At 48.9% G+C, this 72,089-nt stretch overlaps 1 protein-coding gene and 2 pseudogenes across 1 annotated transcript; all 3 read right to left on the reverse strand.

Moving 5' to 3' along the window:
• Positions 1 to 9,371: 9,371 nt before the first annotated feature.
• Positions 9,372 to 10,226, reverse strand: LOC147971053 (uncharacterized; annotated as a pseudogene).
• Positions 10,227 to 15,088: 4,862 nt separating this feature from the next.
• On the reverse strand, positions 15,089 to 16,114 carry LOC125508304 (protein GL2-INTERACTING REPRESSOR 2-like). The gene is made up of 2 exons (XM_048672962.2): positions 15,903 to 16,114; positions 15,089 to 15,774 (listed from the first exon to the last, which is right to left on the reverse strand). Exon 2 carries the CDS (start codon positions 15,754 to 15,756, stop codon positions 15,418 to 15,420), a length of 339 nt encoding a protein of 112 aa, XP_048528919.1. The 5' UTR covers positions 15,757 to 15,774; positions 15,903 to 16,114; the 3' UTR covers positions 15,089 to 15,417.
• A 9,577-nt stretch (positions 16,115 to 25,691) lies between these two features.
• LOC147971054 (uncharacterized) lies at positions 25,692 to 31,941 on the reverse strand (annotated as a pseudogene).
• Positions 31,942 to 72,089: the final 40,148 nt, after the last annotated feature.

Raw genomic sequence — 72,089 nt, forward strand, 5'->3', positions numbered from 1 at the left:
CCTTTCCTAGTGACAGAAGGGGCAGCAAGGCACGTATTGCATTATTGCCATCGAGGATAACAAGATGGGGTTTATTTCATATTGCATGAATTTATCTCTCTACATCATGTCATCTTACTTAAGGCGTTACTCTGTTTTTAACTTAATACTCTAGATGCATGCTGGATAGCGGTCGATGAGTGGAGTAATAGTAGTAGATGCAGAATCGTTTCGGTCTACTTGTCACGGACGTGATGCCTATATACATGATCATGCCTAGATATTCTCATAATTATGCTCAATTCTGTCAATTGCTCAACAGTAATTTGTTCACCCACCGTAGAATACTTATGCTCTTGAGAGAAGCCACTAGTGAAACCTATGGCCCCCAGGTCTATTCTCATCATATCAATCTCCATCACTTTAATATTGTTTTGCTATTTACTTTGCCTTTACTTTTTTACTTTGCATATTTATACCAAAAATATTCTATCTATCAGATCTCACTCTCGTAAGTGACCGTGAAGGGCTTGACAACCCCTAATCGTGTTGGTTGCGAGTAGCTATCATATTGTGCAGGTACGAGGGACTTGAGCGTGGCCTCCTACTGGATTGATACCTTGGTTCTCAAAAACTGAGGGAAATACTTACGCTACTCTGCTGCATCATCCCTTCCTCTTCGGGGAAAACCAACGCAAGCTCAAGACGTAGCAAGAAGGATTTATGGTGCCGTTGCCGGGGAGTCTACGCAAAAAGTCAACATACCAAGTACCCATCACAATCCCTATCTCTCGCATTACATTATTTGCCATTTGCCTCTCGTTTTCCTCTCCCCCAAATTCACCCTTGCCGTTTTATTCGCCCTCTCTCTCTATCCTCCTTCTTTGTTTGCCTCTTTTGCCCGTTTGCTCTTGTTTGCTCGTGTGTTAGATTGCTTGTTTGTCGCGATGGCTCAAGATACTACTAAATTGTGTGACTTCACCAATACCAATAATAATGATTTCCTTAGCACTCCGATTGCTCCTCTTACCAATGCTGAATCTTGTGAAATTAATACCGCTTTGTTGAATCTTGTTATGAAAGATCAATTTGCCGGCCTTCCCAGTGAAGATGCCGCTACTCATATGAATAGCTTCGTTGATTTATGTGATATGCAAAAGAAAAAAGATGTCAATAATGATGTCGTTAAATTGAAGCTATTTCCTTTTTCGCTTAGAGATCGTGCTAAAGCTTGGTTTTTGTCTTTGCCTAAGAATAGTATTGATTCATGGAACAAGTGCAAAGATGCTTTTATCTCTAAGTATTTTTCTCCCGCTAAGATCATCTCTCTTAGAAACGATATTATGAACTTTAAACAACTTGATCATGAACATGTTGCACAAGCTTGGGAGAGAATGAAATTAATGATACGTAATTGCCCTACTCATGGTTTGAATTTGTGGATGATTATATAGAATTTTTATGCCGGATTGAATTTTGCTTCTAGAAATCTTTTAGATTCGTACGCGGGAGGCACTTTTATGGAAATCACTTTAGGATATGCTACTAAACTCCTAGATAATATTATGGTTAATTATTCTGAATGGCACACTGAAAGATCATCTAATAAAAAAGTGCATGCGATAGAAGAAATTAATTTGTTGAGTGGAAAATGGATGAACTTATGAAATTATTTGCTACTAAGAGTGTTTCTTCTGATCCTAATGATATGCCTTTGTCTACTTTGATTGAGAATAACAATGAATCTATGGATGTGAATTTTGCTGGTAGGAATAATTTTGGTAACAACGCTTATAGAGGGAATTTTAATCCTAGGCCATATCCTAGTAATCCTTCTAATAACTATGGGAATTCCTACAAAAACTCTTATGGAAATTATAATAATATGCCCTCTGATTTTAATCTAATATTAAAGAATTTATTTCTTCGCAAAAGAATTTTAATGCTATGATTGAAGAAAAATTGCTTAAGATTGATGATTTGGCTAGGAACGTTGATAGAATTGCTCTTGATGTTGATGCTTTAAAACTTAGATCTATTCCACCTAAGCATGATATCAATGAGTCTCTAAAAGCCATGAGAATTTCAATTGATGAGTGTAAAGAAAGAACCGCTAGGATGCGTGCTTCCAAAGATGCCTTTATTAAAGCGTGTTCTTCCAATTCCTATGAAAATCAAGATGAAGATCAAAAATTTATTGATGTGTCTCCAATTAAATCTTTATTTTGCAATATTAATCTTGATGAAACTGAATATGATCTTCCTTTACCTAGAAGGCATTCTAAAAATTCGGAGTATTTAGATCTTAATGATGAAATTGACGAAAGTGGGATTGAAAGAAATAAAAATCTAGATGTTGCTAAACCCACTATATTGGATTTCAAGAAATTTAATTATGAAAGTTGCTCTTTAATTGATTGTATTTTCTTGTTGCAATCCGTGCTAAATTCTCCACATGCTTATAGTCGAAATAAAGCCTTCACCGAACATATTGTTGATGCCTTGATGCAATCTTATGAAGAAAAACTTGAGTTGAAAGTTTCTATCCCTAGAAAACTTTATGATGAGTGGGAACCAACAATTAAAATTAAAGATCATGAGTTTTATGCTTTGTGTGATTTGGGTGCTAGTGGCTCTACTATTCCCAAGACTTTGTGTGATTTACTAGATTTCCGCGATTTTGATGATTGCTCTCTAAACTTCCATCTTGCGGATTCCACTATTAAGAAACCTATGGGAAGAATTAATGATGTTCTTATTGTTGCAAATAGGAATTATGTGCCCGTAGATTTCATTGTTCTTTATATAGATTGCAATCCTTCTTGCCCTATTATTCTTGGTAGACCTTTCCTTAGAACGGTTGGTGCGATTATTGATATGAAGGAAGGGAATATTAGATTTCAATTTCCATTAAAAAGGGGCATGGAACACTTTCCAATAAAGAAAATAAAATTACCATATGAAACTATCATGAGAGCCACTTATGGATTGCCTACCAAAGATGGCAATACCTAGATCTATCCTCGCTTGTTATGCCTAGCTAGGGGCGTTAAACGATAGCGCTTGTTGGGAGGCAACCCAATTTTATTTTTATTCCTTGATTTTTTTTCTCCTGTTTAGTAATAAATAAATTATCTAGCCTCTGTTTTGGTTGTGTCTTTTGTGTTTAAGTAGTGTTTGTGCCAAGTAGAACCGTTGGGAAGACTTGGGGAAAGTCTTGTTGAACTTGCTGTAAAAAACAGAAACTTTAGCGCTCACGAGAACTGCTGCCATTTTTATTTGAAGAGTGGTATTTATTTAATTCTTTTTGCAGATGATTAATAGATAAATTCCTCACGTCAAGAAATTTATTTTAGAATTTTTGGGGTTCCAGATCTTTCGCTAGCTACAGATTACTACAGACTGTTCTGTTTTTGACAGATTCTGTTTTTCGTGTGTTGTTTGCTTATTTTGATGAATCTATGGCTAGTAAAATAGTTTATAATCCATAGATAAGTTGGAATACAGTAGGTTTAAAACCAATATAAATAAGGAATGAGTTCATTACAGTACCTTGAAGTGGTCTTTTGTTTTCTTTCGCTAACGGAGCTCACGAGTTTTCTATTTTGAGTTTTGTGTTGTGAAGTTTTCAAGTTTTGGGTAAGAATTTGATGGATTATGGAACAAGGAGTGGCAAGAGCCTAAGCTTGGGGATGACCATGGCACCCCCAATATAATCCAAGGACACCAAAAAGTCAAAGCTTGAGGATGCCCCGGAAGGCATCCCCTCTTTCGTCCACTTCCATCGGTAACTTTACTTGGAGCTATATTTTTATTCACCAACATGATACGTGTTTTGCTTGAAGCGTCTTGTATTATTTGTGTCTTTGTTTGTTAGTATGCCACAATCATCCTTGCTGTACACACCTTTTGAGAGAGCCATACATGAATTAAAATTTGATAGAATGCTCTATGTGCTTCACTTATATCTTTTGAGCTAAGTAGTTTTGCTCTATGTGCTTCACTTATATCCTTTGAGCGTTATAATTTTGTTCTATGTGGTTCACTTAGATCTTTTAGAGCATGGTGGTGGATTTGTTTTAAAGAAACTATTGATCTCTCATGCTTCACTTAAATTATTTTGAGTCTCTTAATAGCATGGTAATTTTCTTAATAATAATATGCTTGGTATTCAAGATTTGTGAAACTTTCTTTTGAGTGTGTTGAATACTAAGAAAAGATTGAAGCATTATAATTGTTTTGAGATATGGAGGTGATAATATTAAAGTCATGATAGTGGAGTGGTTGTGAATTTAAAGAATACTTGTGTGGAAGTTTGTGATTCCCATAGCATGCACGTATGGTGAACCGTTATGTGATGAAGTCGGAGCATGATTTATTTATTGATTGTCTTCCTTATGAGTGGCGGTCGGGGACGAGCGATGGTCTTTTCCTACCAATCTATCCCCCTAGGAGCATGCGTGTAGTAATTTGCTTTGATAACTTCTAGATTTTTGCAATAAGTATATGAGTTCTTTATGACTAATGTTGAGTCCATGGATCATACGCACTCTCACCCTTCCACCTTTGCTAGCCTCTCTAATACCGCAACTTTCGCCGGTATCATACACCTACCATATACCTTCCTCAAAACAGCCACCATACCTACCTATTATGGCATTTCCATAGCCATTCCGAGATATATAGCCACGCAACTTTCCATCATCTAGTTCATCATGACATCCATCATTGTCATATTGCTTAGCATGATCATGTAGTTGACATAGTATTTGTGGCAAAGCCACCGTTCATAATTTTCATACTTGACTCTTGATTCATTGCATATCCCGGTACACCACCGGAGGCATTCATATAGAGTCATACTTTGTTCTAAGTATCGAGTTGTAATTGTTGAGTTGTAAGAAAAATAAAAGTGTGATGATCATCATTATTAGAGCATTGTCCCAGTGAGGAAAGAATGATGGAGACTATGATTCCCCCACAAGTCGGGATGAGACTCCGGACGAAAAAAAAGAGGCCAAATAAGCCCAAATAAAAAAAATGAGAAAGGCCATAAAAATATAATAAAAAAATGAGAGAAAAAAAGAGAAGGGACAATGTTACTATCCTTTTACCACACTTGTGCTTCAAAGTAGCACCATGATCTTCATAGTAGAGAGTCTCTCATGTTATCACTTTCATATACTAGTGGGAATTTTACATTATAGAACTTGGCTTGTATATTCCCATGATGGGCTTCCTCAAATTACCCTAGGTCTTCATGAGCAAGCAAGTTGGATGCACACCCACTTACTTTCTTTTTGAGCTTTCAAATTACCCTAGTGCATCCGTTGCATGGCAATCCCTACTCACTCACATTGATATCTATTGATGGGCATCTCCATAGCCCGTTGATAGGCCTAGTTGATGTGAGACTATCTTCTCCCTTTTTGTCTTCTCCACAACCACCATTCTATTCCACCTATAGTGCTATGTCCATGGCTCACGCTCATGTATTGCGTGAAGATTGAAAAAGTTTTGAAAAAGTTAGAGTATGAAACAATTGCTTGGCTTGTCATCGGGGTTGTGCATGATTTAAATATTTTGTGTGGTGAAGATAGAGCATAGCCAGACTATATGATTTTGTAGGGATAACTTTCTTTGGCCATGTTATTTTGAGAAGACATAATTGCTTTGTTAGTATGCTTGAAGTATTATTATTTCTATGTCAATATAAACTTTTGTCTTGAATCTTTCTAATCTGAATATTCATACCACAATTAAGAAGATTTACATTGAAATTATTCCAAGTAGCACTCCGCATCAAAAATTCTCTTTTTATCATTTACCTACTCGAGGACGAGCAGGAATTAAGCTTGGGGATGCCTGATACGTCTCCAACGTATCTATAATTTTTTATTGCTCCATGCTATATTATCTACTGTTTTGGACTATATTGGGCTTTATTTTCCACTTTTATATTATTTTTGGGACTAACCTATTAACCAGAGGCCCAGCCCAGAATTGTTGTTTTTGCCTATTTCAGTGTTTCGGAGAAACAGAATATCAAACGGAGTCCAAATGGAATAAAATCTTCGGGAACATGATTTTCTCACCGAACGTGATCCAGGAGACTTGGACCCTGCTCCAAGGAACAAAAGAGGCGGTCACGAGGGTGGGGGCGCGCCCCCCTGCCTCGTGGGCCCCTCGTTGGTCCTCCGGCATACTTCTTCCTCCTATATATACACACGTACCCCCAAACGATCAGAACAGGAGCCAAAAACCTAATTCCACCACCGCAAATTTCCGTATCCACAAGATCCCTTCTTGGGGCCTGTTCCGGAGCTCCGCTGGAAGAGGGCCATCATCACGGAGAGCTTCTACATCATCCTAGCCTCTCTGATGAAGTGTGAGTAGTTTACCTCAGACCTTCGGGTCCATAGTTAGTAGCTAGATGGCTTCTTCTCTCTCTTTGAATCTCAATACAAAGTTCTCCCCCTCTCTCGTGGAGATCTATTCGATGTAATCTTCTTTTTGCGGTGTGTTTGTTGAGATCGATGAATTGTGGGTTTATGATCAAGTCTATCTATGAATAATATTTGAATCTTCTCTGAATTCTTTTATGTATGATTGGTTATCTTTGCAAGTCTCTTCGAATTATCCGTTTGGTTTGGCCAACTAGATTGGTAGTTCTTGCCATGGGAGAAGTGCTTAGCTTTGGGTTCGATCTTGCGGTGTCCTTTCCTAGTGACAGAAGGGGCAGCAAGGCACGTATTGCATTATTGCCATCGAGGATAACAAGATGGGGTTTATTTCATATTGCATGAATTTATCTCTCTACATCATGTCATCTTGCTTAAGGCGTTACTCTGTTTTTAACTTAATACTCTAGATGCATGCTGGATAGTGGTCGATGAGTGGAGTAATAGTAGTAGATGCAGAATCGTTTCGGTCTACTTGTCACGGACGTGATGCCTATATACATGATCATGCCTAGATATTCTCATAATTATGCTCAATTCTGTCAATTGCTCAACAGTAATTTGTTCACCCACCGTAGAATACTTATGCTCTTGAGAGAAGCCACTAGTGAAACCTATGGCCCCGGGTCTATTCTCATCATATCAATCTCCATCACTTTAATATTGTTTTGCTATTTACTTTGCCTTTACTTTTTTACTTTGCATATTTATACCAAAAATACCAAAAATATTCTATCTAAGATCTCACTCTCGTAAGTGACTGTGAAGGGCTTGACAACCCCCAATCGCGTTGGTTGTGAGTAGCTATCGTTTTGTGCAGGTACGAGGGACTTGAGCGTGGCCTCCTACTGGATTGATACCTTGGTTCTCAAAAACTGGGGGAAATACTTACGCTACTCTGCTGCATCATCCCTTCCTCTTCGGGGAAAACCAACGCAAGCTCAAGACGTAGCATGCTTCCACTAGGGCGTGGGAGGGGGACTCCCTACTGCGGAGAGCCCCCGGGGCGTGTACAGCCCCGCCCTGACATGTGGCTTGCATGGCAGGGCTAGACGAGGTGTATCGGGGCACTCGTGAGCCAGCGCGGGACTCACGAGGCCCTACCTCAAGGCGGGTTGCGCCTGGTCTTGGTTCTTGTTTGTTGTCTTGGTCCTGTGAGGTGGTTAGGCAACCTGCGCCGAACGAATCTCCTGAGGTCATCGCATGAAAAAGCCAAGCACCAACGGCCCCAGGAGGTGATGTGAACGGGGCCGGCCCGCCATACAGAGCTCAACCGCTAGATTTATCGACGCTGCAGGGACGGACCCGAGCACAGACGTCGTGCTTGACTTACTCACGCAAGGGGTTCTGAAGAAAGACGGACGGCGCGCGGCTCCCACGGTGGGTGACAATCAAGCAGGCGATAGTCATAGATAGATTAAGCATGGAAAGCAACCTAGCTCAGGTAAGTGCAGGGAAGATGCATGCCACCGGGTCCGGCACGAGCGGCTTGGGGATGATGCAGCCCGAGGGGCGCCCCCAACAGGGTAAGCTAAAGACATAAAAGGAAAGATACATGCCACAGGGACGGACCCACGCGGCCTGGGAATGATGCACCCTGGGGGCGCTCCCAGCTGAATGAACCTTGGAAAATGTCACCTGGCAGTGTCGATGAAGGAGAGTTGGGATAGCTGAAGGCATGCGGCGAAGGGCTGCCCCTCATGAGCCACTGGGCCCTGAGGCTCGGGGGGCCCTGGGGGCCCAGGAGGTTCCTCGAGGACCGTCTTCATCTCCGTCAGCACCGCGTGGTGCCTGGCCTCCTGAGCCGCCAGGATGCTCCGCAGGTTGCGGTGATAGGAGGCTGCCACGCTCGGTAGACCGAAGGGCATGCGAACGTAACTGTGGGATGGGCCCTCGCAGCGTCCCACGCGCGAAGGCCAGAGAAGCTCCTGAGAGGCGGCCCGATTGAGCCCTGGAACGTCAATGTAGACGTGCATCCCGACATCCTCGCCTGGATTGGGAACTGCGCCTGATGAGCGGCGGCTGCCGCGCATGGCCCTCGCGTCTTGCAGTTCCTGAGTGGTCTTGGTGATGAACTCCTGAGCGGTGAGCACTCCTTGCCCTGTGTCCTCCTGAGGAAAACGTGTCGTGAAGCACGCCTCCAAGTGGTGCCCAAGCGCCTCCCTCGTGATGCTGGCAAAGTCTGAGGCCCTCCAGAAGAGAGCCCTCGAGCCCTGCCCAAGAGGGGCGCTGGGCGCGCCTCCCTATGCGATGGAGGGAGGCGCCCCAGGCGCGGACGCCGATCCTGACGAGGCGTCGCTTGCCTGAGGCCCTGCGTGACGTAGCTGCTTCTTCTTCTTGGGGGTGGCCTTAGGAGGGCGCTCGCCCTGACTGTCGGGGTCGTCGATTACTTCAGCTTGGAAGGCACGCTCGAGGGAGCACACCGCGCCTCTTTCTTCGCATGGGACTATGATGATTCCACCGCTTCCCGGCATCTTGAGGACATTGTAGCCGTGATGGGTCACCGCCATGAACTTGGCCAGGGCTGGATACCCGAGGATGGCACTGTATGGCAGGTGGATGTAGGCGACGTCGAAGTCGATGAGTTCGGTGCGGTAGTTGTTGCATTCTCCGAAGGTAACAGGGAGGTGGACCTGCCCGATCGGGGTAGTAGAGCCGTCGGTCACTCTTGAGAAAGGCTTGGTAGGCTGAAGCTGGTCATATGGCACTTGGAGGTTGTCGAACATGTCGACGGACAGGACATTGAGCCCTGCGCTGCTGTCGATGAGGGTCTTGGTAACTTGCACGTTGCTGATGATTGGTGAACAGAGCATTGGGAGGACGCCTGCGGTGGCCGCACACTTGAGCTGATCTGCCGAACTGAACGTGATGGGGCACCTGGACCATCTGAGTGGGCGTGTGGCCTCGAGCTTGGGGAGAACTGCATTCACTTCACGGGCAAACTATTTGAAGATACGCTGGGGCTTGAGCTCCGCCCAAGATGCAGGCAACGGCGCGTGGCTCCTGGAAGCCCCCAGCCCCCTCGTCTTGATGGTGGTCGTCATTCCTTCTAGGTGGTGGTGGTAATGGAGGAAGGCCTGCGTTGCCGTGAGGACGAGCCTCATGAGGCTGGTCCCTCCATGCGCCCTCGCGAGGCTGATCCTACCAGCAGTCCTCACGAGGCCGGTCGTGCCACTCCTGGCGCGGGCCACAGTCGTCCCAGCGTCCACCGCCACGTCCTCCTCCTCGGCCGTAGCCCCGGTCGCTGCGCTCGGGGCGTCGACCGAAGCATCCTTCTCGAATGGCTCTGAGCTCTTGACAGTCGCTGGTGTTGTGGGTATGCAGGTTGTGGAAGGCGCGGAACGGTCGGCTGCCCTTGGATGACTCGGGCTGGTCTCTGCCGCGCTTGGTGTCTGGTTCCGCCACGAGCACGGCTGCTCCCTTGCGCTTCACATCCTTGGCCTTGGTCTTTTTCTCTTCTGGGTCTGCAGCAGGGAGCTCGAGGAGGGAGAGGCGCCCCTCCTCAGCTCTGGCACACTTGGTTGCGATGTTGAACAGCTCCAGGGTCGTGCACAGCTCTTCGTGGATGGCGAGCTCCTCCTTCATCTTGATGTTGAGGACACCGTCGGAGAACGCTGGGATGATGGCCTCGTCGGTCACCTTGGGGATTTTGATGCGCGCGTTGTTGAAGCGCTGAATGTACTTCTGTAGGGTCTCTCCTGGTTGTTGCTTGATGCGGCGCAGGTCACCCGCGACCGGGGGGCGGTCACGAGTGCCTTGGAAGTTGGCGATGAAACGGTTGCGCATTTTGTCCCGGGAGGAAATTAGGCCTGGAGGCAGGTTCAGGAGCCAGGAGCGGGGGCCATCCTTGAGAGCCATGGGAAACCAGTTTGCCATGACTTTCTCGTCGCCGTTGGCCGCCTCGATGCTCAGCTCGTAGAGCTGTAGGAACTCCGCGGGGTCGGGGGTGTTGTCATAGCGAGGAGGCAGGTCTGGCTTGAACTTGCCTGGCCAGGCGACGCTGCGTAGCTCGGGGGTGAAGGCGCGGCAGCCGGCCGTGGTCACCGGGGCCCGCCTTGGAGGTGGAGCCTGGCCTTGGCGCCCGCGCGCTGCTACGGCCAACTACGCGGGGCCTTGCCGCAGCAAACGATCCTGGTGCGGCGGAGCGAGGAGTGGCGGAGCGTTCGCCTGCGGTCAAGGGACTTCTTCACGGCTTCTTTCTTTATGCGCGGGCGCCGGACGCGGTGGGTCGAGCCACGGAGCCGCATGCCTTGGCGCTAGGGCGCCGTCTTGGGGCAGAGGTGGTGTAGGTGCTTCATGAGCGGCGTCGCCCGTGGCTGGCGGAGGGCGAGGCAGAGAGTGGGACGGCGCAGGGGAGCCCCCTGCAACACGGACAAGCTCGGCGATGCGGTCAAGCCAGTCCTCGTAGAGGTCGTCACCGGGTGGTAGCGCGGGAGCTCGTGCGCCATGAGGAGCGCGGCCCGTGCGTCCGTGGGAACGCGACGAGCGTGAGACGAGGAACCAGCGGGAGTCAGCGATGGAGTGGCGGTGCGGCCGTCCTGTCGCGCTGAGGGGTGCAGCGAGGATGCTTGCTGCTCGTTCCCTGCCGGGCCGGTGGCGGCGTTGGCGGCAGGCGACGGAGAGCGATGGGGTGGCCCGCCGACAGGGGCCGTCTGAGCAAAGCGGGTGGCGAGGGCAGCCCGGCGCTCGGCATGGGCGCGACGCGTGTCCGCCATGGAGACGATGAAGCGACGCGACACGGAGCGACGGAAGGGAAGCTTCGGCGCACCCCTACCTGGCGCGTCAAATGTCGGATCACGGGTTCCGGCAAAACCCTTAAGGTTCGAACTCTAGGGTGCGCGTGAATACCTCCCCCCCTATCGATCCGCGTCCTAACTTAGCCTAGATCTCACGAACTAACTCGACGAACTCGCAACACAAAGGACACAAGATTTATACTGGTTCGGGCCACCGTTGTGGTGTAATACCCTACTCCAGTGTGGTGGTGGATTGCCTCTTGAGCTGAGGATGAACAGTACAAGGGGAAGAACAGCCTTCTCAGGTTGAGGTGTTCTTGTGCTTGGTGCACTTGTGTGGCTGAGGATGATCTTCGATTCTCCCCGCCTATGGTGGTGGCTAGTTCTATTTATAGAGGCCCTGATCCACTCCCCAAATATTGAGCGGGAAGGGAGCCAACAACGGCCAATTTGAAAGGGGACAGCTAGTACAAGCTATCCTGACAAAAGGTGGTCTTCGCCTGCCAAAGATTCTGGTGGTGACGCCGTCCTGGGCTCCATGGTGACCTCCGTATTGTCATCCTTCTGGTCTGGGTCTCGTTGCACCAATATGGAAACCTTTGCTTGATGCCTCGGTACTCCGCACCTGCGCTTGCCTCCTTAGCACCAAAGGGAAAACAAGGACGTTGTGCACGCTGGCGCCCGCCTGGTCTCGATCGTTATGGCTTACGTCATGGAAACCTCACGAGGTTTGCCCAACCTTGAACTCTCCGCCCCTCACGAGCCGGCCTGATGAGGCTGCTCCTGAGAAGGTCTTGTGTCGTCCGCCTCGCAAGGCTTGGCCCCTCGCGAGGGTCTTGATTCCTTGTTGATGAAGATGGGCCGTACGGACCTGCCAGCAAAGCCACGCCGTGGGCTGCAGGCAGGCAAGTCTGGGACCCCTGTTCCCAGAACGCCGACAGACTTTTGTCTTAATGTGTTCCAAAGCTTGTGTAAGTAAGATGCTATCCTACACATCATTCTTTGGAGGAACACACCAATGTGAGCCCGACTGCTGGTCACGGTCTATGACATTGGGCAATCTCTAGGAAACTCATGAGAAGGTCAGGAGTATGACTAATAAGCTCCACCCGTGAAATTTAGCCTTCGGGATCCACGTATCAGCTGACAATAAGTAAAACTTCTGCACGCCAAACTGATAATTCAGGGCATAGTCCATTATTCAATTGTGAAGAAGTCCAATCCTATTGTTCTAGGTGAAAGTTCAACTTAACAGTCTCCACTAAAAATTCCGATATATCAAACATTGTTTGGAACAGTTGACAAACTTATGTGCATCAAGATCTGGTGGGGGATTGTTGAATCATAGATGTGCTTTAGGCCCATATGAACAATGATTTCTAGTTAATCTTGAGGCCATGTAGGTATATGGCACGTGATGAGAAGTTTAGCACCACCTTGCTAGTTGAGGACAGTTGAGTCCTCTTTATAAGGGATGCTCTACCACTTGCCATTTGGATCTTGGGAAGGGGAGTTGTACACGCATTCCTCCTCCTCCACTGCCCGCCTCGTCACGATATGCGTGTGCGCGCCGTGGGTTATGGGAATGAGCCGAGACGTTGGACCATGGGTTGTTTGCATTCCTGGGATATGGCGACTCCCTTAGTGGGTGTGCGACTCTTCTCTGGGAACGACGACTCCCTTCCCGAGTTTGCGTCGACTTGGTCGTGGGCCTAAGCCCAGGCCCATGACTTCCTACCGGACGGCCTATATAAGGAGGCGCTGGCCTGTGGAGTGAAACCTAACTCACTCACTCCGTACATAACCCTAGCCCCCATCTACTTTTCCTCCCACTTTGCTGCTTCCGGTATTCCCATCCTTACGACTGCATGCACGGTTGGTCGGGAGAGCAGGTGTCTCCGGAACCCTGTCTTCCGAGATCTTGCCCGGGAGAACGGCAATAAGTTTTTTGGGGAGTGTCTCGACATGATTGCTCCCGATACATCCCCGTCTCCATCCGCCTCTGCTTTCATTACTTCCTCTGCATCGACTCCATGGCTGATGACTATGCCGCCAAGAAGAAGGCCTCAGACGATGACGAGGCTGCCGCTGCCGGGTTGGTCTTGCCAACCGGAGGGTATGACCCGTTCATCCTCTATTTGCTTTGTTTATGTGCTAGCCGTATATAGCAATTTGGAACGCAAATTGCGTTTTAACACGTCTCACTATTCTAAGTTTTTAGAAGAAATGGCCTTTATTATTTATTTTTTATGGGGTTAATAAATATTAATCATATTTAATTTAAGAAATGAGAGAATTCAGAATAGCTACAAGAAAGACTAGTCCAATCCATAATGTTTTGTTCATAGATGTTTCGCTTCTATATACTGGATGTGCTCACATGGTTAGGTATCGGTATGAGCTGCATACTGTAATTGCCATGCTTATTATCTACTCTTGGATTAGATTTGTTCAAAAGGTGCTAATATTTCCAGCAATTCTTTCCAACTTATTCTATCTCCTATACCTTAAACAGATTGTAGGTAACAAAACTTGGCAAATATGTTGGAGATGCTCTAGCCTTGTGACGGATTTTTGCGGTACGTCTGCAGACTGCTATACACATACTACCATTGATTGGGCAGTCTTTTACAGTGGTGTGATTAATTATGGAGATGTCTCCAGTGAGGGGCAGGCAGCAGAGGAGAAGCCATTACACAATAACTCTGCAGGTGGCTTTAAACCGCAGATGGCTATAGCTAGGCGCGCGCATGCGGGGGGGGGGGGGGGGGGGGGGGGGGGGGTGCATATGCATGCAGACGATGCATGTGTGTGTCCGTCCACTGGGACATTATGGTGCATTTGTAAGCACGCAGAAATCGCAGACGATGGGGTGCAGCCCAGCTAGAGATGCTGAAATAAATCGAGCTAGCCAAGGAGTACGTACTCCTCCTCCTCCTCCTCCTTAGCTACTACTACTATCGACGTCTCTTGGCGAAATCAATCCGGCCCTGCGTGACGCAACGAGGAGCTAAGTTGCACTTGAATTGCATTGCATTGCACCGCATGCCATTACTGCATGCAATGCCCCAACTGCATGCATTCATGTGGATTTGTTACTATCTCTACGTGCCGAATTCAAGTCTTCAACCGAACTAGCATACCTTCAACGACAGCAACACCAAAAAGATCTGAAGGGATTTTCTTTCTGCCCGATCGAGAGGTTTTAGGATATTATGTATCTCTGTTTTTTGCACCTTAATAATCTCCATTTTGATCAGGCCGTGCCTTGAGAAAGCCATGGGTTGCTTGTGCAAGGCAGCGGATCTATTTCTTCCGAGACATGCATCCGACCTCCGTGCAGACGCACTTGAAGTGCAGCTCCCGCGCCCAGAGATTTGTCCGTCGTACTATATAATTGTGTAATGATGCCCTTGTTTATCCTGCTTTTACTTCCTTCCAGTGTGTGTGTCAGCCCCTGCAGTGAAGCACCGGCGCCTGTACTTTGCAGAGGTCGATGCTGCTGTGTTTCGCCAGTCCATGCCTCACCCGACAGTCGATCTGAGCCGTAGGTTCTCGATCGGATAGTGCTCACGACACCTGAAGATTACTCGACGACGAACAGAGCTATGCAAATCGTACGCATGCAAGGCTCAAATACTTGGTTCGAACCCTCGCACCTCAGGATCCAAAGCGGGGACGGGTTTCGCGGACAATATCACGGCAGTACAAAATTAGTGTTAACTTGGCAGGTAGTAATTGATGCGTTTCGCGGGATAAGTGGGCCGCCGCTTGCATCGATATATTACTCGCACCCTACCTAATTAAGCCCTTGAATCCCTAAAAAAAACTAAGTCCTTGAAGAAAAAACAGAAAAACATGGTGAAAACACAGTTGACTAGTACAAATTATTTGGAGACAACCATCGCTAGCTTAGCTGCTGCATACCGTTAGTTAGGTCTTGCATTTCTTCAGCAAACAGGGGATTACAAACTTAGAAGACCACTGCTACTACAACACCAATCGGAAACTAGCAATAACGCTAATTAAACTGACCAACCCATTGCAACCCAGCAACACAAAGGAAAGTAACTACTTAAGCTAAGTAGCCTGCTACTCAGAGACCCACCCTGTCCAGTGGATGATCCGACGGCGGTCACTCCCTCCTCCAGCCCCAAGATTCGCGCATCGCCTGATCGAGCTAACCATCCGTGTGAGCATCCACTGGACGGGCACGCGCCCGCACCACCGTTGATTTTTCTTCACTTGCGCTTGCCGCGCTTCTTGTCGCCGTCCCCGGAGGCGCCCGCGCCGGCGCCGCCGTTCTGCAGCAGGTCCACGAGGCAGGGCTGCTTGCAGTTGATGCAGGTGGGGTAGTCCTTCTTGGCCACCATGCAGTACATGAGGCACCGGGTGCAGGCCCCGATCACCATCGGCGACTTGCTTCCAGGGCTGCCGTCTGACGACACGCAGGAGCTCGGCGACGACGAGCCGCTGTCGTCATGGCCGTCCACCTCCATCCCCACCGGCGGCGACAGGTTAAGCTGCAGCTCCAGCCTCCCGCCGTTCCTCACGCCGCCGTTGCCATTGCTGCGGTCCATGACTCACAGACAATCACACTGCACAAACAAGAATATGCATATTAGATAACAAAACAAAATTTCCTCTTCAGGTGTGCAGAACAGAAGAACTGCGGCATAACATACTCCTACATGAGGAAGAACACAAGGAAAAGCAGAGTTGCTACCTGAATCCCGTGAAGAGGAGAGGAGAGGAGAGGAGAGGAAGAGCTGAGCTAGCTGCGATGTGTATTTGGTTGAGGACTTTGAAAGGTCCGAAGGTCTTTATATAGGAGGGGTTCCAAGCATAGGAGGAGAGGTCAATGCTTCTATTTACTTGCTATTAATGCAACAGCAAGGTCCCTCCGTCCTCTTCCTCTCTTTACTTCCTTCCACATCCCTCCAACCCTACTCTCTTCTTGTGATCTTGCACATCATAAAGTTAATTAGTTTTTGAAAAATACATACTCCAAAATCATATTTTATGAGCTTATACCAACCTTAGTACTACAGGAAAACAGGGGAAATCTATAAGGTGGGAAGCTAGACACATTTGTGAGGCCAAATTTACTCTTATTTTCGTGGTTGCCCTCTGGGTGTATTCATGGCGACGCTGCCAACACCATGCTATTGACAATAGCTGTGTGCGCAGTGTCAACATCTTGAACGCCCTTTACTGATGAGCAGCAGCTGCATGAAGGGTTCCATCCAGCGAAAATAAGTATAGTGCATCAATGTGCCACTGGTTATGTGAGTAAATGGATCTTAAATAGGAGATGAGCCACTTTAGGTAAATGGTGTCTTTAACCGCGCAGCGAGGCCGGCTTGGCCGTACCCATGTATACTCAATGCCCTTTGCTCTTCAATGGAATCCTGCAGTCCATTGAATTCCTCTGTGATGTGAAATGACATCTCACCCAAAGACGAGCAAGCTTTTATAACCCTATTGCGTCTTTATTTCAATTCTTACAGGAGTGAGTACTTACGAAGGAGAGTTTACTCCCGCCGGTATGACCTGACAGCAGAATTTATAGCATTGTAGGGTTGACTCGGGGTAGCTTGGTAGTGTCTACAGATAATAGTAACAGTGAAATGCTAGAGATCTCTAGGAAAATCTTTGATGCAATAGTATGCTTCTTCCGCAGGAACCCTGCTTGATCGGAGACACCAGCGCCAAGAAATACAGCAACTATCAAAGCTGCCTACTTACTCTATCTGATACCTAGAACCCATACTAAAAAAGAAACATAACAATTAATATATGTTAGGGATCTACATATTCTGATTGAAATGATTAATTATAAGTTCCAAAAGCCCCTAGAGTCCAAAATAACGGCACTCATCCATGATGGCCATACAAGATGGCTCACCCATGTTGTGCTCCTAAATACTCTAGTCTATACAATCTTAGAGGATAAGTGATTAGACAGGTTGCAAGCTACGAAATTATTTGTTAAATAGAACACTGATAGCCTAACAAAATATAGCAATGGAATCATCACAACCTTCTGCATACATAAATAGGAGATAAATATATGATAATAGGGGACAAATGATATTGCAACAGAGTGAGGGTTAACGACCACATGGGCCGATAACATTTGACTTGATCAGAGCATCTCTAGCCAATCCCTTAAAAACCTTTAGAGGAGTAAATTTGAGCACTAGCCGAACGCTTAAATGGTTAGAGGACCATTTCTATTCTTTTATTCTTTCATCCTTTTATTTTCGGCTGTACATAACACTTTTATTTGAAAATTTATAAAAAATTGTTCTGAGGAGAAATTCTAGCAGTTTGGGGTAAAAAAATTTGCCCCCTAAAAGCAGCCTCTCTCTCATTTTTACTCCTCCAGCAGTTTGGGATAATATTAGCGCCTCCCCCCCCCCCCCCCCCACCCTCCCGCCGGAGCCGCCATCACCGCCCAAGCATGCCGCCTCCGCCTCCTCAGCCCGCGACTCCGGCCAGAATGGAACCAGAACACTCCTCCACCATCCCGCCCACGCGACGCTGCCGCCCCATGCCAAGAGGTTGGGGACAAGAAACTTTGTGCGGGCAGCCACGCTGTCAACAAAGGCCGGTGCCAAGGTCGCAGCGGCCGCAATGACGACAGGTCACCCTCCCCTTGCTCCGGCCAACGGCAAGCGCGCGAGGAAGCTAGCGGAGACGATGAAGGCACTCACCGAATAGGTGTCGGTATCTACGTCGACGCCTCGTCCTTGTCTGGTGGGTCTTAGCTTGTCCAGCCACCCCTCTGCCTCTTCCGCCTCCTCGTCCAGCTCGTTCGACCATCGTAACTGCTGCTGAGATGAATGTGGCCTACTTCAAGTCATAGTTGGATGATTCACATGTGCTTGGCCTCGACGATCTAGACTACGATGGTTCAAGGTTAGCTCAGGGAGAAGAGACCGAGGAGGATGACGATCCTAATGAGGAGGAGAGGTTGGAGATCTCGTAGATATATTCAAGCAAATAACAAGAGATCAAGGACGCAAAACTATTCACAAGACAAAGATATTGCTTTGTGTCATGCTTGGATGAATGTGTCGCCTGATGCATTGGTTCGCAGAAATCAAACCAAGGAGAGGTTTTGGACTAGGATTGAAGACTACTATTCCAACACCATGACCGTCTCGTCTAACCGCACTCAAGGCTCTCTTGGACATCGTTGGGGCACCATCTAAGAGCAATGCAACCGATGGTCCGGTTGTATTGATCAAGTCAACAATGCACCACCCAGTGGGGTGCCAATCACCGAGTTTGGGCCTATCATCCAGGACCTATACAAGCAACGCAACAAGAAGAATGGTGGCAAGGCCTTCACATTGCATCATTGCTACAAGGAACTAGTTGGCAATGAGAAGTGGATCCGAGGAACTTCGACACCACACCAAAGAGGTCACGGATTAGCATATCCATTGAAGCCAATGACAAGGACGATGAATACCCTTTCAAGAGGCCAGATGGTAACAAAATTGCAAAAGAGAGTAAGAATCATGTAGGTGTTGGTGCCTACAAAGAGGAGCTTTGTGCTATGATTGAGACCAAGAAATCATTAGCGGCCGAATGCAAAGATGGCAAGACGGCAAAGTGAAACAAGCTCACGTGCTTGCGGGACGAGAAGGGAGGTCAAAGTTCGTGGCTGAAGATAGGAAGGCGAAGGCGAAGGAGTGGAGGATTGCACTTGAGGAGGAACGGCTTGCAAAAGAGAAGAAGGCCCAAGAGAGGGCTACCATGTTCATGGACCCAAGCACGATGGATGCCACGGCAAGGAAGTATTGGGAGCTCACTTGTTTAGAGATCATAGCCCAATCGGAGGCCTCTCGTGGGGGTGATGGTGGTGGTGTCCACGGGGGTGATGGTAGTAGTGTCCATGGAGGTGATAGTGGTGGCCGAGCGGTAGTGACAGTGGTGTCATGGAGGTGGTGGTGGTGGCCATGGGCGTGGTGATGTTTTCTTTGGAGGTGATGAGCACAAAGTGCTTGAGTTGATGAGCACAAAACATGCCTTTGGTAGGGCACGATCCACGACATAAGACATGTTATGTTGTGGTGATTTCGGATCAAACTTGGTAAATGTGGTGCCTTTTGGATGAACTGTGTGCATATAATTTGAACTAGATAACCCATTGCGCCCTTGGCACAAAGACCAACTATAGCCAAAAAGTTAAGCAAGCTATGGGCAGCATTTAATAAATGTTCGTTTCATAAATTATTCCCAAAGGGCATTAGCATGAATAACAATACATATGGAAACAAACACCAAGAAGCAACGGACAAGCTAACAAACAGGGACAACTACCCATGGATCATGGCAAGTGCTTGTTCGTACTGGCCGCACTTAGAAACGACCTTGGTGCTGGATAGGTCGGGCGTGAACATTAGTTTGGGTGGCGGTGGTAGAGAAGCGCGGAATAACAAAGACAATAAACACAAGCGTCTATCCACCGAGGCGTGTCCCTTGTGCCGAGTCCGCTGCACATATGGCTCCGATGCAACAGAGAAATTGGTTAGATCTGACCCTTCTAAGCTGTCGGTCTTTATCGCGCATGGATCCGGACCCGGGTCCTTCGCCTCGCTTTGATGCAATGCCTCGCGGACCGGGGCTCAGCCGGCACGCACGTGCACCCGAGTCGGCATGTTGCATGCCCGGCATTGACGCGTGGAGTTGTGTGGGGCTTGGCTATACAGCTTTATTTGCGTTCATCCAGCCCGGCACGCTGCATGCCCGGGCGCTGCTTATCGCTTTTACCTAGGCTTTCCCTGCCCTGCCCATGTCCTTGTTCTCGCGGACCTAGACGGTTGGTGCATGTGGGACACAATTCATATAACCCACCCTTCACACACTGGCCCTACCAAAGCAGTAAGCGGACACACATGAGCACTCATACCAGCCGCTACCGCCTGGTCAATTATGTTAGCCCCAGTCTTCGGATCGGGAAGCAGATGCACAAAGAGATTAGAAACTTCGCCAGAACCAAGAACCCTAGCCTCCAGAAGGGATCCGAAGGGGGAATCAATAGAAGGGCTCTGCTACACCATCATCTCCCTCAAGAGGACTACGACATCAACCATCTCCATACCATCATACCCCCTTCATCTCTTTGTAATAGAAAACCATAGTGGATTCATACTTGTATTACTTGGATCATTCATCTATGTTTACCATGATTTACCCTTTGATGCTTGATGTTCTCATGTCCGAGTACACCCCCTAATTTGCGAGGATAAGGAGGAACCATAGTATGTTTAGGTGTTGGATGCCGATAGGATTTGGCATCCTTTTTGCATGTTTATGTTAATAACCTTGTCACTGTTAAGTGAAATCGACCACTCAACATTTGTCTTCATGGGTGAATAATTATATTATCGGTGCGATTGTGGTTTGAAGAGGTACTATGTAACAAAGATTATCTCCCTCCTGGCCTAACATTCTATAGGGGACTATCGGAGACCACCTTTAGCTGCGTCCACACGGGAGACCCTTAATCACCGTTCCCAATACCTGAAGGAGGAATAGTGGTGAAATATGTTATATGTGGCTGCTGCATGTATGCACGTATCTGTACTAGCTCCGCCCACTCGTAGAAGCATACAAAGTGGATTAGAAACTCGAACCTAGAACTATGATTTATTATACGTTAAGTTAAATACATACTAGTGGGGGATCTGGACTCCCCGAGAACGCATTCGCCCTATTGATTCACAAAAGATTCATTACTCTCTATCTCTTTTATTTTAATCTTGCACTTCTATTTTTAGTCATCTTTCAACTGCAATATTTTCATCTCCGTATTTACTTTGCCTCGGACTGTCATTAACTTGGAGGCACATCAAGATAATTCTCTACAAGAAACCAAGACCATTGCATGTGCTCCATGTGGGAACGATACTCTTATTTTGGAAAAGGTACAAACTAAACCATGAGCACTTGCAGGCTATCAGATTGCCGACTGGGCTCTCAAGCTACTTGTCGGAGACCGTGCATCGCCGCCACGACCACCGGGCGCCACCACCACTGACTAGCCGGCCTTGCCAACTCGCCCGAGCAAGCAGTGAGGGAGTCACCCTCCGATGGCACTCTGTGCCTCCTTTTATAGGTGGGTGAGGGCAAAAAACCAACAGATTCGCCGGGGACCATGGCGCGCAATGGAACAAATGAGAGGGTTGTCACCGCTGCCGGAATGGGGAACGGCCAAGCCTTTCACTAGGGTTTTTGTATAGAGAAAGACGATGCCTTGACTGTCAAACAGGTTCACGTGGATTGATCTCGGCCATTTGCTCGGCGTACAGGTTCACCACCTTAACTGGTGGGCCATCTCCAACGTGGGCTACACGGCCCCTTCGTGGCCTATGTGGCCCTCAAAATTGGCACATGTACACCCATGCAGAATAATAGATTTCCTATTTTAGCCGGTTCAGAGTTTTTGCATAAAAGTCCACAAGCTTCGGAGGTATTGCAGAGAGGCCTTTCCACCTACGAAATAATTATAATGGATCCCCTAAGGGACCCAGAAATTTTCATGGAAACCTCTAAAAGTCCAGAAAATTACATAAAGGTGATTAATTTCATCAGAAAATTATTAGGAAGCCTAAAAAGGATTAAAAATGCTAAAAATCCATGAAATTGCTAAAAACTATATAATCTGTAGAGGGACACAAATTTGTGCATGGGATTTTCCAAATGGATATGGGTACACAAATTGCGGAAGGGGCCTGCATTGCTGCCTATACTTTTGAGGACAAATGTATCTCCACTAAAATTGCGAAAGGTCCCGGATGCCTGCTAGATATTTCTTGAGTTGAAATTGAGTTCAGAAGGGTTGCAAGGACATCCACGGATTGCCCAAAATGATGATCACGAGGATCAAGGGGACTTACAAGAGCCAAGATGTTGCTCTTCTTTCCTGGATGAATACCTCGCTCTGGCCATCCCGGACAAGCATCATCAAAGCTCACCAATCATCCATCAAGGCTTAAAGACCATCGACAAAACCAGGACATCAAGAAGAGTGCTCCAAGGTCATGTTTATTGTCTCGAAGTCACCAAGAAGACCGATGACTCCCACTCAAGGGGACTCCTGTTAAAGTAATGGCTCTAATCCCATTTGCGGTCGCACCCCATATCCTACATGGAACACCATCTAGGCAGTCAACAAAAGTCAAAGACAGTCAACGCAAGTCAAGGAGGTCAACAGTAGTGCAAAAAAAACTCCCACGATTCCAAACAAGCCTTCATGGTCAACATGTCAAAGGAAGAGGAGCTCATAAAAGAATATATCGAAGATGAAGCGGAAGGAGCAAAGAAACCTAAGCCCAATCAAGGAAGCCTCCAAATAGTGTAGGGTTCTCCCCTAATGGGCCACAACCTACGTCTTAGCACAACTAGGGATACATGGGCCAAAGGACAGAAATTACCTACGTCCCTCCCACATCCTTACTTCAAGGGTAGGCTTGGTCATTTGTCAAGGACCCCTAGGCTATATGAGGCCTCCCACGTGCATGTAAATTACCCACTCCATTTAAATAAACTCAATAGGATGGTAATTCTCCCTTACTAGCTCTCTCAGGAGAGTTAGGAAGGTCGAGATCCGGAGCCCGATGGACCCTTAAAGCCCGAACTAGTCGGGAATCGTGGGACTCTGAAAGCGGCGAAGCTCCCAGTGTTTCGTGTGCCGGGCACCACTCTCGACGACTCTCCCATAGGACATAGGTTAGTGCTTCCACGAGGTGATTGAACCTATTTAATAAACATCATTGTGTCACCTTGTTGAATGTACGATGACCTACTCATCTCGAACCACGATTAAGAAAACCCCTACTCGAAAGTTGGTTCTTGAATGCCAACAATGTCATTGTGATCTTTTTTGCTAATAACACGAGAAAGGAAATCTTCGATGCTGAAACTCTACTCTGCACCAATACAAGAGCAGGTATGGCAATTACGCTATTTCCAAAAGCATGGATACAGGGATATCATGACTATATTCTTATGTATTTTATAGAGAACATGTCATGTAAACAATATTAGAGGACCAGAAAAAATGAGATTAATTCATGCCTTACTACACTATTATAAACCACAAGTCGATAAATAAACGCAATAGCAAGCCAAACACTAGATAAATTTACTAGCAGTAGCAAATACTTGATGTACTATCAGTAGCAAGGAGTAAATCAGTGAATAAACTATAAATATACTAGCAAACCAACGAATAAATGTACAAGCAAAGTAGCAAATCTGTGAATAAATGTGTTAGACGTAGCAAATCTGTGACAACTGCAGTAGAAGAGTAGTAAATCAGTAAATTAATGTAATATCAAAGTAGAAAGCCTATGTTTTGGGCTACGAAGTATTTTCTTGTTTTTAGTAACAAAAAACTGGGATATTTGCTGGTACATGTATTGCGTAAGAATCTCATTATTATGTATGGTAGAACCCAGGGTCCTACCGGTCCTGCTCCTTAGGTTGTAGGGGAAGATCGGGGGCTGTTGGGGGCGAGGGCGCGGCTTCCGGCGCGCGGGCGCCGTCGCGAGGTTGAGGGAGGGAGGCGGCGGCTGAGAGAGAGAGGCGGCTAGGGTTTAGGGTCCGGCAATAGAATTCTTCTTATTGCTTAATCTCAAAAATAGTCTTACAGCTAGTATATATAACCACGATGCTGAAAATAAAATAACTTGTGGGCCAAGCCCCTAACTAAACTAGCCCGGTGGGCCTCCTACGGGCATAAGTCTGCCCAGTCATAACATCTCTCCCCGCCTGCGCAAACAGCTCGTCCTCGAGCTGAAAGTCTGGATAGTGTTGGCTGAACTCGTCACGTTGCTCCCAAGTGGCCTCCTCCGCCGGAAGTCCAGTCCATTGAATCAGCACGTACCACACGCCGTGACGGAGCTGGGCCTGCAACACCTTCTCCGGTCCCGGAAGGATGCGTCCGTCGAAGGTTGGAGGGAGCGCGGGAGGGGCCGCAGGTGGTTCCCCACGGTAAGGCTTCAGCAGCCCCACATGGAAGACATCGTGAATGCGGGCTCCGGCCTTCACGATGCGCTCCAAGACAACAAAGGGCCCCGCGTAACGAGGGCCCAGCTTGCGCTTCGCGCGCGGGTCCAGTGACTGCATAGAGCGGTGAAGAAGACGCAGCCACCCCCAATCATCCACCGCGTACTCCGCCTCGCGATGGTGGTCGTCGTAGTAGTGTTTGGCCAGTTGCTGGGCCTGAAGGAGGCGTTGCCGAACTTCGGCCAACATGTCGTCACGGCGCCGCAGAAGCTCACCGGCCACCTCCGTCCGAGCCGTCGTTGGATCCACCGGAATGATGGGCGGTGGCGGTCGGCCATAGACCACCTCAAAAGGAGTGGCGCGCAGGGCGGAGTGGTAGGAGGTGTTGTAGCAGTACTCCGCCCATGATAGCCAGTCCACCCAAGCGCGAGGACGATCACCAGTGACACAACGCAAATACATGGCAATCACCTTGTTGACAACCTCGGACTGACCGTCCGTCTGAGGATGGAATGCGGTGCTCAGGCGGAGTTGCACGCCCGCCAACCGGAAGAGATCGCGCCAGACATGTCCGGTGAACACTGGGTCCCGATCGCTGACGATCGAAGAGGGAAACCCGTGGAGACGAACGATACCGTCGAAGAAGGCGCGGGCCACGGAGGCAGCAATGTAGGGATGACCAAGCGCAATGAAGTGAGCATACTTGGAGAAGCGGTCGACCACCGTGAGAATGACCGATTTGCCGCCCACCTTGGGAAGGCCCTCAATGAAGTCCATGGAGATATCCGCCCAGACCTGAGACGGCACCTCCAAGGGCTGGAGCAGACCAGCCGGCCGTAGCGTCTCCGTCTTGTTGCGCTGGCATGTCACACAAGACCGAACCCAGTCACGGACCAGGGCCCGATCCCCAAGGATGTAGAAGTCGGCGCGGAGACAATGGACAGTTTTCTGCACACCCTCATGGCCCGCCGAGTGGGCCAGCAGCAACACCTGGTGACGGAGATCATCATGCGCCGGCACGAAGACTCGGCACCCATGGAGGAGCAGGCCGTCGGTGAAGCGCCAAGGCTCCTCCAGCTCGCCCGCCGCCAGTTGCTGCTGAAGAAGAAGGGCGTCGGCCGCGGTCGCCGTTGCCCGGCGAATGTCGGTGAAGAGGCCGAAGGTCGGCCCAGAGCGGATGCACATCACTGCCCCCGCGGAGTCGCCGATGGTGGAGTCGAGGTCGGCGTCGCGGCGAGACAAGGCGTCGGCCACGGTATTAAGACGACCCGAGCGATACTCGACGGAGAAGTCGAAGCCGAAGAGCTTGCTGATCCACTGATGCTGCGGCACGGTCGAGAGCCTCTGGTCCAGCAAGAACTTGAGACTGTAGTGGTCTGTGCGAATCCGGAAAGACCGTCCCCACAGATAGGGCTGCCAATGGCGCACCGCCTGCACCAAGCCAATGAGCTCCCGCTCGTACGCCGCGAGCTTAAGATGGCGCGAAGCGAAAGGCCTGCTGAAGAAGGCGAGAGGGCCATCGCCCTGATGAAGCACGACGCCGAACCCCGCACCCAAGGCGTCACAGTCCACCACGAATGGGCGGTCAAAGTCCGGCATCTGAAGAACGGGGCCGTCGTGAGGGCCCCCTTGAGGGCCTCGAATGCCGCCGTCCCTCGTCGTCCCATGCGAAGGCGTCGCGGCGCAGCAAACGCGTGAGTGGCGATGCGATGAGGCCGAACTCCTGGTAGTATCCCGCGAGGCCGAGAAAACCGCGAAGAGCCCGCGGTGAGTGCAGCGTCGGCCAGGCTGCGCCGGCCGCCACCTTGTCGGCATCCATAGCAACCCCGGCGGCCGAGATGACATGGCCGAGGTAGGCGACTAAAGGCGTCCCGAACGAGCACTTCGAGCACTTAAGATGAAGATGGTGCGCCCGAAGCTCGTTGAAGATGATGGCGATGTGCTGGAGGTGCTCCGCCCACGAGGCGCTGTAGATAAGAATGTCATCAAAGAAAACGAGCACAAACCGATGTAAGTACGGCCGGAGGACGTCGTTCATCAAAGCCTGGAAGGTCGCCGGGGTGTTGGAGAGGCCAAAGGGCATCACCAAGAACTCGAAGTGGCCGTGGTGAGTCTGAAACGCTGTCTTGGCGATGTCGTCCGGATGCATGCGCACCTGGTGGTACCCCGACCGAAGATCGAGCTTGGTGAAGAAGCGCGCCCCATGTAGCTCATCCAGGAGCTCATCGAACACCGGAATAGGAAACTTGTCCTTGAGTGTGAGAGCATTAAGGGCGCGGTAGTCGATGCAGAAACGCCACGTGCCATCCGATTTGCGGACGAGGAGAACTGGCGCGGTAAACGGCGATGTGGAGATCCGGATGATGCCCGCGCCGAGCATGAGTGCACATTGCCGCTCCAACTCGTCCTTCTGCAGCTGCGGATAGCGGTAAGGACGCACTGCCACCGGTGCGGAGCCCGGCAGGAGATGGATACGGTGATCATAAACCCGGACTGGCGGAAGGCCCTGCGGCTCGGTGAAGAGGTCGCCGTGCTGCTGCAGAAGGTGATCCAATAGTGGGTGCTCGGCCTCGGAGGTAGCCGCTGCCAGCTGAAGCTGCGGCGTGGCCGGTATGGCGCCCCCGACGCCGTCCCACTGGATGCGGCGGCCTAGCCGCCAGAAGGTCATCGTCAGAGCGTCGAAGTCCCAAAGTACCGTCAGAGGGTCCGCAGAAAGTCGACGCCAAGGATGAAGTTGAAACAGCCCAAGTCAATGCCCGCACATGTGATGGAGAAGTGTTCATCGCCGATGGTGATGGTTACGTCCCGTGCGAGGCCATGACACCGAAGGCGATCGCCGTTGGCCACCGTGACCCGAAGTTGCTCCCCGCCCGTCGGCTGAAGCGCTAAGCGACGCATGGTAGCCTTGGGCAGGAAGTTATGGGTGGAGCCTGTATCCACCAAGGCCACCAAGCGCTCGCCGTGGATCACTACCGGCAAGAGCATGGTCCGCTCGTCGCGGATGCCGGCGAGCCGTGGAGAGAGACCACGAGGGCCGTCGCCGGGGCGGCCGCGGGTGCGGCCTCAGCAGCCGCTGGGGGCGGCAGTGCGTCGGCCCCGTCGGCCAGGGCGTCCTCCTCGATGAAGTCAACCGTCTCCAAGTAGAAGAGGCGCCGGCAGACATGGCTCGGCGTATAGGGCTCATCACAGTTAAAGCAGAGGCCCTGGCGCCGCCGCTCCATCTACTCCTCCGGAGAGAGACGACGGAAGGGTCGCGTCGTGGCTGGGGTAGTAGTCGCCGGAGCGGCCGGAGGTGGCTAGCCCGGCGCAGGGGGCGGTCGGGTGGCCTGCCGGCCTCCTCGAGCCGGGGCGGCCGGTTGCATGGCTTGGGTGCGAGCCTCGAAGGCGGGGCGTAATACATGGCCGTCTGGAGATCCTGAGGGCCGCGAAGCTCCACGTCCACGCGGATGTGATCCGGAAGGCCACCGACAAAGAGGTCGGCCCGCTGCTGCACTGTCATGCCCGACGCATGGCACGCCAGGGCCTGAAAACGGTCGGCAAAGTCCTGCATCGTGGAGGTGAATGGAAGGCGGCCGAGCTCCGCCAGGCGGCTCCCGCGAACCGGAGGCCCAAAGCGAAGGAGGCAGAGCTCGCGGAAGCGCTCCCAAGGGGGCATGGCGCCCTCGTCCTGCTCGAGAGCGTAATACCATGTCTGTGCCGCGCCGCGGAGGTGGTAAGAGGCGAGCCAGGTACACTCCAATGAGAGGGTGCGCTGCCCGCGAAAGAACTGGTCGCACTGGGTGAGCCAGTTGAGCGGGTCCTCCGTGCCGTCATATGTGGCGAAGTCGATCTTGGCGAACCGCGGCGGTGTCTGGGTCGGAGCGCCATGTCGAGCTGGCTCGGAGGTGCGGAGCAGCGAGGCGGGTGGCGCCTGGTCGGAGTACTCCGAGTAGGGACCCGCGGAGCCGGATGGCCTGCCGAACTGTGGAAACGGGGTCGGCTGCTCCGGAGCCGTGGTGTAGACCGGTGATGGCGAAGACCCAGCCGCCCAAGCTGGGAGCGGCGACGGGGAGGGCGGGAACCGGACTTGATGTATCGGAAGGCCGGCCGGCGAGGACGCCCCCGAGCTGGGCAGAGGTGATGCCGGTGGTTGCAGCGTCGGCTGTGGAGGGTGGGCGGGCGCGACGGTTGCCGCGGGGGAAGGCGGCTGCAGATGCCATAGGGGAGCCGCAGCTGGCGGCGGCTGCAGATGCCACAGCGAAGCCGCGGCTGGAGTGGGCCCGCCGGGGTGCCCCGCCTGGAACGGCAGCAGTGGTGGCCCGGTGCAGGCCGGCGTGCCCTGGGCCGGCCACGGCAGCGCGGGGTGGCCGTAGGCGGCGATCGGCACAGCCGGCGGTGGTGCGTACGGCCCGGCCAGGTACTGGTGGTATTGGTTCAGATGGAGTCCTTGGACGGCCGTCACGAGATCCTGCAACGTATTGGTGACCTGTTCCGGCGTGAAGACGGCGGTCGTCGGCGGCGCGGAAGTGACGGGGATCAGCGGTGGTTGGGAACCCGCGGTGGTGACCAGGACCGGCAGCGTGGGGGCCCCGACGGTGGTCATCGGGGCGGTGGTCATCGAGGCAGTGGTGACGATGGGCAGCGGCGGCGAGGGCGTTGACGAACACATGATCGAACCCAAGTCTCTGGATACCAAATTGCTAGAACCCAGGGTCCTACCGGTCCTGCTCCTTAGGTTGTAGGGGAAGATCGGGGGCTGTTGGGGGCGAGGGCGCGGCTTCCGGCGCGCGGGCGCCGTCGCGAGGTTGAGGGAGGGAGGCGGCGGCTGAGAGAGAGAGAGGCGGCTAGGGTTTAGGGTCCGGCTCCTCTGGGAGCCGGGCAATAGAATTCTTCTTATTGCTTAATCTCAAAAATAGTCTTACAGCTAGTATATATAACCACGATGCTGAAAATAAGATAACTTGTGTGCCAAGCCCCTAACTAAACTTGCCCGGTGGGCCTCCTACGGGCATAAGTCTGCCCGGTCATAACAATGTACTTCCTCTGTGCCGTAATACAAGACGTTTTTGACACTGTCATGGACTATAAAAATGTCTTACAGTGCAAAAAGTTACAGAGGGGGTATGATTTAGTCTCCCTTATTCTACTTGCTACAAATTTTGCATGACATTTTATGCTGAAGAGAAAACATATAAACGAGCATAGTATTCAACACCGTTTTGGGCTTAAAGTCTGTCTGCAGGAAATGAGAGTGGTGTGCACTTCAGGCTATCAGGGTTTATTACTTTCTTTTTTCTAGGCAAGTATTCCCTCTGTTCATAAATATAAGACGTTTTGGCAGTTTTAAGACGTCTGCCAAAACATCTTATATTTAGAAACGGAGGTAGTACAACATTTGGTGGTTACAATATGACATGTATCACTCACTGGATTAGATCCAACTGACTGGAAGAGTCGCTCTCACAATCTTAACATACTCAAAACAGGATCAGTTCAAGATATAATGAAGACGGACCCACACAAGGAAATACTCGCATTACATGTATGCCTACCTTATGTGGATATGGGCCATATGGAATTCCATGACAATGATTTCGCCATCGATACCCCTCATCAGATTGTCTTAAGTTCCCGAGAGGAAGCTATTGCAAACCAATTCAAAGACACCAGGGCAGTCAGAACTTGCATGAATGCACTCTTTATGCAATAAAATCAGCTACAGTCGCAAAGCAGAGCACATTAATGTTCTTTCTTGGTTGCTTCAATTCCATCAGAGCTACGTGAATCATACTTAGCAATTCCCTAGCTGCAAACCTCATATATATGTACTGTTTCTAATCACCTACATTTGTTCACAATTTGTAAGAACAACAGCTTTAAATTTTACCTGAGGGAAAGGTGACCAGCATAGTATAATTATTTTAATAATAAATAAACATAACAATCACTTGTTTGAGAATTACTACATCCGTTCTGAATTATAAGATGTTTTAGATATTTTAACATGGACTACATACGGACTGGAATGGGTGAACAAACACACTTAAATGCTTCTATGTACATCCGATTCAGAAAAAAATTAGAACATCTTATAATTCGAAACCGAGAGAGTATATCAGAAATTGCATTCAGCAACAGTAAAGTTGTTTCAATGGGATCAACAGTTCAACAACACCCAATAATGATGTTTTCTTTTCTTTTCCTTTTTGAGTTGCCCAATCATGATGTCTTGAACAGTTAGGCTCCACTTGGATTATCGTTTGGCCCTTGAATACCCCCGTAAACGATACATGCCTCTAGGCGTCATTTTTTTTTTCAGGCAGAAGTCACGCTGTGGCCGGTATAATACACGTGTAAACTAAATCCTCCTCCGGACTAAAATTACACCGATTCCAAGCGGGGCCTTAACCTATATCACAATACGATGAAGCCCAGTAACAAATAATGCAGGTCTGATAAGCCCATAGCGTCAAGATATTAGTCGGAACTCCGAACATAATCATAATAATATTGTATCAGTTTCGAACAATTTATAGTCCTACCTCCATTTTAAAAGGAATCTTTCCTACACTTATGATTTCTGATCCAAGCGATTCCCTCAAAATGTGCAACTACCTTTAAGAGGTCAGAGCTTTAAAGGCAGGTGTAATGAGAGAAATGGCAAATCTTTGACCAGAAAAGACCGAATTAACCCGTCAATCAGTACTACCATCTTGGATGAGCAGACCTCATTGATAACTCTCAACCACAAGTACAAAGAGCTAAAGAAAGTAAGGAACACTGTCCACGGACCAAAATATTATGGAACACAGAACTAGATATGTACTACAGCCAATATGGCAATAAATGTAAAGAATTTATAGTAGTACTTCACTACTGGTAAAAATCTGGCGATCCGATCTCTTAACAAGATACTCCCTCCGTTCCAAATTACTCGTTTTGAACTAAAACCACGACGAGTAATTTGGAACGGAGTGAGTACAAGCTGAGCATGTATAAGATATGTATTTACACCTAGATGAGTACTTGAAAAAGGGTAAACCAATCCCGTGAACCAAATGGATAAAAGTAGGGCCTAGAGAAAAGTAGTAGTAACCTTAGTTGGATAAACATGCTATTGGCTTCATGAAAAGGCCCAATAAACAAAGACGCAAAACAATACAGAACGGGTTGACTAAGCTTGAAGAAAACATTCTGTTATATACTTCTACTTCAAAATCGAATACAGAATATGTCAAGCTTTCTAAACAGCCTACGGCTAATACAGTGCTTCAGCATCGAATACTGGACATGTTAAGCTTTGCAAAACAACGTACCAGCATTTACGGGAAGGCCGAAACCATCCAGGACTGTGCCTCTTTTGTCCCTGAAACTCGTAATACAAACACGAGTTGCGGTTCACCTCTCCTCGAGGTTCCCGCGAGGGCGCGAGCCAAAGTAAAGTAGTGCAATGCCTGCCGGCGGGGAAGTTTGTTAACCTGTGAGGTCCCTGCGGTGCGACATACCGTCGAACACGACGTCAGCATCAGTGCATCATGGCATGTCGAGGAGGGTCGCCCCCTGGGGGCTGGGGCTGTGCAACAGCTGCCATGTCCGGCGTGCGTAAGTGCGCAGGCGGAGGCGCTTGTGGCGGCTTGCTAAATTCTCCGGCGAGGGCATTGGGCGGACCGTTTCGATCGTGCGAGCACGCGGCCACCATTCTCTCGGCGATTCCTATCTCACGCTCGTTGCCTCGGATTTTTTTTTTTGTTTTTTTTTTGTTTACTGGGGCTGCTCATTGCGCGATGGTCGTTTTTGTTTTTGCAATTGTCCTTATGTTTGCTTCGGTTTTCTGTCTTTTTCCTTCAATGTTATATTCCGTTTTTATACTTTTACTCATTTTAAATCCAAATTTTTACATTTACTTTTTTCCTTTGACTTATCTGAAAGTTACATAGTTTTTCTCAACATATGAATATAATTTTCCTGCATACATGAATATTATAAAAAACATGATGGGTATTTTAAATATGTGAAGAATATATTTTTTTAAATATGCGATGGACATTTTTTGAATTTGCAGTGTTTTTTCAGTACGCCCTTGCCTTTTCTACTCATAATAATTGCTTAAAAGAAGTTAAATTAGTGGTCACAAAAAAGTGAATTATATTATTTTGAGAAAGTTCAAGTAAGGTCATGCACACCTAAACTGAGACCCGCCTACAAAAATTGATCCGTCGACAATTTTTTCTATAATGGCACAAAAAGATTGGATTGCTAAATTTTGGAGAGCCATTGACACTGGATTTGATAACACACTATTTGAACTGGCCCAAATGAACATTTTCTACAATATTTTCCTCTTTCTTTTGACAACATATTTTTTTAGCTTGTCAATCAAGATACCATTTTCCCAAAATTTTAAAAAAAGTAGGAGCGTAAGTGCGTTTCTCTGTGACCAATCCATATATGTAGTTGTGTGGCATTTGCTCAACTATATGACACACTAAGCGTTAGCTTAGAATCAAGAGTACCGTGGAGTTCACTCATTTGGGTAGTTCAAAAGCTTAATTTTGATGCTAGGTATGAAAAATTGCCTCCGTACTACGAGTGTTGTCGACTTGTAGACTGCTATGTATCCAAAGAACCTGAGTGTAGATACCTATTGAAAAGGGCAAAGTTCAAATACGAGAGTTCTTATTTTTTGGGGTCTTCCTCGGGACAACAAGCTTATCATCCCCGGCTCCAACAGCAACACCTCCATGGATACGGAGAGAGCCGCCGTCAAGGTGGCCAAGGCTGTGAGTGGCCTGACGGTGTTTGATGAAGGCACTGTTGCTACCTCCATGGGGGCAGCCCAGGCTAGTCCCCCGCTCGGCCAGGAGGGTCGGGCTATCGGGGCTTCCTCGACGGCGCACTTCTATGCTGCATCCGGCTAGGAGGACTGGGTTGTGGCACCATCTACGCCTGCTAGCCTTGGCCAGGAGGGCCAAGGGCTGGCGAGTAGGGTGGACACCCATATGGGTGTGATGCATGGCCAAGAGGGTTGTGCAACGCAACGGTTGGGCGCTCCTGGAAGCTCCGCTTCTACCAATGCCTCTCTGCTAGCTAGGAGGGCCAGGGCAAGGCGCTGTTGGGTATGCCCAACAACTTTTTTGCAGGCGTAACTGCTGCTATCAAACAACACACACCAGTACCTGGGATATAGGAGGGGATGTTGTTCTTCCAGCCAGGAGTACCGGGGACTGCTCGCCTTGCTGCTTTTGCCACAATGGGTGGCTCAGCCTAGGCTAACAAGCTTTTTAAGTTCAGCGCTGGAAAAACGGTTATGTAGGGCCATGATGACCCACAAGTATAGGGGAACAATTGTAGCTCTTTTCGATAAGTAAGAGTGTCGAACCTAACAAGGAGCAGAAGGAAGTGACAAGTGGTTTTCAGCAATGTAATGTCTACAAGTGCGGAAATTGTAAGTAGTAGAGTAGTTTGATGGCAAGATAATTTGTAACGAGCAAGTAACGATAGTAGTAACAAAAGTACAGCAAGGTAGCCCAATCCTTTTGAGGCAAAGGACGGGCCAAAACGGTTTCTTATGATAAGCAAAGCGTTCTTGAGGGTACACGGGAATTTCATCTAGTCACTTTCATCATGTTGGTTTAATTCGTGTTTAGTACTTTGATAATTTGATATGTGGGTGGACCGGTGCTTAGGTATTGTTCTTACTTGAACAAGCCTCCTACTTATGATTAACCCTCCCGCAAGCATCTGCAACTGCGAGAAAAGTATTAAGAATACATTCTAACCATAGCATTAAACATTTGGATCCAATCGGCCCCTTACGGAATAGCGCATAAACTGGGGTTTAAGCTTCTGTCACTCTCGCAACCCATCATCTAATTGCTACTCCACAATGCATCCCCTTAGACCCAAATATGGTGAAGTATCATGTAGTCGACGTTCACATGACACCACTAAGGGAATCACAACATATATACTATCAAAATATCAAACACATATCAAGTTCACATGATTACTTGCAACATGATTTCTCCCGTGACCTCAAGAACAAAAGTAACTACTCACAAATGATAAACATGCTCAAGATCAGAGGGGTATTAAATAGCATATTGGATCTGAACATATAATCTTCCACCAAATAAACCATATAGTAATCAACTACAAGATGTAATCAACACTACTAGTCACCCACAAGCACCAAACTATAGTTCCAGTAACAAGATTGAACACAAGAGATGAACTAGGGTTTGAGATGAGATGGTGTTGTTGAAGATGTTGATGGAGATTGCCCTCCCCAAGATGGGAGGGTTGTTGGTGATGATGATGACGATGATTTCCCCCTCCGGGAGGGAATTTCCCCTGGCGGAATCGCTCTGCTGGAGGGCAAAAGTGCTCCTGCCCAAGTTCCGCCTCGAGACGGCGGCGCTCCGTCCCGAAAGTCCCCCTCTTATTTTTTCTAGGTCAAAACGACCTATATACCAGAAGATGGGCACCGGAGGTGGGCCTGGGTGAGCACAACCCACCAGGGCGCGCCTGGGCTCCCTGGCGCGCCCTGGTGGGTTGTGCCCACCTGGTGGGCCCCCTCTGGTAGTTATTTGCTCCAATATTCTCAAATATTCCATAAGAATCTCCGTGAAGTTTCAGCTTGTTCGGAGTTGTGCAGAATAGGTAGCCTGACGTAGCCTTTCCAGGTCCAGATTTCCAGCTGCCGGAATTCTCCCTCTTTGTGTATACCTTGCATATTATGATAGGAAAGGCATTAGAATTACTTCAAAAAGCATTATTATGGATAAAAAATTATAAATAACAGTAAGAAAATATGATGTAAAATGGACGTATCAACTCCCCCAAGTTTATACCTCGCTTGTCCTCAAGCGAAAACCGAAATCAAAAAACATGTCCACATGCTTTGAGAGAGAGGTGTCGATAAAAACAAAATACAGACATAGAAGCATCATGTTGGTTATTATAATAGTAACGAAATTAAACATAAGACATTTATCATAGAACTTCTATCATATACTTCTCATGAATAAGTAACAATTCATCACACAATTGAAGTATAAAGAAAAAACTCTATTAAAAATTAACAAACTATGTTCTCAGTCAACTTTGCAACTACAATTCATCATCTTTTCGGGAAGGGTCACGTATCGGAGCCTTTAGGCAAGTCCACAAACTCAACCATCATATAGTCTTTTATGATTGCTAAGACTCACCTCGTACACATGAGCAAAACATTTCAACCGGACACATAGAAAGATAGGGGCTTATAGTTTCGTCTCCCAACGTATTCACCTCAAGGGTGATGTCAACAATAATAACTCATGCTATCTATATTCAACTGGACATATGTGCCTAGATCTTTCCTCACCACATGATGCTTGCCAAAGGAAAAAAATAAAAAGGAATAGAAGGAAAACTTTGACTCTTTGCATAAAAGTAAATACATAAAAGTAAAAGATAGGCCCTTCACAGAGGAAAACAGAGGTTTCCATGCGCTTATTTGTTTGTATGCTCAACCACTTAGTGCAAAAGAACGTCACGTTGCATTGCCCCTTGTGATAGCGACCTTTATTATGCAGTATGTCGCTTTTATTCTTCACCATCACAAGTTCGTGCAATGCTCAATTTTCTCTTACAGTAAATGATCTCACATTTTTAGAAGCAATTTTTATTGCCTTTTGGCACCGATGACAACTTACTTGAGGGATCTTTCTCAATCCCTAGGTAGGTATGGTGGACACTTGAAAATAAGATTTGGGTTTAAGGGTTTTCGGATGCACAAGTAGTATCTCTACTTAGTGCGGAATTTTTGTCTAGCAAAGATAGGGGGCAAGCACCACATGTTAAAAGATCTATGACAATATGACTTCTATGTGAATATAAACAAACATAAACCATTAAGTTTTCTTCCTTCTCCAACATCAACAATTTTGGCATATACTATTTTGATGAGGGCTCACAATCACAAAATATTTCTAGGATAGTATATTTATATGTGAATCTTCTCTTCCCTTATTAATTCTTTCATGAGTTGCATCATTGACTAATGCTATGTCAATCTCTAATAAAATTTTCTACTTATACTTTTCCTTATGTGGTGTCATCACCTACCATAAGATTAGTATATGATCTTTTCTTCCTTTATTTTCTTTTTTTATTTCCTTTCTCTTTTTCTTTCTTATTTCTTTTATTTTATCTGCAACATGAAAGTAAAAAAAACAAAAACTCAAAACTAAACTTTATTATATAACTTGCACATGATTACAAGGATAGATCACTAAGCAAACTCTCAAAGAAGAAATGATCGAACTAAACTTTTATTCATCTAAAGCAAAAGATCGAACTAAAATAAGTAAAGGCAAAAAGATAGTGTGATGGTACAATACCGGGGGACCTCCCCCAAGCTTGGTGGAAGCCAAGGGGAGTGCCCATACTCGATACTCAGTTCTCTTTTGGTGGTGTAGAGGATGATGGTGATGAAGTAGTATTCTCCAATATAACCATGAGTAGATCCTTCAAACCTTGAATCTCCTGAAGGGCTTGATGAATTAATTCATTGTTTTTCTTCACCTTAGCCATTATGTGTTTATTCTCTGGGCCTGTGACGCCCGGATACTTAAGCTACAGTGAACCTCTGCTAATGATGCCACGTCACCTCGATTTCTGTTGCTAATCTTGCGTTAGTTCGCAACCGGTTCGAATTTAAATTAAAAATCAAGCAAACAATAAAAGTTTTCAAATATTAAAACTAAGATATTTGAGGTGAGCCAAATAATTCATAAGAAACAGTGGTGGAGAAACCACTCCTTTATAAAATGTTAAATACTCGGAAATAATAATAATAACAATTGATTAAATCCTTTTTACAATTAATAAGATATTAAACCACTTTATTTAGTTGCCAAAAATTAATGGGGCAGTAGATTATTTATTAATACTAATTAGGTGCTAGTTATAGTTTTTCTAAAACTAAATAAATGAAAAGATAAACTAAAACAAAAAAAATAAGAAACACAAACAAAAAAATGGAAAGGAAGCCCCCCTGGCCAACTAGGCCAAGAGGCCCAGCTGGCCAGCACCAGCACCCTGGCCGAAACGGCCCACTCCGGCCCCCTGCATAACCCCCTCTCCCCCGTAACCCTAGCCTCCAACCGCCCCACTTCCCCCACTCCCTCGTTCCCTCCCCCTCCCGATCCGATCTGGATCGGGGGCTCGATCCACACCACGCCCTGCCGCCTGGCAACACGACGACGGCGCCCGTCGCCGGCGCGCCCTGCTGCCGTCGCCTCTTCTCCCTCCAGGCGCCTCTCCCTCTCCCTACCTCTTCCCCCGATTGGATCGGGGGGATCGATCCCCGCCGCTAGACGCGTGACGCCGCCCCGCCACTGAACCTCGCCGGACCTCTCCATCGGACTGCTGTGTAACGCCCTCGATGCGGCTATAGCTCCCACGTGTCGAGGCACGACTTAGAGGCATAACCGCATTGAAAGCAATGTCGCAAGTTAGGCAATCTTCAAAACATCCCATGTAATATAGATAATAAAAGGGGATATACATAGTTGGCTTACACTCGCCACGTCAATCAAAGTACATAAATAGCATTACAACATTCAAACACTCATGGCCCGACTACGGCGCCAAAATAAAAGATAAACCCAACATGCGACACGGTCCCGATCACCCCAATTGGGCACCGCTACTGATCATCAGGGAAAGACACATAGTATCGGCGTGAGTCCTCGTCGAACTCCCACTTGAGCTCAAGCACGTCATTTGGAACGGAATCATCAGGCCTTGCATCTGGTTTGGAAGTAATCTGTGAGCCAAAGGGACTCAGCAATCTCGCACCCTCGCGATCAAGACTATTTAAGCTTAATAGGTAAGGCAAGGTAAAATATGTGGAGCTGCAGCAAGCGACTAGCATATATGCTGGCTAACCTGTTCGCAAAAGAGAGCGAGAAGAGGAGGCAAAGCGCGAACGAGTAACTAGAGGGCGTCCTGCGGCAAGCATTACTCCAACACCGTGTTCACTTCCCGGACTCCGCCGAGAAGAGACCATCACGGTAACTCACACTGTTGATTCATTTTAATTAAGTTAAGGTTCAAGTTATCTACAACCAGACATTAACAAATTCCCATCTGCCCATAACTGCGGGCACGGCTTTCGAAAGTTCAAAACCCTGCAGGGGAGTCCCAACTTAGCCCATGACAAGCTCTCATGGTCAACGAAGGAATAGACCTCCTCCCGAGATGTTCCGATCAGACTCGGTATCCCGGTTCTTCAAGACACTTCGACAGGTTAAAACAAATCCAGCAACACCGCCCGAATGTGCCGACAAATCCCGATAGGAGCTGCACATATCTTGTTCTCAGGGCACACTCAGATAGGTCAAGCTACGAGTAAAACCAGCCCTCAAGTTTCCCCGAGGTGGCCTCGCAGGCTGCCTGGTTCGGACCAACACTCAGAGGAGCACTGGCCCGGGGGGGGGGTTTAAATAAGATGACCCTCGGCTCCGAAAACCCAAGGGAAAAAGAGGCTAGGTGGCAAATGGTAAAATCAAGGTTGGGCATTGCTGGAAAAGCTTTAATCAAGGCGAACTATCAAGGGGTTCCCATTATCACCCAACCGCGTAAGGAACGCAAACTCCGAGAACATAACACCGATATGATGGAAACTAGGGCGGCAAGAGTGGAACAAAACACTAGGCGAGAGGTCGAGCCTTCCACCCTTTACCAAGTATATAGATGCATTAAGATAACAAGGCAATGTAATGATATCCCAACAAGTAAATAAAGTTCCAACAAGGAACGGTCTCCAATCTTCACCTGCAACTAGCAACGCTATAAGAGGGGCTGAGCAAAGCGGTAACATAGCCAATCAATGGTTTGCTAGGACATGGTGGGTTAGAGGTTTGACATGGTAATTTGGGAGGCATGATAAGAAAGTGGTAGGCATCGTAGCATAGGCATAGCAAAAGAGCGAGCATCTAGCAAAGCAAAGATAGTAGTGATTTCGAGGGTATGATCATCTTGCCTGCAAAGTTGTTAGAGTTGACTAGATCCTCGAAAGCAAACTCAACGGGCTCCTCCTTAGCGAACTCATCTCCCGGCTCTACCCAAACAAGACAAACAAGCAACAAGGACACAATCAACCACGTGCAAAGCTCAAACAATATGATGCAAAAAATGGTATATGCTATGCGGGATGCGATATGTGATGCATATGCAAGATTTGACAAGGAATGAATGAACCTGGCCTCAACATGGAAATCCAAGTGTGCCACTGGAAAGGTGAGATGAAATCGCTTGAAAACGATATAAAGAACGCCGAAATCGGAGTTGCGGTTTGGAAATGGCAAGCAATTCAAATATGACCACGTTCTGCGATTTACAGCAAGTAGCCAACTAAATGCAACAAGATGAACATGCTACAGCACCCAAACATGGCAACAAAATACATGGAAGAGATCCATTCATGATGCTTAACAAAAGACTAGCACTGAGCTATGGCCAATTCATCCATTAACAGGTTCAAACAAGCATGGCAAAAATGCATTTGGTAAACAGATTTCAGACTTAGTGAAATTAACATGACAAAAATGCACGGATCAACTACAACATCCTCGGCAAAATTGCTAACAAGTAGGCAATCTGCCCAGATTCACGAAATGACAAAAGTAGAGCTCGATTGACTCAAGCTAGGATGCTCCATAATTGCAAACAAAGACATGGATGGATAGAGCACTACAAGATTAACAAAACATCCTTACTGATCATCCTCAAAAGAGGCACGGATCACTAGGAAACAACATGAACATATGGCAATATGAGATAAACAGGTCAAGGACTTAGTGGAAATGCTAAGTCCCTGAAATCAGCATTAACAAATGCTCCACTTTGCAAGCTTGTGCTAGTCACCACACTCATCACAAAAATACAAGGGTTGCACCTCTGGATAGATGGCAAGACATATAACAAAACTCATGAAGAGCTCAGGGGCATATCATGCACACAATAATCATGGCAAAAATGAAAAATATCTAATTGTAGCAGCAGATCTGACAATTATCTCAAATAGCATTCTTCTAACAGCATTTCAGGCATCAAGATGAACTCAAATGAAAATGATGCAATGAGATGAAATGATGTGCTCTCTGAGACGAACATTTTGATATGCTATATGCCCAAAACGGATCTACGGATGAGGAGATACAACATGATGAACATAGCCAAAATATTAGGGTTTTGGGGCAAAAGTCAACCGTCTCGTCCAGATCTAGATCCGGTTGCACGCGAACCGAGGAGATCGCCGGAGTGTACTGTAGCTCGCCGGAGAGAAGCGGGGCGTCGCCGGACTTGCGCTTGGGGCGTAGAGGAGGACGCCGGAGAGGCGGAGCCGGTGGTGGTGGCGGCCGGGTCGAGCGGACGCGGGCGGCGCTCGGGAAGGACGAGGGCAGCGCGCGGGAGGCGGGGCGCGGCCCGGTGGCGCGGGTGGAGAGGGCCTGCCCTGGGCCGGGACGGGCCGGCATCAGCGGTTGGCGGGGCTGACACGTGTCGGCCCCTCAGTGGCCGCGGGCAGCGGCGGCCGAGCTGTCCGGCGCGGCGGACATGTCCGGTGCGTGGAGGAGACGATTTTAGGGTTTCAGGGGAAGGGGAACGAGAATTTCGGAGGGGGTCTTTATATAGGCATAGAGGGAGCTAGGAGAGTCCAAATGAGGTGCGGTTTTCGGCCACGCAATCGTGATCGAACGCTCTAGATGATGGAGAGGGTTTTGGTGGGTTTTGGGCCAACTTGGAGGGGTGTTGGGCTGCAACACACGCGAGGCCTTCTCGGCCCCTCGGTTAACCGTTGGAGCATCAAACGAAGTCCAAATGGTACGAAACTTGACAGGCGGTCTACCGGTAGTAAACCAAGGCCGCTTGGCAAGTCTCGGTCCAATCCGGAAATGTTTAATCCCCACACACGAAAGAAGGTAGAAATGACCACTGGAGGAGAACGGAGCGCCGGAATGCAAAACGAACAACGAGGAAAATGCTCGAATGCATGAGATGAACACGTATGCAAATTCAATGCACATGATGACATGATATGAGATGCATGACAACGATAACAACACACGGAGACAAAAAACCGAACCCAAGAAAATAAAATAACTTAAGGCCGGAAACGGCAAGAGTTGGATTACATATTAGGTAAATTACATCCGGGGTGTTACAACACTCCACCACTACGAAAGGATCTCGTCCCGAGATCTAGGACTGAAAGAACGCCGGGTACTCAGAACGGAGGTGATCCTCGCGTTCCCAGGTGGCCTCACGGTCGGAATGGTGTGACCACTTGACTTTGAGGAATTTGATCGACTTGTTGCGAGTCTTGCGTTCAGTCTCTTCAAGAATAGCAACGGGGTGCTCATGATAAGAGAGAAATTCTTGGAGCTCAATGTCCTCGAAGTTGACGGTGCGGTCAGGAGTCTTGAAGCACTTTCGGAGCTGAGAGACATGGAACACGTCATGCACATTTGCAAAGTTTGAAGGAAGCTTGAGTTGATAGGCGAGATCGCCTCTCTTGCTAACGATCTTGAAAGGTCCCACGTATCTGGGGGCAAGCTTCCCTTTGATACCGAAGCGACGAGTACCTTTCATTGGAGAGACGCGGAGGTAAACATGATCTCCGATCTCGAAAGCCAAATCACGGTGCTTACTATCATGGTAGCTCTTCTGGCGGGATTGGGCTGCTTTGAGGTTATCTCAAATGACTTTGCACATTTCCTCTGCCTCTGTGATTAAGTTGAGAGGGGTACGACACTTCCTGCCATACAGAATTTCAAATGGGGCCTTGCCCGAACTTGCTTGAAAACTGTTGTTGTAGGAGAATTCAACATATGGAAGACAATCCTCCCACTTCATGCCGAAGGAAATCACACAAGCCCTGAGCATATCTTCAAGAATCTGGTTGACACGCTCGACTTGACTGCTAGTTTGAGGATGGAAAGCTGTGCTGAAGCGGATGTTGGTACCCATGGCCTTCTGAAAAGAATCCCAAAACTTGGAGGTAAAGATGCTGCCACGGTCCGAAGAGATCACTTGTGGAATACCGTGCAGAGAGACAATTCGAGAAGTATAGAGTTCCTCCAATTGAGCTGCAGTGATTGACTCTTTGATAGGTAGAAAGTGAGCCACCTTAGTGAGTTTGTCGATGACAACGAATATAGCATCATTGCCACGCTTGGACTTTGGAAACCCAGTCACGAAGTCCATCTCAATGTGGTCAAACTTCCATTTTGGAATGGCAAGAGGTTGGAGGAGACCTGCTAGCCTTTGGTGTTCTGCCTTCACTCTTCTGCAGACATCACATTCATTCACGAATTGAGCAATCTCGCGCTTCATTCGAGTCCACCAATAAGCCTGCTTGAGGTCCTGATACATCTTCATGCTCCCAGGGTGGATGGAGAGGAGAGAATTGTGAGCCTCGTTCATGATCACTTTACGAAGGTCATCTTTGGGCACAACAATACGATCCTCGAAGAAGAGAGTGTCCTTGTCATCAAGGCGGTAGCACTTGTACTTGGGTTGACTCTTGGCAATCCCAATCTTCACCTTCTTCACCATAGCATCAAGAAGCTGGGCTTGGCGAATCTGGTCTTCCAAGGTAGGAGAGACTTGAAGGTTGGCGAGGAAACCTTGAGGAACAACTTGCAGATTAAGCTTGCGGAAAGCTTCACAAAGCTCAGGTTGATAAGGCTTGAGAATCAGACTGTTGCAATAAGCCTTCCTGCTCAATGCGTCAGCAATCACATTGGCCTTGCCTGGAGTATACTCGATACTCGGATTATACTCTTGAATCATTTCGACCCATCGAGTTTGCCTGAGGTTGAGATTAGGCTGAGTGAAGATGTACTTGAGACTCTTGTGGTCAGTGAAGATGTCCACTTTTATTCCCAATAAGAGATGTCTCCAAGTCAAAAGAGCATGCACAACTGCCTCCAACTCGAGATCATGAGTGGGGTAGTTCTTCTCGTTGGGCTTCAACTGGTGAGAGGTATAAGCCACAACTTTCTTCTCTTGCATCAACACTGCGCCAAGACCTTGGAGAGAGGCATCACAAAAGACCTCGTACGGCTTGGATTCATCAGGCGGAGTCAGAACTGGAGCAGTGACCAATTTCTCTTTCAAAGTGTTGAAAGCTATGTCACACTCCGGAGACCAAACGTACTTGACGTGCTTCTAGAGAAGATTTTGAGAGAGGCTTCACGATCTTAGAAAAGTTTTCAACGAATCTTCAACAGTAGCTTGCGAGACTGAGGAAGCTACGGAGTTGCTTCACGTTCTGAGGAGGTTCCCAATTCACAATTGCAGACACCTTCTCAGGATTCACCGCAATGCCCTTGGCAGAGATGATATGACCAAGATAAAGAACCTCATCGAGCCAAAATTCGCACTTGGAGAACTTGGCGTAGAACTTGTGTTCCCTGAGCTTATCGAGTACCAAACGCAAGTGCTTGGCATGATCTTCCTTGTTCTTCGAAAAGACCAGAATGTCGTCGACATAGACCAAAATGAAGTCATTGGTGTAGGCGTTGAAGATGAAGTTCATCATGCGAGAGAAAGTTGGAGGAGCGTTGACGAGGCCAAAAGACATGACAGTGTATTCATATGAACCAAAGCTTGTCCTGAAAGCCGTCTTGGGAATATCTTGCTCACGGATTCGAATCTGATGATAACCCATACGGAGATCAAGCTTGGAGAATACTTGAGCACCTTTGAGTTGTTCGAACAGCTCGTTGATGTTGGGAAGTGGGTATTTGTTCTTGATGGTCTTCTTGTTCAATGGATGGTAGTCAACACAAAGTCGGTCCGTTCCATCCTTCTTCTTCATGAAAAGAACACCACAACCCCACGGAGAAGAACTAGGCCGGATGAGACCCATTCTCTCTTGAATATCGAGTTGCTTCTTCAGCTCCTTCAACTCTTCAGGTCCGAGCTTGTAAGGACGCTTGCACACAGGTTCCGTGCCGGGCTCAAGATCAATGACGAATTCAACTGGCCGGTGCGGAGGCATTCCTGGAAGCTCTTCTGGAAAGACGTCTTGATACTCGCAAACGACTGGAATTTGCGAGATGGCATCCAATTCACCCTTCTCATTGAGAGAAAACAAACGGATGGTATCATCACGAGCGGCAAAGACAATTACATCCTCAGACGAATTAGTCAATTGAATCTGCCTGGCTGCACAATCCAGCTGAGCCTTGTGCTTAGAAAGCCAATCCATCCCGAGAATAAGATCAATATCCGAGTTACCAAGAACCATTGGGAAGAAAGGAACTTGTAGTCGCCCAAGGTGATAGTAACATCTGGCACCTCCAGACTAGCACTCAAACGTTTGCCAGGAGAAACGATATCCATTTGTTTACCCAAATGAGAAGAAACGAATTCATGCTTGGTAAAAAATGGCTTTGACATGAAACAATGCAAAGCACCAGTATCAAAAAGAACTCTTGCAGGAATATCGTTAACAGGTAGGTTACCCATGATGACATCTGACGAGTCCTCTGCCTAATCTGCATTCATCAAGTTGACCTTGGCGTGCTTGGGGTTATGCTTGACCACAGCTGTACTTGCCGATCTCACAGGAGGAGGAGGAGGAAGACGCCTCTGATTGAAGCATTTGTTGGCATAGTGACCCTTCTATTGGCACTTGTTGCACGTGACCTCTGAAAGCGGATGGTGATACGGAGCACTCGATCTTGGAGGTTGAGATGAAGTCTTGTTCTGAAAGCCAGGGTTGGGTGGGTGGGAAGATCCACTGCCACCTTTGCTCTTCTGCTGATACAGCTGACGGAATGGAGGAGGAGGAAGCCAATACTTCTGCTGCTTGGCCACTTGAGTAGAGGAAGAAGGAGTAGCATCTCTGACTCACTTCTTGGAAACATCACACCTCAGTTGAGCGGCCTCTTGCTTCAATGCCATGTTGTAGAACTCATCGTACCTCAAGGGCTCAAAGAGAACAAGAGCTAGCTGAATTTCTTCTCTGAGACCACCCCTGAACTGGTATATCATGCTCTTCTCATCAGGGACGTCCTGCTTAGCAAAGCAGGCGAGCTTCTGAAACAACTTGTTGTAGTCATAGACAAACAAAGAGCCTTGCTTCAGGTTGCGGAATTCCTCACGCTTGCTTTCAACCACGCTCTGGGGAATATGATGAGCTTTGAAGTCTTGACGGAATTCATCCCAGGTAATCACACGGCCTCCTCTGGAATCCTTGTACTGCTAGAACCATTCTGCAGCTTGGTCTTTGAGTTGGAAGGAAGCGAACTTGACAAAGTCCTCAGGCTTGACGTTACTGCACTCGAAATGCTTGCACAGATCCACGAGCCAATCGTCAGCATCAGTTGCCTCAACACAATTACTGAAAGTCTTTGGCCCATTAGCAAGGAACTGGTTGAGTGTAGCAAAGTGATTCTGATTGTTGCCTTGGTTGCCTTGGTTCGCTTGATTGCGCTCTTGAAGAATTTGCATGATCAACTGTGTGTTTGCATTGGTTGCGGCCATCACAGCTTGCCATGCCTCCGGAGGAGGAGGAGGTGGTGGCGGATCTTGATTCTGATTCTGATTGGTGCTCTTAGCGGGAGCCATCCTGAAGAGGGTGACATCCATTAGCACATTGATAGACAAATATTGAAGCTGAATCCAACGGAATGAAAATTGCAACATACAGTCTTCACATCCGAACAAAATGAACGAATGCATTCCTCTTGAAATGGTCACATATCCATAAATTGAGAAGCCACTTAGAATTTAGGTAGAGGAATAAATCAACAAGGTACAGATCAAGAACGAATACTCGGTAAGAAATCCCAATCTCAAACCAAATATCCGTGGAAGAAGAACTAGAGCTACAAGAATTCCCACCTATGAAACTCCCGAACCTTTCCGGTTATGCAATCAGGTGTTGGGGATACAGGGGAAGCATAATATCTCACCCAAAACTAGCAATTCCTACATCCAGCTGTATCCATCCTTCAACACATAACCAAGAAAACTTCGCAAACCATCTACCTCAACCTTCGAAAAGCATCCGTTATACAAGTTATGGCGATACTCCCGAACTCCCGCCCCAGTACTGGGTGGCGTCGAGGTTATCTCACCAACGAACTGCATAAAAGAGATTTTCGATGTCGGCGTACTAAACTCAGGTATTCCAGAACTGCAACGATAAAATTGTGACGACAACACCTCGGAGCTCAACTCCCCGGGACACTGCCACAACCCCTAAAGACAGGAGGCACCAAGAACAATGTTCTCGTCACAAAACCATCGAAATGATTCCAAGATACCCGCGTGATCCTAACAAAAAATTTAGTGAAATTTGAGAAGAGAAGAGTCAAAACTCTAAGTCAGGATGCCTTACCAGAGCGATGAGGAGACTGGGGAGTAAAAAAGAATTCCTAACTCTCCGATATATAATTCCTAAATGACTCAAAACATTTTTTCTAGACACAACTCGACCGCTAAAAACGATCAATCAGTGGGGGCTCCTAAGGTCGGGGAAGGCTCTAATAGCAACTTGTAACGCCCTCGATGCGGCTATAGCTCCCACGTGTCGAGGCACGACTTAGAGGCATAACTGCATTGAAAGCAATGTCGCAAGTTAGGCAATCTTCACAACATCCCATGTAATATAGATAATAAAAGGGGATATACATAGTTGGCTTACACTCGCCACGTCAATCAAAGTACATAAATAGCATTACAACATTCAAACACTCATGGCCCGACTATGGCGCCAAAATAAAAGATAAACCCAACATGCGACACGGTCCCGATCACCCCAACTGGGCACCGCTACTGATCATCAGGGAAAGACACGTAGTATCAGCGTGAGTCCTCGTCGAACTCCCACTTGAGCTCAAGCGCGTCATTTGGAACGGAATCATCAGGCCCTGCATCTGGTTTGGAAGTAATCTGTGAGCCACAGGGACTCAGCAATCTCGCACCCTTGCGATCAAGACTATTTAAGCTTAATAGGTAAGGAAAGGTAAAATATGTGGAGCTGCAGCAAGCGACTAGCATATATGGTGGCTAACCTGTTCGCAAAAGAGAGCGAGAAGAGGAGGCAAAGCGCGAACGAGTAACTAGAGGGCGTCCTGCGGCAAGCATTACTCCAACACCGTGTTCACTTCCCGGACTCCGCCGAGAAGAGACCATCACGGTAACTCACACTGTTGATTCATTTTAATTAAATTAAGGTTCAAGTTATCTACAACCGGACAGTAACAAATTCCCATCTGTCCATAACCACGGGCACGGCTTTCGAAAGTTCAAAACCCTGCAGGGGAGTCCCAACTTAGCCCATGACAAGCTCTCACGGTCAACGAAGGAATATACCTCCTCCCGAGACGTTCCGATCAGACTCGGTATCCCGGTTCTTCAAGACACTTCGACAGGTTAAAACAAATCCAGCAACACCGCCCGAATGTGCCGACAAATCCCGATAGGAGCTGCACATATCTCGTTTCAGGGCACACTCAGATAGGTCAAGCTACGAGTAAAACCAGCCCTCGAGTTTCCCCGAGGTGGCCCCGCAGGCTGCCTGGTTCGGACCAACACTCAGAGGAGCACTGGCCCGAGGGGGGGGGGTTTAAATAAGATGACCCTCGGGCTCTGGAAACCCAAGGGAAAAAGAGGCTAGGTGGAAAATGGTAAAACCAAGGTTGGGCATTGCTGGAAAAGCTTTAATCAAGGCGAACTATCAAGGGGTTCCCATTATCACCCAACCGCGCAAGGAACGCAAACTCCGGGAACATAAGACCGATAGGACGGAAACTAGGGCAGCAAGAGTGGAACAAAACACTAGGCGAGAGGCCGAGCCTTCCACCCTTTACCAAGTATATAGATGCATTAAGATAACAAGGCAACATAATGATATCCCAACAAGTAAATAAAGTTCCAACAAGGAACGGTCTCCAATCTTCACCTGCAACTAGCAACGCTATAAGAGGGGCTGAGCAAAGCGGTAACATAGCCAATCAACGGTTTGCTAGGACATGGTGGGTTAGAGGTTTGACATGGCAATTTGGGAGGCATGATAAGCAAGTGGTAGGCATCGTAGCATAGGCATAGCAAAAGAGCGAGCATCTAGTAAAGCAATGATAGTAGTGATTTCGAGGGTATGATCATCTTGCCTGCAAAGTTGTCAGAGTTGACTAGATCCTCGAAAGCAAACTCAACGGGCTCCTCGTTAGCGAACTCGTCTCCCGGCTCTACCCAAACAAGACAAACAAGCAACAAGGACACAATCAACCACGTGCAAAGCTCAAACAATATGATGCAAAAAATGGTATGCTATGCGGGATGCGATATGTGATGCATATGCAAGATTTGACAAGGAATGAATGAACCTGGCCTCAACATGGAAATCCAAATGTGCCACTGGAAAGGTGAGATGAAATCGCTTGAAAACGATATAAAGAACGCTGGAATCGGAGTTACGGTTTGGAAATGGCAAGCAATTCAAATATGACCACGTTCTGCGATTTACAGCAAGTAGCCAACTAAATGCAACAAGATGAACATGCTACAGCACCCAAACATGGCAAGAAAATACATGGAAGAGATCCATTCATGATGCTTAACAAAAGACTAGCACTGAGCTACGGCCAATTCATCCATTAACAGGTTCAAACAAGCATGGCAAAAATGCATTTGGTAAACAGATTTCAGACTTAGTGAAATTAACATGGCAAAAATGCACGGATCAACTACAACATCCTCGGCAAAATTGCTAACAAGTAGGCAATCTGCCCAGATTCACGAAATGACAAAAGTAGAGCTCGATTGACTCAAGCTAGGGTGCTCCATAATTGCAAACAAAGACATGGATGGATAGAGCACTACAAGATTAACAGAACATTCTTACTGATCATCCTCAAAAGAGGCACAGATCACTAGAAACAACATGAACATATGGCAATATGAGATAAACAGGTCAAGGACTTAGTGGAAATGCTAAGTCCCTGAAATCAGCATTAACAAATGCTCCACTTTGCAAGCTTGTGCTAGTCACCACACTCATCACAAAAATACAAGGGTTGCACCTCTGGATAGATGGCAAAACATATAACAAAACTCATGAAGAGCTCAGGGGCATATCATGCACACAATAATCATGGCAAAAATGACAAATATCTAATTGTAGCAGCAGATCTGACAATTATCTCAAATAGCATTCTTCTAACAGCATTTCAGGCATCAAGATGAACTCAAATGAAAATGATGCAATGAGATGAAATGATGTGCTCTCTGAGACGAACATTTTGATATGCTATATGCCCAAAACGGATCTACGGATGAGGAGATACAACATGATGAACATAGCCAAAATATTGGGGTTTTGGGGCAAAAGTCAACCGTCTCGTCCAGATCCAGATCCGGTTGCACGCGAACCGAGGAGATCGCCGGAGTGTACTGTAGCTCGCCGGAGAGAAGCGGGGCGTCGCCGGACTTGGGCTTGGGGCGTAGAGGAGGACGCCGGAGAGGCGGAGCCGGTGGTGGCGGCGGCCGGGTCGAGCGGACGCGGGCGGCGCTCGGGAAGGACGAGGGCGGCGCGCGGGAGGCGGGGCGCGGCCCGGTGGCGCGGGTGGAGAGGGCCCGCCCTGGGCCGGGACGGGCCGACGGCGGCGGCGGGCGGAGCTGACACGTGTCGGCCCCTCAGTGACCTCGGGCGGCGGCGAACGAGCTGTCCGGCGCGGCGGACATGTCCGGTGCGCGGAGGAGACGATTTTAGGGTTTCGGGGGAAGGAGAACGAGAATTTCGGAGGGGGTCTTTATATAGGCATAGAGGGAGCTAGGAGAGTCCAAATGAGGTGCGGTTTTCGGCCATGCGATCGTGATCGAACGCTCTAGATGATGGAGAGGGTTTTGGCGGGTTTTGGGCCAACTTGGAGGGGTGTTGGGCTGCAACACACACGAGGCCTTCTCGGTCCCTCGGTTAACCGTTGGAGCATCAAACGAAGTCCAAATGGTACGAAACTTGACAGGCGGTCTACCGGTAGTAAACCAAGGCCGCTTGGCAAGTCTCAGTCCAATCCGGAAATGTTTAATCCCCACACACGAAATAAAGGTAGAAATGACCACCGGAGGAGAACGGAGCGCCGGAATGCAAAACGAACAACGAGGAAAATGCTCGAATGCATGAGATGAACACGTATGAAAATGCAATGCACATGATGACATGATATGAGATGCATGACAACGATAACAACACACGGAGACAAAAACCCGAACCTGAGAAAATAAAATAACTTAAGGCCGGAAACGGCAAGAGTTGGATTACATATTAGGTAAATTACATCCGGGGTGTTACATGCTGCTTCTCTGTCCCCGTCGACCCCGTCCTCCTCCCCGCGCCCATTGCCTTTTCCCTGCAGTCGTCGGTGAGACGCCGCACCTCCCCTCCCCCCTGTCAGACTTCGTCCGACCGCGCCAATGCACGGGCCAAGCCCCCCTCGCTGCTCCTCGCGCTCGCGCTTGTCGCCGCAGCCACCGCGCCGCGCCCGGCTGCCCCTACTCGAGCACGCACGCTCTCGCATGCGCGTTGCAGCCGCCCTCCCTCCAGCCAACGCCAGCCGCTGCTCTGCTGCCGCCACGGGCGTCGCTGCTCACATGAAGGTCGCCGCCGTCCGCAACTGCCTTCCCCACCCCCCGCCGCTGCTCGCTCGCCTGCGTCGTCGCACGCCGTGCGAGTCGGCTCGCGCCCGCACCCCGTCCCCTCTGCTGCCGTCGCGCACCTCGCCTTCGCCCGCATGGCGTGCTCGCCGCCCAGCCACGGCCGCCCGCGGCCACCTCCAACTGCGGCAACCGCCGCACCCCGCCTCGGCTACGCCTGCCGTTGTGGCCTCACTGCGTTGCCTGTAGGCCTCCGTCGCCTCCCCTGGCCGGCGTTGTGGGCGATGGCGGCCGCGCCGAGCTAGCGCCCGGTCCCTCCCCCAATCGGGCGCCCGCAAGCCCCTGCGCACGACGCACACTAGCCCGAACCGCTAAGCCCCCCTGGCCCAATGACAAGTGGGCCCAGTCCCTGAGAACGATTTTAAAAAAATATTAAAATAATTAATTAATTAAAGAATTAATTAACTTAATTAATTTTGATTAGTTAAACTAATCAACTAATTAATCCTAGCTAATTAACCTAAACCCTAATTAGACTAAACAGTCAATGACATGTGGGACCCACACGTCAGTTTGACCCAGTCAACCCCCGGTTGACTGCTGACGTCATGCTGACGTCAGCGTGCACTATTCTGGATAATGTTGGGTTAAATTAATTAAATAAATTCTAAAAATGATTTAAAACTTGAGAAAATCATATAAAATAAACCGTAGCTCCGATGAAAATACTTTCTACATGAAAGTTGCTTAGAACGACGAGACGAACCCGAACACGCAGCCCGTTCATCCGCCACGCATCCCTAGCATAGCGAACACACAACTTTCCCCTCCGGTTCGCCTGTCCGAAAACGTGAAACATCGGGGATATTTTCCCGGATGTTTCCCCCCTTCGCCGGTATCACCTCCTACCGCGTTAGGGCATACCTAGCACCGCGTATTGCCATGTTATACTTTGATTGCTCTGTTATTTATTGTGTTCCCCCTCCGTTACTTCTTTCCGGTAGACCTCGAGACTGCCGGCGACCCCCCAGTTCGACTACGGTGTTGACGACCCCTCTCTCTTGCCAGAGCAACCAGGCAAGCCCCCCCTTGATCACCAGATATCGCCTACTCTACTCTCTATACTACTTGCATTAGAGTAGTGTAGCATGTTACTGCTTTCCGTTAGTCCTATCCTGATGCATAGCCTGTCCTTGCTACTACCGTTGTTACCTTTACCTGCAATCCTAATGCTTAGTATAGGATGCTAGTTTACCATCAGTGGCCCTACATTCTTGTCCGTCTGCCATGCTATACTATCGGGCCGTGATCACTCGGGAGGTGATCATAGGTATATACTATATACTTTATACATGATACATGTGATGACTAAAAGACGGGTCGGCTCGTAGGAGTACCCGCGAGTGGATCTTTGTGGCGAAGCGACAGGGCAGGTTGAGACCACCTAGGAGAGAGGTGGGCCTGGCCCTGGTCGGCGTTCGCGGTTATTTCAAGATAACACATTTAACGAGATCTTGGTATTTGATCTGAGTCTGCCTACTGGCCTATACGCACTAACCATCTACGCGGGGACAGTTATGGGCACTCGACGTCGTGGTATCAGCCGAAACCTTCGTGATGTCAGCGACTGAGCGGCGCACGCCGGATTGGAACGTAAGCCTGCTCTTGTATTAAGGGGTCTAGTTCTGCTTCCGGCCGCCCTCGCAACGTGCAGGTGTGCAATGGGCGATGGGCCCAGACCCCTGCGCCATAGGATTTAGACCGGCGTGCTGACCTCTCTGTTGTGCCTAGGTAGAGCTGTGACGTGTTGATCTTCCGAGGCCGGGCATGACCCAGAAAAGTGTGTCCGGCCAAATGGGATAGAGCGTGTTGGGTTATGTGGTGCACCCCTGCAGGGAAGTTAATCTATTCGAATAGCCGTGATCTTCGGTAACAGGACGACTTGGAGTTGTACCTTGACCTGATGACAACTAGAACCGGATACTTAATAAAACACACCCTTCCAAGTGCCAGATACAACCGGTGATCGCTCTTTCACAGGGCGACGAGGGGAGGATCATCGGTTAGGATTATGCTATGCGATGCTACTTGGAGGACTTCAGTCTATTCTCTTCTACATGCTGCAAGACGGAGGCTGCCAGAAGCATAGTCTTCGACAGGACTAGCTATCCCCTCTTAATTCCGGCATTCTGCAGTTCAGTCCACATATGATACCCTTATTCCATTTGATACCAATGCATACATATGTAGTGTAGCTCCTTGCTTGAGAGTACTTTGGATGAGTACTCATGGTTGCTTTGCTCCCTCTTTCCCCCTTTCTATACCCGTTTGCTGCGACCAGACGATGGAGCCCAGGAGCCAGACGCCACCGTCGATGACGACTACTACTACTACTCGGGAGGTGCCTACTACAACGTACAGCCCGCTGACGACGACCAGGAGTAGTTTAGGAGGATCCCAGGCTGGAGGTCTGTGCCTCTTTCGATCTGTATCCCAGTTGTGCTAGCCTTCTTAAGGCAAACTTGTTTAACTTATGTCTGTACTCAGATATTGTTGCTTCCACTGACTCGTCTATGATCGAGCTCTTGTATTCGAGCCCTCAAGGCCCCTGGCTTGTAATATGATGCTTGTATGACTTATTTTATTTGTAGAGTTGTGTTGTGATATCTTCCCGTGAGTCCCTGATCTTGATCGTACACGTTTGCGTGTATGATTAGTGTACGATTAAATCAGGGGCGTCACAAGTTGGTATCAGAGCCGACTGCCTGTAGGAATCCCCCTTCCACACTCTTTGGCCGAAGTTGAGTCTAGTCATTGCAAAACTTTTACTAACATGGCTGTGCGGCTTACGGGCCCACGTCGCCATTGGGTGGTAGTAGGATCTTTTATTCCTCGACCTATACTCTGGGACTCTGACATCTCTTCTATTCGGGATAAGTTATTTTGCTAACTCTAACTCTAGGTTCTCATAATTACTTTCTTCCGGAGATCCCTTTATTACAGATGATCGCCTGCTGCACCAGAAGATTTCGAAGATACTCTCCGATATTCTCTCGAGACTTTGTGCCTGTTGCTTTTGCAATTCCCTACCACCGAAACATCCCTATGGATAAATACTTACACCTGCCCTCTGTCGTTCTTACTCAAGATACCCTGAGAATACTTTGTGCCTACTTCCTCGCAGTTCCTTGCCACCTGAATACCCCTACGAATAATTTCTCGCACTTATCGAGGATTCACTCATTCCTAGTTGATTCATGTTTTTCACAGTAGTCTTGAAAATACCATTCGATCTTCCAAAAATCTTTGGCAGTCTATTGCTCTTGAAATCCTTGCTTGCTTTCATTATGGTTAATCCCATAAGTCTAGTAATCTTATTGACATCCTTTGACACTATCATTTTGAGTCCATTGATTCTATATGTGTGCGAATGCACGCAATCATCAGTTGATCCTTATAAATTATCTTTCCGTCTCGGACGTCTTTTGAACATGAGCTTGTTCTCGGCCAATCAGAATGCCATTGATTGTACCCCTAAGTCTATTCAACTTATCCATCCTTGATAAGACCGTTTGCTCCTGATCCCTTGATTTGAAAATGATAATTCCTTTGTTATTTAAACATTGAATTATTCAGATGTTCTATAAACCGATGCAATTGCATTCTTTCTTCCTCTAATTGGGTATCGATACTCAAATCAGCCCCATTGTGGATCGCCATATCCACTGTTGGATTATTATCCGACAGTGTCCTTCATAATTAATCACCTTGTGAGTTCTTTCTCCGATACATAATGCCTTTGGTAAATTGTATCCTCTCCTTTTGTCAACCTTGCTCTATTTTTGAGCTTTTGTTTGTTACTCTTGAAGCTTGTGGTATATGTTTCTAAGATGCCCCGATGGGTTGAACCTATACCTTCTCTAAAACCGTGTGAACCCGAAAGTTTTCACGAGTCATATTCTCTTGGTGATTTACCAGATAAAATTTCAACACTACAACTCCATCGAAAATGAGGAGTGAATGATAGGTTATGCATTGGAGAAGTGGGAGTCGACCTTGAACTTTGTGCTCATGCCCATGGACATGATGTATACCTTATCATGGAAGCTTCTTTTAAAATAATTATTCCCTTATTATAAGTTCACCTTGTATCTGTGGATGTGGTTCCGACCATGTTCTCCTTTAAATACCATTACTCGTGCAAGTTTAAGCATTTGTATTCTACAGAGCAATACCCCAGTCCAACCTCCACTTTGGTCTGTCGACGAGTATTACCCCATGGTATCTCGAGATATCAGGGACATCATAACTTCTTATGGGTTCTTCATCAACTATTATTACTCACCGGATCGAATTGTTCCTAGGTTCTGGGTTGTCGTCAACTGAGAACACTGAATAGTGAATCGAGTCCGCACTCTGATTCAATAACTCTAAGTAATTTTCATTGCTTATGAGTTTAATAATCCTTCAAGTCATTCCTAGCATGATCGGCTATATCACTATCGTGCCAAATTTTTAACTGTGCTACATGGTTCTTCCCGAAGCACAATTTTCGACGATGAGCTAATTTTACATCGATCTTCCTCGTCATAACAATTGTCCTTGAATGACAAGCTTGATTTCAAGTTTGTGTCGTACCTATGGTCTCAATAACTTCTTGCTTCATCATTCCGTTGACTTGATGTCATCGCTGATCGGTTACATCTTCTTGAAACCCCTCGACAAATGTGTCGTGATCATCATCAACATTTTGACCCCTTCCAAGATATCAATTGAATTCATGATGACAAGTACCCTCCTTGCCCTTGATGATTTGTGTTATCATCGACCACTTTATTGCCTTCTGTTCAACACAAACTTGTTCGTGTTTCTAGCAACCCTATTGCTTTCAAGTTAATGGTCGATATTTCATTCTTAGACTATTGCTTGTTGAATCACCTTTCTAACATTGATCTTGCTACCAAAACCATATTTTGGGTCCACTTTTCAACCAATGCTTAATTGTGCATGTTTTCCTCGAGCATACATCCTTATATCATTTGATCCGACAAATGTTATCTCCTTGTTCACATAAGTGTGGAAATCCATCTTTTGAAAATCTCAATGAATTGTTGCTGAGTTCATCAGCCACCTCTTCATCCTCTCCTTGGTTTTAATGATGAACTCTTGTTTCGAAACTTGCTCCCATAGTACATTTCTCGAGAATCTTACAATGTCGTCTCGTCAATTGTGTTGTACCTTTTCTTCTTAGGCATCCTGAGTCTGAGGCATCCTGGCACCAATCAGATCTGAATCTCGGTCAGATATGATGGTCGGAACATATTTCCAAGAATTATTACATTGGTCCTTATATATCGGTAAGGTGATGTCATGCCTATCACACCTGGCCGGAGGACTTGTTGTTATAGATTCCTTTTCAGCAAAGTTATCCCTTCTTCCATGAGGGAATTGTAAGACCTATTCTTCAAGTTATTCCTGATGGATACTTTGTGTCTCCAGAGTCTGATCTTCACCTGTTGGCCATGTTAATGCCATTTGGAAGCATGTCTATGGTATTCCGATTTTCAACAAGAACATTGAAGCTGATGCTAAATGTTTCCTGCTCAATTATCCAAACACCGTTGTATGGGTAATATCATGAGCTCCCCCCTTACTTAAGTGGTTTTCTACTTTCTATCCGGTCTTGGATATCATACTCTGCTTGTTCTTGGGAAGGATATACCCCTGAAATATGTGTTTAAACACATATTCCTTTCTATTGTTCTGTTTAATCTGATAATCACATTTTCCTTTCCATTGTTATGTTTAACCTTCTTGAGGTTTATATAATCTAAGCAGTAATACGTCACTGCTTTTATAAGCACCTCAGTGTACAACCCTGTCAGTAAGACACTGTTACTATTGTTGTTGACATTCCGGTAACCACCGATGGACAAGAACTTTGCCTAGTGGCCCGCCTCGTTCAACGAGCAGGAAAATGGTTCTCTTCGTCCCTCGCCCTTGGTACCGACGTTGTTGCCGACATAACTAACAGGCTACCCTCTGACATGCCTTGCTATCATGACCGTGCCAGATGTCACCGCTGCTCCTACTTTTAACCCACATGGTGGGCCCATAACCCAAAGTTCCACAGGATCGAAACCTGACTCTCTTGTACACCCTGTTGTCAAAGTTATTCCTCGTGCGTGGCCTCGTATATATTCACGGACGACCTTCCTAGTGATCTATTTTGGTAACACACACAATACTCATTCTTCGACGCTTTGAACCCCTTTCACTCTATTTCAGACATCGAACAATTGTCTATCCGCTTGGAACTCCTTATTGTACCTTCTTACTTTGCTCTCGATGTCTTTCATTTGTTCAACTCGAGAGATACTCATCTGTTCATTCATGGGATACCCCCAGACGATTACCCCTTATAGCATTCTATCCTTGTCGAACTCCCCTTTACCTATTTGTAAGTACGAAGGAGTTCCTGAAGGAAGGAGGCTGACTTCATCATGATGACCTAAAGCAGAGAAATGAAGACATCAACATAAGGGATCAACTCCTTCGAGAAGAGCAAGCAAGACCGAGAAGACCCGATAGATTCGATACCAAACATTTCCCCCTTAATCTTCCTCTTAAATCTCGGGACGAGAATTCTTGTAGTGGAGGAGAATTGTGACGCCCGGATACTTAAGCTACAGTGAACCTCTGCTAATGATGCCACATCACCTCGATTTCTGTTGCTAATCTTGCGTTAGTTCGCAACCGGTTCGAATTTAAATTAAAAATCAAGCAAACAATAAAAGTTTTCAAATATTAAAACTAAGATGTTTGAGGTGAGCCAAATAATTCATAAGAAACAGTGGTGGAGAAACCACTCCTTTATAAAATGTTAAATACTCGGGAATAATAATAAAAACAATTGATTAAATGCCTTTTTACAATCAATAAGATATTAAACCACTTTATTTAGTTGCCAAAAATTAATGGGGCAGTAGATTATTTATTAATACTAATTAGGTGCTAGTTATAGTTTTTCTAAAACTAAATAAATGAAAAGATAAACTAAAACAAAAAAAGAAGAAACACAAACAAAAAAATGGAAAGGAAGCCCCCTGGCCAACTGGGCCAAGAGGCCCAGCCGGCCAGCACCAGCACCCCGGCCGAAACGGCCCACTCTGGCCCCCTGCATAACCCCCTCTCCCCCGTAACCCTAGCCTCCAACCACCCCACTTCCCCCACTCCCTCGTTCCCTCCCCCTCCCGATCCGATCTAGATCGGGGGCTCAACCCACACCACGCCCCGCCGCCTGGCGACACGACGATGGCGCCCGTCGCCGGCGCGCCCTGCTGTCGTTGCCTCTTCTCCCTCGAGGCGCCTCTCCCTCTCCCCACCTCTGCCCCCGATTGGATTGGGGGGATCAATCCCCGCCGCTAGACGCGTGACGCCGCCCCGCCTCTGACGCTGCTGAACCTCGCCGGACCTCTCCATCGGACTGCTGCCTCTCCATCCCCGTCGACCCCGTCCTCCTCCCCGCGCCCATTTCCTTTTCCCTGCAGTCGTCGGTGAGACGCCACGCCTCCCCTTCCCCCTGTCAGACGTCGTCCGACCACGCCAATGCACGGGACAAGCCCCCTCGTTGCTCCTCGCGCTCGCGCTTGTTGCCGCGGCCACCGCGCCGCGCCCGGCTGCCCCCACTCGAGCACGCACGCTCTTGCCCGCGCGTTGCAGCCGCCCTCCCTCCAGCCAACGCCAGCTGCTGCTCTGCTGCCGCCACGGGCGTCGCTGCTCACATGAAGGTCGCCGCCGTCCGCAACTGCCTTCCCCACCCCCGTCGCTGCTCGCTCGCCTGCGTCGTCGCACGCCGTGCGAGTCGGCTCGTGCCCGCGCCCCGTCTTCTCTGCTGCCATCGCGCACCTCGCCTTCGCCCACATGGCGTGCTCGCCGCCCAGCCACGGCCGCCCGCTGCCACCTCCAACTGCGGCAACCGCCGCACCCCGCCTCGCCTACGCCCGCCGTTGTGGCCTCACTGCGCTCCCCGTAGGCCTCCGCGGCCTCCCCTGGCCGGCGTTGTGGGCGCCGGCGGCCGCGCCGAGCTAGCGCCCGGTCCCTCCCCCAATCGGGCGCCCGCGAGCCCCTGCGCACGACGCACACTAGCCCGAACCGCTAAGCCCCCTCGCCCAATGACAAGTGGGCCCAGTCCCTTAGAACGAGTTTAAAAAAATATTAAAAATATTAAAATAATTAATTAATTAATTAACTTAATTAATTTTGATTAGTTAAACTAATCAACTAATTAATCCTAGCTAATTAACCTAAACCCTAATTAGACTAAACAGTCAATGACATGTGGGACCCACACGTCAGTTTGACCCAGTCAACCCCGGTTGACTGCTGACGTCATGCTGACGTCAGCGTGCACTATTCTGGATAATGTTGGGTTAAATTAATTAAATAAATTCTAAAAATGATTTAAAACTTGAGAAAATCATATAAAATAAACCGTAGCTCAGATGAAAATACTTTCTACATGAAAGTTGCTTAGAACGACGAGACGAACTCGGATACGCAGCCCGTTCGTCCGCCACACATCCCTAGCATAGCGAACACACAACTTTCCCCCTCCGGTTCGCCTGTCCGAAAATGCGAAACACCGGGGATATTTTCCCGGATGTTTCCCCCCTTCGCCGGTATCACCTCCTACCGCGTTAGGGCATACCTAGCACCGCGTATTGCCATGTTATACTTTGATTGCTCTGTTATTTATTGTGTTACCCTCCGTTACTTCTTTCCGGTAGACCCGAGACTGCCGGCGACCCCCCAGTTCGACTACGGTGTTGACGACCCCTCTCTCTTGCCAGAGCAACTAGGCAAGCCCCCCCTTGATCACCAGATATCGCCTACTCTACTCTCTATACTGCTTGCATTAGAGTAGTGTAGCATGTTACTGCTTTCCGTTAGTCCTATCCTGATGCATAGCCGGTCCTTGCTACTACTGTTGTTACCTTTACCTGTAATCCTAATGCTTAGTATAGGATGCTAGTTTACCATCAATGGCCCTACATTCTTGTTCGTCTGCCATGCTATACTATCAGGCCGTGATCACTCGGGAGGTGATCACAGGTATATACTATATACTTTATACATGATACATTTGATGACTAAAAGACGGGTCGGCTCGTAGGAGTACCCGCGAGTGGATCTTTGTGGCAAAGCGACAGGGCAGGTTGACACCACCTAGGAGAGAGGTGGGCCTGGCCCTGGTCGGCGTTCGCGGTTATTTCAAGATAACACCTTTAACGAGATCTTGGTATTTGATCTGAGTCTGGCTACTAGCCAATACGCACTAACCATCTACGCGGGGACAATTATGGGCACTCGACGTCGTGGTATCAGCCGAAGCCTTCGTGATGTCAGCGACTGAGCAGCGCCCGCCGGATTGGAATGTAAGCCTGCTCTTGTATTAAGGGGGCTAGTTCTGCTTCCATCCGCCCTCGCAACATGCAGGTGTGCAATGGGCCTAGACCCCTGCGCCATAGGATTTAGACTGGCGTGCTGACCTCTCTGTTGTGCCTAGGTAGGGCTGCGATGTGTTGATCTTCCAAGGCCGGGCATTGTCGTGGTTCTAACTCTGATAGTGATGTAGGGGGGTGAGTATGGAGAGGCTAGATCCTAGCTATTGGGAAGTTGTTACACGCGAGGTTTACGAGTTCAGGCCCTTCTTGGAGGAAGTAATAGCCCTACGTCTCGGAGCCCGGAGGCGGTCGACTGGATTATGCGTGTATAGATTACAGGGGTGCGAACCCTTCCTACTAAGGAGGGGGGTGGCTTATATAGAGTTCGCCGACCCCCTCCTGCCCTCAGTAATGCAGGGTTTTAAAGTACATTTAAGATGGGGCGTTACTGGTAATGCCTCTAATAAAGTGCTATAATGATCATGAAGACTACTTAACAGCTGATCGTTTGCCTACGGAGTGACTGTAGATCTCCTAGCAGTCGAGTGAATAGCTTCATGGTCGAGTGGTAGCTTCTTGGTCGAGTGGTAGCTTCTTGGTCGAGTGTCTTGAACCTGTCGAGTGGGATGCCTTCAAGTCGATTGAAAGGTGATCTCTCCCAGGGGTGTCCTAGAGTAGGACCCTTCGGTCAGGTCCGTGTCCCTACCCTAGGTACATGTCTTCATCATTAGCCCCCGAATGGATCGAGGTTAGAGTGGGGAAAGAGTTGGAGATCTTTCCGACTGGTTCTTCGGGCTATGTGAGCGCCTCGTTTCGGGACAATCGTCACGGATGACGTTGCCAACCTTTTTCAGTCGCCTTGATCCATTCCAGGCCTTCCGTCGAGTGAATTTCTTTGTTTGTGCTATACCGAGTGCCGGCGCGATCGGGGTCTTCTGTTTTTTAGCAAGTTGTTCTGCGGCCCGCGGATGTCGCGGGATTTGGATTTTGGGAAGCGCGCGGGACGGGAGCCGCCGCAGTAATCGGGAGCGATAAAGCGGAAGTTCCTCAATCTCCGCGTCGCCTTTTTCGCCACGTACTGCGCGCGCGTCTGTTGCGGGATTTGACTGGATGGCCTGGGCCTACCGGTCAGCCACTCGGGAGCGGCCCCTTATAAGTTGCCGGCTCGGGGTTTCCAAGCCGTGCGCTCTCTTCTCCTTCCTTCTTCCTCTCTCCCTTTGCCAGTCTCTCTGCTACCTCCGCTCTCACCCTAGCGCCGCGAACCCGTGCGAGATCTCTCCGGCGACGATGGTGAAGGGCAAGACCACCGCTTTGGAGCGCGCGAAGAAGGCGGCGGCGGCGGGGAAAGGGAAGAGATCTGCTCGGGGCGGATCCTCCTCCAGGACCGCTCTGCCCAAAGGTTGGATCCAAGGCGACTGGATGTCCTCGGTGCTCCGGCAAGACGATCTTGACGACATGGTCGAGGGGGGAGCCATTCCCCACGAAGCTGCGCGTCTTCCAGAGGGAGAGATCGAACCTCAACCCCGTGACGGTGAGTGCGTGCTCCTAGCCACCCACATCGACCAAGGGTTTTCTCTGCCGCCCCATCCTTTCTTCCGGAGTTTCTTGAATTTCTTCGGAGCACAGCTCCATCACTTTACCCCCAACTCCATAGTCTATCTTGCCGCATTCATTTCCATGTGCGAGGCCTTCCTGGGTTGCCGTCCACATTGGGGGCTTTTCAAGCATATTTTCACTTGCCGCTCTCAGTCGGTTAAAATGGCCAAGTCGAGTGATGAAAAGACGCAAGTGATCCAGCTGTGCGGGGGCCTGGCGATCCAGACGAGGGGGAAGAGCTGTTTTCCCTCTATCACCTTCCCGGAGTCGGTTCGCGGCTGGCAGTCGACCTGGTTCTACTGCCAGGACCAGGCGACCCCCGGACAGTCGACTGGTCTTCCTCCTTTTTCCCTCGACCGAGCCGAGAAGCCTGTCTCTCTGAAAGTCACGTCGGAGGAAAGGGCCCAGGTCAAGGTGTTGGCGGGTCGAGTGGTTGAGCTTGTCCGTGAGGGGGTGACTGGGATGGACCTGTTAGAGGTCTTCCTCCAAAGGCGCATTCAACCGCTCCAGGCGCGAGACCACCCGATGTGGCTGTATTCTGGCCTTGACGACGCCACTCGGATCCACCCGGAGGAGGTCACCGATGAGATGCTGGCGGGGTGGCTGTCAAGTATCACGGGAAACAAAGACAACCCCCGAGGAGCCAGAAGGGTGATTCCACTCGACAACTCATATGAAGTGGATCAGGTATGTCTTTGTGTCGGATATCTGGCCTTCTGTATTAGTCTTCTTTGTATAAGTCGACTGACTTTCGTCCTGTCCGTTGTCCTCCAGGCTACCACTGAGATGTACTCGACGCCCAGCGGGGCACAAGGGCCGACCGAGGAAGGTGAGGGGAGCGGAGGCGAGAGCGGGGACGACCAGGTCGAGTGGGAGTCCGACGGTGAGGGAGAGGAGGGCGACGACATCTTCTCCAGTGAGGAGGAGGAGGAGGCTGAACCCTCCCGCCCGGAGGGACGGTCCAAGCTCGCCCACGATCCAGCGCAGGAATGTGGCAAGGCGGCCGCTCCTGTTGGGCAGTCGTCGAAACGCCCTCGGACTTCTTCTCCTCCGCCGACCGGGAAGGCTCCCAAGCACCCACGAACGGCGCCATCTAAGCCGCCCAAGGCCTTGCCCAAAATGAAGATAGCTGTTCCCACCATTTCGGGGTAACAACAACACTTGCTTTCCTTTGTCGACTATGGACGGATCCTTGGTCGATTCACTGGGCCAACTGACTAACTTTCGAGATTTGCAGTGGTGCAACTTCTGAGGTCTCCGCCAGGAACGACGACCAAGAGATGGAGGACGCTGTCACCTCCAACCCTGGTACGATCACTGCCGTTCTGCTTACGAGTCGACTGAAGAAGGTGTCGGTCGATTCAATGTTTTCCTTGCAGCTCCTCCTCATGTTATCGACCTCCCGGACGACGACGACAACACACCACTGAGGGTGAAGAGGAAGAAGAAGGTGTTGGCTGGCAAGGCTCCGCAATCCACTCCCGCGCCTGAGGCTGCAGTTCGGGATGATGGCGAACCCACTCGGGCTTCCGTGACTTTCGCTGTTCCTTTGACGAGTGTGCAGCCTTCAGCGTCGACTGCAGATCCGTCTTTGCTTTTTGCTGCGTACCCCGTCCCTGAGGACCAAGCGGCTGCTGCGAAGGAGGCTGTACGCCAGGCTGGAGTCATGATGGAGCAGGTAAAAGTGGCTCGGGAGGCTTGCCGGGCGGCTTACGACGCAAGCTCGGCTCTTCAGAGCAATGTCCAGGTCAGTCGACTTCAACACTTGGTCTGTTTTGGTATGTTGTTTGAAGAATCTCTTTTTCGAAGATCTTTAAGTTTGTACACCCACTGGTGTTTTTGCCAATTCTTGGACGAGTGGGGGCACGCTAAGTGCACCCACTGGGTGTAGTCCCCGAGACTACGGTCGACTGATGGCAGTCGACTGTAGTCTTTTTAAGTTGAGTCGTAGTTGAGTTTCTTCGCTCTGTCTGATCGGGCCGTACCGAATGGAACCTCGTTGACTGCGGGCAGTCGACATCTTTTCTCTCTTTTTTTTACTGTGGGGGCACGCTGAGTGCACCCACTGGGCGTAGCCCCCGAGGCTACTGTCGAATGTTTTGCTTCGGCTGTAGTCTTAGAAACTCTGTTATTGTTTCTTAACTGCTTGGAAGCAGCTTGTCTTGGACTCGACTTCAGGGAACGGTCGAGTGGGATAGGAACCGGTGGGGGCACGCTAAGTGCACCCACTGGGTGTAGTCCCCGAGACTATGGTGGACTGTTGGTAGTCGACCATAGTCTTAGTATTTCCTGCCTTTGTTGCTTTTTCCTTTTTACTGAAATTGTAACTCCTCCTCTTTGACTTCAGAAATCTTGTGAACTTGGAACCCGCTTGGCTGACTTGGAGAAGCAGCAAATTCAAATGAACCTTGATCTGGAGCTGGCCAGGACAGAGCTGCAGAATGTCAAAGACGGCGCCGCAGGTAAGACACCTTTGTCGACTGGTTGGTTTTTAGGCTTGAGTATCTTTTCGCTTTCTCCGACTCAACCGTCATTTTTTGCAGAAAAACTGAAAGAAGCTTTGGCGAAGAAGGATCAGGACTTGGCTGCTGCCCGTAAGGAGGCTGATGACAAGACCGCTCTGGCCGCGCAGAAGCTGGCTTCGGTCGACCAATTAGAAGGGGAGAACACCAAGTTGAAGACCGCTCTGAAGGAAGCCAACATGGAGTGTTCGCGTTGGAAGAAGGAGCACCTCACTCTGAGCGAGAAGATGGAAAGCGTCGCTCGCAGGAGAGACGACCTGGAGAGCTACTTGAGGAGCTTTGCCAAGAAGCTGTACATCAAGCTCGAAGGTGCATAATCAGTTCCGACTGGTTCTTTTTGTGTCGACTCAGTTTTATGAAATTTGACTTATCCTTGGTCCGTGCATGCAGAACTTTGCCAGAACTTCGAAGAGGAGACCGGGCGGATTGAAACAGGTTTGGATCCAGTCAACTCTCCGGTGCAGGACGAAGCTGCCATGAACCTACTCCGACTGGAATCCCGCGTTGACGGCGTCGTGGATTATTTGGCTCGACTGAAGGTCGCCATGACGCGGATCGACCCGACGCTTTGGCCAGAGTCCACGCTCCAGAACGATCTCGAGTCTCTGATGACTCGACTCAACGGAATCCCTGACCGAGTGCAAGAGTGGAAGAAGTCTTCGGCTCGGTGTGGTGCCGACATGGCTCATCTCTGGTCCGCGTCCATTGTAAGGAGGCGCGGGAGGAGAAGCTGGCCGCCATCCAAGTTGCCAACACGAGGAAGCACAACTTCCAGGACTTCATGGAGACATTTATGGCTGCTGCTACCCGCATCGCAGATGGGATCGACTTGGATGAGTTTGTCGCCCCTGCCAGTCCTCCTCCTCCTGAGGAATGAAAAAACTTGCCTCGGGATGCCGAGTGTATTTTGTAATCCGTTAAACTCTGCCTTAAATTTTCCTCGGAATGCCGAGTGGAAGTGTAACAGTTAAACTCTGCCGAGCTGTGGGCTCGAGTACTTCGATCTGAGGTCTCTCAGATATTTTAGGCTTTATTTGAACTTGATTTGTCGTTGAATCTCTTTGTGTCTGTGGTGATCTTCACTCGAAGTAACTTTGTGTCTGTGGTGCAGCTCCGAAGGAGAAGGTGGCAGTCGACCTGCCCCTCGTCGTCCTTGGGACATGAGAAACATTTCACACTTAGGCGAGCGCTGGGCTGCAGCTAAGTCTCCGAGCGGGAGGTTCGCTCTCGCTCGGTAGGATTTCAAACTTAGGCGAGTGCTGACTGCAGCTAAGTCTCTTCATAGGAGAGCTTAGGCGAGTACTGGACTGCAGCTAAGCCCCCGAGTGGGAGGTTTGCTCTCCACTCGGTAGGATTTTTCAAACTTAGGCGAGTGCTGACCGCAGCTAAGTCTCTTCGTAGGAGACCTTAGGCGAGTGCTGGACTGCAGCTAAGCCCCCGAGTGGGAGGTTTGCTCTCCACTTGGTAGGATTTTTCAAACTTAGGCGAGTGCTGACTGCAGCTAAGTCTCTTCGTAGGAGAACTTAGGCGAGTGCTGGACTGCAGCTAAGCTCCCGAGTGGGAGGTTTGCTCTCCACTCGGTAGGATTTTTCAAACTTAGGCGAGTGCTGACCGCAGCTAAGTCTCTTCGTGGGAGACCTTAGGCGGGTGCTGGACTGCAGCTAAGCCCCCGAGTGGGAGGTTTGCTCTCCACTCGGTAGGATTTTTCAAACTTAGGCGAGTGCTGACTGCAGCTAAGTCTCTTCGTAGGAGAACTTAGGCGAGTGCTGGACTGCAGCTAAGCCCCCGAGTGGGAGGTTTGCTCTCCACTCGGTAGGATTTTTCAAACTCAGGCGAGTGCTGACCGCAGCTAAGTCTCTTCGTAGGAGACCTTAGGCGAGTGCTGGACTGCAGCTAAGCCCCCGAGTGGGAGGTTTGCTCTCCACTCGGTAGGATTTTTCAAACTTAGGCGAGTGCTGACCGCAGCTAAGTCTCTTCGTAGGAGACCTTAGGCGGGTGCTGGACTGTAGCTAAGCCCCCGAGTGGGAGGTTTTCTCTCCACTCGGTAGGATTTTTCAAACTTAGGCGAGTGCCGGACTGCAGCTAAGTCTCTAAATGAGAGAACTTAGGCGAGTGCTGGACTGCAGCTAAGCCCCCGAGTGGGAGGATCGCTCTCCACTCGGTAGGATTTTTTCAAACTTAGGCGAGACGGATTCGCAGCTAAGTCACCCACTAGGGGATTTCGTATGTAAACAAAAGTGACAACAATTAATGGAACACTCTTGCCTTTGATAAAAACGAACTGCGGGAATTTTTCTTATTACATCTCGTCCAAGGTTGAGCTCAAGTGTAAAAGGGGCGGAGTAGTTCCGCATTCCAAGCTCGAGGCTCGTCGATCTGGCGATCAACATTGAAGAGGTGATATGCTCCATTGTGGAGGACTCTGGTGATGATGAAGGGACCTTCCCAAGTGGGAGCAAGCTTGTGCGGTTTCTGTTGATCCACTCGGAGGACCAAATCTCCTTCTTGGAAGGCTCGACTCTTCACATTCCGGGCATGGAATCGACGCAAGTCTTGCTGATAAATGGTCGATCTGATCATGGCCATCTCCCTCTCTTTTCGAGGAGGTCGACTGCGTCTTGCGGGGCCTGTTCTGCTTCATCTTCGGTGTAAAGCTCGACTCGGGGCGCGTTGTGAAGAAGATCACTTGGCAGAACCGCTTCAGCTCCATAAACTAGAAAGAATGGAGTTCTTCCAGTCGACCGGTTAGGGGTGGTCCTCAATCCCCACAGAACTGACGGAAGCTCGTCGACCCAAGCACCTGCCGCGTGCTTGAGATCACGCATCAGCCGAGGTTTTAGTCCTTTAAGAATCAGACCATTTGCTCTTTCAGCTTGCCCATTCGACTGAGGATGCGCGACCGACGCGTAGTCGACTCGTGTGCCTTGAGAGGCGCAAAAAGCTCTGAACTGGTCCGAATCAAAGTTTGACCCATTGTCGGTGATGATGCTATGAGGGACTCCATATCTGAATGTTAGTCCTTTGACGAAACTGATAGCAGTGCCAGCATCGAGGTTCTTGATAGGCTTGGCTTCGATCCATTTGGTGAACTTGTCGACTGCCACAAGCACATGCGTGAACCCGCTCCTGCCTATTCTCAGTGGACCAACCATGTCCAGACCCCAGACAGCAAATGGCCAGACGAGAGGAATGGTCTTCAGGGCCGATGCAGGCTTGTGTGACATGTTGGAGTAGAACTGGCAGCCTCCGCACTTGTCGACTATCTCTTTTGCCATCTCATTTGCTCTAGGCCAGAAGAATCCCGCTCGGTATGCTTTAGCCACAATGGTCCGAGAGGACGCATGGTGGCCACAGGTTCCCGAGTGGATATCATCAAGGATTATCCGACCTTCTTCTGGTGTAATGCACTTCTGACCGATTCCAGTCGCGCTTTCTCTATACAACTGCCCCTTTATGACTGTGAAGGCCTTAGATCGGCGGACGATCTATCGAGCCTCTTCCTCGTCTTCTGGGAGCTCTTTCCTTAGGATATACGCGATGTACGATATCGTCCAGTCGGGAGTTATTGCCAAGACTTCCATGATTAGGTCGACCATAGCAGGAACTTCGACTTCAGTCGGATCTGTGGCACTTTTTGGTTGTGGGGCTTCTTCTGTGAAAGGATCTTCCTGGACTGACGGCGAGCGGATGTGCTCTAAAAACACATTGCTGGGAATGGCTTCTCGCTTGGAGCCTATCTTTGCCAGGTCATCAGCTGCTTGGTTTTTCAGTCGGGGGATGTGATGAAGCTCTAACCCCTCGAATTTCTTTTCTAGCTTTCTCACTGCATTGCAATAACCAGTCATAGCTGGGCTTCTGACGTCCCACTCCTTCATCACCTGATTAACCACCAAATCTGAGTCGCCATAGACCATGAGGCGACAGACGCCGAGTGAAATGGCCATGCGCAACCCATACAAAAGTGCTTCATACTCTGCTTCATTGTTGGAGGAATCGAAGTGAATCTGGAGAACATATCTGAGCTTATCTCCTCGGGGGGAGACTAGAACTACCCCAGCACCGGAACCATTCAGCATCTTAGATCCGTCGAAAAACATGGTCCAGTGCTCCGAGTGAACTTGAGTCGGAAGTTGCTGTTCAATCCACTCGGCGATGAAATCTGCGATTGCTTGGGACTTGATAGCCTTCTTTGCTTCAAACTTGATATCTAAGGGAAGGAGTTCAATCGCCCACTTGGCCACTCGACCAGTTGCATCTCTGTTATGCAGAATCTCTGACAGTGGGGCGTCGCTGACGACTGTAATGGAATGGTCAGAGAAGTAGTGTGCAACCTTCTTCGTGGTCATGTAAATCCCATATACAAGCTTCTGGTAGTGAGGGTATCTTTGTTTTGAAGGGGTCAAAACTTTAGACAGATAATAGACTGGGCGCTGAACTCTGAAGGCCTTTCCTTCTTCTTCCCGCTCGACCGTGAGTACTGTACTGACAACTTGTCCCGTGGCCACAATGTACAGCAGCAGAGGCTCTTTGCTGATTGGGGCAGCAAGAACCGGCTGGGTGGAGAGCAGAGCTTTGAGTTCTGCAAACGCTGCGTCAGCTTCTGGAGTCCACTCGAACTTGTCAGACTTCTTCATCAGTCGGTAGAGAGGCAGCGCCTTTTCACCGAGACGAGAAATGAATCGACTTAAAGCGGCCAAGCAGCCTGTAAGCTTTTGGACATCGTGCACGCGTACAGGACGCTTCATCCGGAGTATGGTGCCAATTTTCTCAGGATTGTCGTCGATCCCTCGTTCGGAAACGAGAAAACCGAGTAACTTTCCGCCTGGAACTCTGAATGTGCACTTTGATGGATTGAGCTTGATATCATACCTCCTGAGGTTGGCAAAGGTTTCGGCAAGGTCAGCTCGCAGGTCGGAACCTTTCCGTGACTTGACCACAATATCATCCATGTATGCCTCCACATTCCGACTGATTTGAGTGAGTAAACACTTCTGAATCATTCTCATGAACGTGGCTCCGGCGTTCTTGAGGCCGAACGGCATGGTGACATAACAAAAGCATCCGAATGGGGTGATGAAAGCTGTTTTGATTTCGTCGGGTCCATACAGACGGATCTGATGGTACCCGGAATAAGCATCTAGAAAAGACAATCACTCGCACCCCGCAGTCGAGTCGACTATTTGGTCGATGCGAGGGAGAGGAAAATGATCTTTCGGGCAGGCCCGATTGATATGTTTGAAATCAATGCACATGCGAAGTGACTTGTCCTTCTTGGGGACCATGATGACATTGGCGAGCCACTCGGAGTGGTAAATTTCTCGGATGAACTCTGCTGCTAAGAGCCGAGCCACCTCCTCGCCAATGGCTTGCTTCTTCTGGACGGCGGACCGTCGAAGATGTTCCTTCACAGGCTTGAATTTTGGGTCGACCCGTAGACGGTGCTCAGCTAGCCACCTGGGAACTCCAGGCATGTCGGAGGGTTTCCATGCGAAGATGTCCCAGTTCTCACGGAGGAGCTGGATGAGCGCTTCTTCCTCTTTGGAGTCAAGCGTCGTTGAGATGTGAGTCAGGGCAGCATCGGGGTCGGTCGGGTGAATGTCGACTGTTTTTGTTTCACCGGACGACTGAAAAGCTGATTCTGAAGCAGGCTTCTTGGCTCGTAGCAACTCGCTTGGGTCAGCAGTCTTTTGGTACTCTTGCAGCTCGACCACTGCCATCTGAGCATCCGCAATCTTTGAGCCCTTCTGAAAGCACTCTTCCGCCTTCTTCCGATTGCCTGTGACAGTGATCACACCTTTGGGGCCGGGCATCTTCAGTTTGAGGTACACGTAACATGGCCGTGCCATGAAGCGTGCATAAGCTGTCCTGCCCAAAATGGCGTGATAAGCACTTTGGAAGTCCATGACCTCGAATGTCAACTTTTCCTTGCGGTAATTCTTTGAATCACCGAAAACCACATCAAGAGCGATCTGGCCGAGTGATTGGGCTTTCTTCCCAGGAATGACTCCATGGAAACTCATGTTACTGGTGCTGAGTCTGGACATCGGAATGCCCATTCCTTTCAATGTTTCAGCATACAGTATGTTCAGGCCACTGCCTCCATCCATCAGGACTTTAGTCAGTCGAGTGCCTTCAACAATTGGGTCGACCACGAAAGCTTGCCTCCCAGGGGTGGCAATGTGCGTCGGGTGATCAGACTGGTCGAATGTGATGGCAGTCTGAGACCACTTCAGGTAACTGGGTGTTGCCGGGGCAACCATGTTCACCTCTCGGTTAATGACTTTCAGTCGACTTTTGCTTTCGACATCGGCAAAAATCATCAGGGTGGAATTGACTTGGGGGTATCCATCGTCACTGTCTTCCTTGTCCTCGACTCTGTCCGACTCTTTTTCCTTATCCTTGGACTGTTTTCCTTGGAACTGCTGGATCAGGAGCCGGCACTGTCGAGTGGTATGCTTTGGGTAAATAAAATTACCCTCTTCATCCTTCTTGGTGTGGATGTGACACGGCAGATCCAAAACATCATTTCCGTCTTGATCCTTGACTTTTTTGGGCTTCCAGGTGCCCTTGGGTTTTCCCTTGAAGTTTCCCTGGGCTACGGCCAGGGCCTCTCCAGGAGCGGCTGGCTCGGCCTTCTGCTTCTGCTTCCGACTGGAATTGCCTCCAGTTTCCTGGGCGATTGCTTTCTGCTTGCCACTCCGGAGTCGATCTTCGTCTTCTCCGTTAGCATACTTGGTGGAAATCTCCATCATCCGATTCAGAGACATCTCCCCAGTTCGACCGAACTTCAGATTCAACTCTCTTTATTTAACACCTTCCTTGAAGGCACAAACTGCTTGATGGTCTGGCACGTTCTCAACCGAGTGATGCAGCGTGATCCACCTCTGGATGTATTCCCTCGGAGTTTCATTCGGCTTCTGCACGCAAGACCGCAGCTCGGTTAGGCCTTCAGGTCGCTTGCATGTTCCTTCAAAGGTTGTGATAAACACTCGGGAGAGGTCCTCCCAAGTGTAAATGCTGCTGGGTGCCAACTGATTTAGCCATGCTCTGGCCGAGCCCTCTAACATGAGAGGCAAATGCTTCATGGCCACCTCGTCATTGCCACCGCCAATCTGTACAGCCACTCGGTAATCTTCGAGCCAGGTGTCAGGCTTAGATTCACCGGTGAACTTGCTGATTCCAGTCGCCAACCTGAAATTGGGAGGTATCACTGCGGCTCTGATGGCTCGACTGAAACACTCTGGCCCTGAAGCACGTACTCTGCTGCTGGCAGGCGCATCTCTGTTGTGGCCTTCTCGATGAGCTCTGTTCCTGTCAACCAAACCTTGAACGAGGATGGATCTCGCATCAAAGCCTGGGTCTCTGGGGTCGACTGGAATCCTCTGCCCAACACTATGAGGGCGTCTGTCATCTTGCCGTCGAGGCGCATACGACCCACTCCTCGGGGGAGGGGTTGGCACTCGACGTCGATCATCACGGTCGAATCGGTGATCATACTGTTCATTCCTCCTGTACTGATCATGCTGGCCACCACGTCCCTCACGCCTCGGGGGCGATCTCGGGCTGTGAGCTGACTCGACTGTATCTGTTGTGACAGACCGACTGTGGATCCTATTCCGCGACTGAGAGACTGCAGAATTCTGGTCTCCCGCCGCCCGGAGCAATGCTCTGATCTGT

The sequence above is a fragment of the Triticum urartu genome, chromosome 5A, assembly GCF_056163025.1.
Source record: "Triticum urartu cultivar PI428250 chromosome 5A, HENAU_Tu73, whole genome shotgun sequence".
Classification (NCBI taxonomy): Eukaryota; Viridiplantae; Streptophyta; class Magnoliopsida; order Poales; family Poaceae; genus Triticum; species Triticum urartu.

Excerpts from the sequence above, each read along its gene's own strand:
- LOC125508304 (XM_048672962.2), bottom strand. The coding sequence starts at position 15,756 with ATGGACCGCAGCAATGGCAACGGCGGCGTGAGGAACGGCGGGAGGCTG.